Source organism: Crinia signifera, chromosome 2 (genome assembly GCF_055691185.1).
Source record: "Crinia signifera chromosome 2, ASM5569118v1, whole genome shotgun sequence".
Taxonomy (NCBI): domain Eukaryota; kingdom Metazoa; phylum Chordata; class Amphibia; order Anura; family Myobatrachidae; genus Crinia; species Crinia signifera.
The window spans coordinates 324,206,158-324,278,246 of NC_139218.1; the positions used below are offsets into that span (position 1 = coordinate 324,206,158).

General features: G+C 45.1%; 3 protein-coding genes across 3 annotated transcripts in view; all 3 read left to right on the plus strand.

Moving 5' to 3' along the window:
- Window positions 1-2,637: 2,637 nt before the first annotated feature.
- On the plus strand, window positions 2,638-33,845 carry LOC146057708 (retinol dehydrogenase 7-like). The gene is made up of 5 exons (XM_083169300.1): window positions 2,638-2,733; window positions 22,939-23,266; window positions 28,338-28,596; window positions 29,117-29,280; window positions 33,621-33,845. The coding sequence occupies exons 2-5, from the start codon at window positions 22,954-22,956 to the stop codon at window positions 33,836-33,838; spliced, it is 954 nt and encodes a 317-aa protein (XP_083025426.1). The 5' UTR covers window positions 2,638-2,733; window positions 22,939-22,953; the 3' UTR covers window positions 33,839-33,845.
- A 14-nt stretch (window positions 33,846-33,859) lies between these two features.
- On the plus strand, window positions 33,860-42,187 carry LOC146057707 (ankyrin repeat domain-containing protein 49-like). Its single transcript, XM_083169298.1, has 3 exons — window positions 33,860-33,954; window positions 39,935-40,246; window positions 41,583-42,187. Exons 2-3 carry the CDS (start codon window positions 39,935-39,937, stop codon window positions 42,024-42,026), a joined length of 756 nt encoding a protein of 251 aa, XP_083025424.1. The 5' UTR covers window positions 33,860-33,954; the 3' UTR covers window positions 42,027-42,187.
- Window positions 42,188-71,501: 29,314 nt separating this feature from the next.
- Window positions 71,502-72,089, plus strand: part of LOC146059099 (uncharacterized) — a 4,025-nt gene continuing 3,437 nt past the window's right edge. Inside the window, exon 1 of the mRNA XM_083171221.1 lies at window positions 71,502-71,734. Coding sequence (XP_083027347.1) covers window positions 71,713-71,734 — 22 coding nt within the window. The 5' untranslated portion in view covers window positions 71,502-71,712. The remainder of the gene's footprint in view (window positions 71,735-72,089) is intronic.

Below are 72,089 nucleotides of genomic sequence, written 5' to 3' on the forward strand. Positions count from 1 at the left end.
TCTTATTAATTTAGATGCAGAAAAAGCATTTGACAAAATAGCCTGGTCGCACTTGGATAGAGTTCTGCACTTCCAACACTTTGGTCCAACTTTCTGCAACCTTATAAGCACCCTCTATGATACACCCACGGCACAAGTAACAGTCAATAATGTCACCTCCCTACCGTTCATTTTGGAGAGAGGCACTAGGCAGGGATGCCCCCTGTCCCCTCTTCTCTTTAACCTAGCTTTAGAGCCCCTTATACGTTACATTCTACTACTCCCTGGATTTAAGGGAATACAGATTGGCAATAGGGAACTCCGCATTACCGCATTTGCGGATGATGTCCTATTGTTCATCTCCGAACCTCATCACACTGTCCCCTTACTCATAAAGAACATAAATGAATTTTCAACTTTTGCAGGCTTTTCGGTAAACTTTGAAAAAACAGAGGCACTTGCTATACACAGCCAGGCGAGACTGGATTGGACCACTCCATTCCCCTTCCGATGGACTAACTCTTATATCACCTACCTGGGCATTCAATTACCCGCTAACCCTATCCATCTTTACTCTAACAACTTACAACCGATCATACGCAAAATTAAAACGGAGCTCAGTCTCTGGAACACCCTACCACTCAACTTTCTAGGTAGATGTAATTTAATTAAGATGGCCAGTTTCCCTAAACTGCTGTATGTGCTTCAAATGACCCCACTCTTAGTCTCTAAATCAGACCTCACCGCCCTCAACTCTGCAATTACTAGATTCATCTGGAATAACAAAAGACCCAGGATTAGCGCCAAAAAACTCTCTCAAACAACATTTAAAGGGGGAGTAAACCTACCAGACATTAGACAGTATAACGTGGCTTGTCTTCTCCGTTTTGCCATGGACTGGATTAGGGACACAAATATATATACAGACGTGGCCTTAGAATCCCAATTATGTACCCCCCTTTCTCTTAGTTATTTTTTGCATGCTACTCCTTCCACCCTAAAAATCCCTCACTCAGATAATATCTTGTTACGCTCTACTGCCCAAGCTTGGAGGCTGTCTAGGAAATCTCTTGGTCTCCAATTTCAACATTCCCTCTTCCTCCCGTTAGTTGGCAATTTAGATTTTCAACGGGGAACCGCTGCACTACCTTTCACTGCTTGGCGCTCACACGGTATTTTGAATATCCACAACCTCCTGCACTCTAATACACCACTCTCATTTGATGAAGCGAAGGAAAAATTTAACATTAGCCCTACCCATGGTTTTTTCTATGCCCAAGCTGTTCATTATATAAAGACAATACTACCTAAATTACAGGATGCCGATTATATCAACCCCATGGACTCGCTCATACGTATAGGCTCCTACTCAACGTCTTTATTTATTCACGAATCCGAGTCGAAATAGATCCCGAGACTGAATTACCACAAATCGACAGATGGGCTTCCCAAATCGCTTCCATTTCCTCCGAACAGATAGTTGAAACCTTTAGTGCATCTCTGAGGCTTATTCCGGCAAGTTCCTACCAGGAAATGACATATAAAATGTTCCACCGAGCATACCTATCCCCCAAAAGGAGACATTTAATGGGTATATCTGATACTGCAGGTTGCACAAAGTGTCTTGCCACAGAGGCCGATATAATGCACTGCTTTTGGGAATGCCCTCCTATTCGACAATTCTGGTCCGACCTACACATATATGGCACCACAGTCCTGGGCATCCCATTTAGCTGCACGGCTCCTTGGGCAATCTTCGGCTACCTAGCAGACCAATCGGGCATACCCAAAAATGAAAAAAAATTAGTAATGATCCTGTCAGCCGTAGGCCGTAAAGCAATCCTGCAACAATGGATCCATGATGTAGGACCCACTCTACCCATGGCTACCTCCCGTTTAATCTTTTTGTTTACAATGGATTGGCTTGAGACCTCCCAGTGCAAAGAAACCTTAACACCTGCTTTGTTTCGATGCTGGAATAAATTTATCCAGACCTTACCCCCTGCAACTAAACTTGCTCTAAGGCAATGTTTCCAATCTACAAGCTGGTACTCCTATCAACTCCTTGGCAATAAAGACCCTATTCCCATATAAGACTACTTAAATTCCTCTACTCTACGACTCTGATACTTCCCCCCCCCTCCCCCCCTTCCTTCTTTTCCTCCCTTCACTCTCTTTCCCTCTTCTTACTCGAGCCTCTCCTATGGATGGATTGCCCCATGGATGGATCGGCGGCCTTGGGAACCGGGTAGGCAGCAATGGTTCGTTTTATTAAAGTTGCTTATATTGTTTTGTCCTCTGTTTTGGACAAAAAGTAGTATGGCTATACACACACGTCTCTCTAGGTAATACAAAGATTGTGACAAATTATTGTTATAATGTTATATGGTATACGCATAAACTAAACCTGTTGTGTACCGCACAACCAGCATCTTTTAAGATAGATCATCGCTGTAGAGGTGTGTGTGTGTTGCCCTTATGATTCGAGCTGTTATATTAAGTTAGAAAAAAGTTACTTGAAGCTTCTCATTGTCTTAGACCAGTGCAAGACATACATGTACAATTTATTGTTTGATCACTTGTGCATTATATATGTGGACACTTTTATTGTATACTGTCTCATTACTTAAGCTTCAATAAAATATATATTGAAAAAAAAACAAGTGCAGCACTTTATGCAGCATTTGCCTACTTGGGTTACATATTATCAGCTTTGACCACTTCCACTGAACACAGACTACTTCCAGACAGAAGGTATAGTATTGATATTACGTTTTCCCACTATAGAAGCAGAAAGGGTTTTTTAGCGGGCAGGGAACACATACACACATAGGACCTGTTTCATAGTGTACATAAATAAAAAGATAATGGGGCAGATGTATTAAGCCTGGAGAAGATATAAACTGGAGATAAAGTGGAGATAACTTGGAAGAGTTAACACACCAGCCAATCAGCTGTGTTTGAAATATGACAGTTGGGATCCGATTGGCTGGTGCGTTATCTCCTTCCAATTTATCTCCAGTTTATCTCTTCACCAGGCTTAATACATCTGCCCCAATGTAACTTTGTATCTGTCAAAAACCATGTTTCCATGCAAGGGAAGCAAATATACAAATAGTATATGCTTTTGTGCAGCATAAATACTGGCTGTATACATATATAAAGGTGCATACATGCGGTGTGATATTGGCTATGTATGATTTTGACTATGCAATTTCCCTTAAACTCCCAGGAGCCCAGAACCACACAATCGGTCTATATTTACTTGATATTTTGTCTACGGACAATTTTAACTATACTAGAACACTAGACTGTTTACATTATAGGTATTGTAAGACAGTGGCAGGGAAAGTCATAGACGGCAGGTACCTTTCCCCTAGAATCCTGTCTTATGGCATATAGACTGCAGGCTGTTTCAATCTGTGTGGTAAGCTCCGGCTTACAAAGGGTGTTCTGTCCTGGGCTGGTAATCAGGAGAGCATCTGATTCTTTAAAAAGGAGCCAGCCCTCTCCATAAGTGTCTCTCTCTCTCTCCCTGGGTGTTGGAGGCAGTAAGCTGCTGCTAGAGAGAGACAAGGCTGTAAGTACTGCGTTACTTGATCTATATCTGCTGTGTGTGTCCAGTGTCACATAGGGCCTTATTTTGGTTCATTCTTTCTGACAAAATCCTTCTTAGATGGGCAAAACCATGTGCCCTGCAGGTGGGGCAGGTGTTACTTGTGCAGAGAGAATTAGATTTGGGTGGGTTTTTACTTCAAAGTGAGATCTATATTGCAGTGTAAAAATAAAGCAGTCAGTATTTTCCCTGCACAGAAACAAAATTACTCACCCAAATCTAATTCTCTCTGCACATGTTACATCTGCCCTTCCCTGCAGTGCACATGGTTTTGTCCATCTAAGAAGGATTTTGTCAGAAAGAATGAACCAAAATAAGGCCCATAGTGTGGCCCTGGTATAGAGAAGGACGTTTATTCTGTTTAGTTAGAGCTCAGACAAGCAGGTTTTATTTTTCTGTTTTGCCTGAAGTGTAAAGGCTGATTTTTTTTAGTTTCTTGCTCTGAGTGCTGCAATAAACTCAGGCAAGCCCTGTTTTGGACCCAAGCCGTGATGTCACTGTCTAAGTCTGTGCCAAATCCTCACCTGTGCCTACCTGTTTGACGCTAAAACCCCACATATGGTGGAGAATGCGAGCAAGCATCTCACTTAAAGAGACATACATCGAACTATAGGACTTTTGCTACAGCAAGCTGGAAGTTGTTGCTAAAGGCAACCAGCCAAAAGTGAGTGTCTGGAGTGCGCTAAAACTTGTATGTCCTGGCTGAAGGCTGCTGTAACACTGCAACAGGAGACTGTTAACATGGAGGACCTTTTAAAACACTTGGTGCAGGCAAATGAGCTGCAGCGGCAGGCCAACGCACATCAGCAAAAGGTGCATGAGGAGGCCATGCGTGCCCAGGCTGAAAGCAATGTTTTGCTGCTTGAATCCAACAGACAAGCCTTAAAGGAACAGCAGCAAACTAATCTGCAATTACAAGAGCAAATACAGAATGTGGCTAAGAGTGTGGCGCAGAGTGTGCAAACACCCCAACCCTTGCTTCCAACCACCCGGGCTGCAGTACAGAAATCTCTGCAAAAGATGACTCTCACGGATGATGTAGAGGCCTATCTTGCGGTGTTTGAACGTGTAGCAGAGCGTGAACAGTTACCCGTGGATCAATGGGCAGGTGTGGTAGCACCTTTTCTAACTGGAGAACCACAAAAGGCGTATTTTGATCTGAGTGAGCAGGATGCTAAGGTCTACGCGAAACTCAAGGGAGAGATCCTTGCTAGCTTAGGCATAAACATGAGTGTGCGTGCCCGGAAGGTGCATAACTGGACTTTTTCTGAACAGTTACCTGCGCGGTCCCAAATGTATGACCTGGTCCACCTGGTAAGGAAGTGGCTACAGCCAGAGGAGTCTACACCAGCGCAGATCGTGGAGAGAGTCGTGCTGGACAAGTATCTTTGTTCCTTACCTCCAAAGGTTCAGCGCTGGGTCGGTCAGGGCGACCCTAATGATGCCGAGGGGCTTATCAACTTGGTTGAGAGGTACAGAGCTACTGAAAATCTAATCCAAGAAGTGCCTCCTGGACATTCCACCCTCAAGAACAGCAAATCGGCCGGATCATCTGGTAAGACTGTTCCGTTTACTAGAAGGGTGAATAATGTTGTAAAGGGAGGTGGCCTAGATGGGGAACAAACAGTGGAGAGGCGTTCCCAAGGGACAGTAGGGTCCAAACCTGGGTCGCAAAAAGACTGGGGCCGCATACAGTGTTGGCGTTGTCATGGACCTGGGCATATTGCTGCCAATTGCCCCCTTACTTCTGAGCCAATGAAGTGTGATACAGCCAGGCGAAGCTCTTTATATGCACGTTCTGTTTTCTCTGCTGAGACTGTGTCAGAAACTGGACAGCAAATATGTCATGTAAAGGTGGATGGTTATCCCGGGAGTGCTCTACTGGACTCTGGGAGTTTAATTACTCTCATCCATGCCAGCTTGGTAGACCCTGGGACACTAACAGGACGTTACATAGGGGTCTTGTGCATACATGGGGACACCAAGGAGTATCCCACAGCTTTAGTCCAGCTAAAGAGTACTTGTGGAACTGTCTCCCATGAAGTGGGCATGGTAGAGACCCTGATGCATAGTGTGATCCTGGGAAGAGACTTCCCATTGTTCTGGGACTTGTGGAAACAGAATGTACACTGCACTAGAAATGCTGTTAATAATGAGGATGTGTGCCCTGTGATTAGCCCTGAGCCTTTTGATCAGGATACTGAGGTTCAAACGGTAGGGGTGACCACTATTGAATCTGACAGTTTTCCCCTAGCTGTTCTTGCAGGTGAAGCTGAGGAGCAGGAAGAAGCGTGTGACATGCCTGAGCTAGAGATGTCACGTGATAATTTTGGGACTGCTCAACTTAGAGATCCCACCTTTTTAAGAGCTAGGGAAAACCTAAAGTCATAAATGGTGAGCCCCAATACCCCAATGCTGACAAAGAGTTCCCATATATGGCCATTAACCAGGATCTACTGTATCGGGTAGATAAAATCCGTGGGGAGATAGTTGAGCAGCTGGCGGTGCCCTGGCCATACCGTAGAATGGTCTTAGACCTTGCTCACAAACACGCGATGGGAGGACACTTCGGTACTGAAAAGACCACACAACGCGTGTTGCAACGGTTTTACTGGCACGGGGTTCACCGCGCAGTAGAAGACTACTGCAAGTCCTGCCCTGACTGTCAGCTGAGGGCTCCCATGACACATTTTAGAAGTCCCCTGGTTCCGTTACCTATTATTGAAGTGCCCTTTGACAGGATTGCAATGGACCTGGTCGGCCCTATGGTAAAATCCTCAAGGGGATTTCAGTATATTCTCGTGGTGTTGGATTACGCCACTCGTTACCCTGAGGCTATTCCTTTGCGGAATACCTCTTCAAAGTCCATAGCAAAAGAGCTCTTCAACATGTTTACCCGTACCGGCATACCCAAAGAGATCCTTACCGATCAAGGAACCCCCTTCATGTCTAAAGTCACGAAAGAGTTGTGTAAACTATTGAAAATTAAGCATCTACGTACATCAGTGTATCACCCAAAAACTGACGGTCTTGTTGAAAGGTTTAATAAAACATTAAAGGGGATGTTGAAGAGGGTAGTGAGCAAAGATGGGAAGGACTGGGTCTTCTGCCTTATTTGATGTTTGCGGTCCGCGAGGTGCCCCAGTCATCCACAGGTTTTTCCCCTTTTGAGCTAGTGTATGGCAGACATCCTCGTGGACTGCTTGATATAGCAAAGGAAACTTGGGAACAGGAGACTACACCCTACAAGAGTGTCATTGAGCATATTTCTCTTATGCAAGACAGAATTGCTGCGGTCATGCCTATAGTCAGGGAACACTTAGAGCAGTCCCAAGAAGCACAACGTTGAGTGTATAACAGGTCAGCCAGGGTAAGAAGCTTTAAACCAGGTGACCGCGTGTTGGTATTAGTACCCACCGTAGAAAGCAAATTTCTTGCTAAGTGGCAAGGGCCTTATGAGATCATCATAAGACGGCAGCATAGCCAACTGACAGGTCTTAAGCTGGGGGGCACAGCACTAAAAAACTCTGATCATGTGCGGAATCTTGGTGTTGTCCTGGATAATGGCCTGACACTTAAACATCAGGTGTCAGCCACAATCAAATCCTCATTCTTTCATCTGAGAAACATAGCCAGAATCAAGCATTTAATTCCCTCAGAAGACCTTCCTAAAGTCATACATGCATTTACATCATCACGACTAGACTACTGCAATGCTCTCTACCTGGGTCTTCCAGCAAAAGAATTGCACCGCTTGCAGCTGGTACAAAATGCAGCCGCCAGACTATTAACTAACCAGCCCCGCTCCTGCCACATAACTCCCATTCTCTACGCCCTTCACTGGCTACCTGTAAAATGGCGAATCGTTTTCAAGATTGGCTTACTCACTTTCAAGGCCCTACATGACCAGGTCCCAAGGTACCTGCAACAGCTGCTGATCCCTTACTGTCCTACTCGATTACTACGATCCACTGAAGAAGGACTACTAACAGTACCCAGAATCTCCCTGAATTCATCTGGGGGTCGAGCTTTCAACTTTGCTGCTCCAACTCTGTGGAACTCTCTTCCTCGCACAGTGCGAGAAGCGCCCACTATAGAATCCTTTAAAAATAGACTAAAGACATACTTATTTACTCAAGCATTTCACTGACATCTACTGTTAAGCTTGTTTTGTATTTCGAGCTGTAAAGACAATGTGTGAAGCACTTTGAGTCCTATTGGGAGAAAAGTGCTATATAAATATCATTATTATTATTATTATTATCATCGAAAAAGTGGGAAGTGTAAATTATAAAGTGTATCAACCAGGTAAACGGAAGCCAGAACAGTTGTACCATGTGAACTTAATTAAACCCTGGAAAGACAGAGAGACTCTGACAGCTGTAAGTGCCCCCTCTAGTGATAGCCCAGAGGTGCGGGTGTCAAAGACCCTTTCCAAATCCCAGAAGCAGGAAACTAAAGAGTTAGTACAAAGGAATTATGATGTATTCTCAGAACTTCCAGGGCGCACCACAGCCATAAAACATGACATTGTCACCGAACCTGGAGTTCGGGTACGCTTAAAACCCTATAGAGTACCAGAAGCGCGTAGACAGGCCATATCTGGGGAGGTCCAGAAAATGTTAGACCTCGGGGTTATCGAGGAGTCTAAAAGTGAGTGGTCAAGCCCGATTGTGTTAATTCCAAAACCAGATGGCTCATTGCGCTTCTGTAATGACTTCCGGAAGCTGAACGAGGTATCAAAATTTGATGCCTACACAATGCCAAGAGTTGATGAGTTAATTGAAAGACTTGGTCATGCTAGGTATTTCTCTACCCTCGACTTAACTAAAGGTTACTGGCAAGTACCTCTTACCGATAGTGCCAAAGAGAAAACAGCGTTTGTCACCCCCGATGGTCTGTTTCAATATCTCTGTTTGCCTTTTGGGTTGCATGGGGCTCCAGCAACTTTTCAAAGGTTGATGGACATTGTACTTAAACCCCATCGTCAGTATGCCTCGGCATATCTAGATGACATCATCATTTTTAGTGATGACTGGAAGAGTCATTTACCCAAAGTCCAGGCGGTGTTGAATTCCCTCAGAGAGGCGGGGTTGACAGCGAACCCAAAAAAGTGTACTTTAGGCCTCGAGGAGGCACGTTACCTGGGGTATGTTATCGGGAGAGGTATAATAAAGCCGCAAATAAATAAAGTGGAGGCTATCCAAGACTGGCCTCGTCCTTCGACAAAAAAACAAGTCAGGGCTTTTTTGGGAATTCTGGGGTATTACCGTAGGTTCATTCCCCAGTTTGCAACCATGGCAGCGCCCCTAACCGATCTTACCAAAGGAGGTAAGGCAGTTATGGTCAGCTGGAACCCAGAGGCTGAAAGGGCATTCCAAGAATTAAAAGTGGCCCTTTGTAATCAACCAGTCCTGATCACTCCGGATTTTAAAAAAGAGTTTGTCGTACAGACTGATGCTTCTGATGTGGGACTAGGTGCTGTCCTCTCCCAAGAAGTTGGTGGAGAGGAACACCCGGGAACATATTTGAGCAGGAAGCTCACAACTGCGGAGAGAAACTACAGTATAGTTGAGCGGGAGTGCTTAGCAATCAAGTGGGCCCTTGAATCCCTAAAGTACTATCTCTTAGGACGCTCCTTTAGATTAATCACGGACCACTCCCCACTTACATGGATGTACCAAGCCAAAGAGAGAAATGCAAGGGTCACGAGATGGTTTCTCAATTTGCAAAATTTCAAATTTACAGTGGAACACAGAGCAGGAAGGCTTCAGGGTAATGCCGATGCCCTATCCCGAACATACTGCAGGTTGGCAGACCGTGTCCGACCCCATAGGTTCGAACAGAGGGGGAGGGTATGTAAGACAGTGGCAGGGAAAGTCATAGACGGCAGGTACCTTTCCCCTAGAATCCTGTCTTATGGCATATAGACTGCAGGCTGTTTCAATCTGTGTGGTAAGCTCCGGCTTACAAAGGGTGTTCTGTCCTGGGCTGGTAATCAGGAGAGCACCTGATTCTTTAAAAAGGAGCCAGCCCTCTCCATAGGTGTCTCTCTCTCTCTCTCCCTGGTTGTTGGAGGCAGTAAGCTGCTGCTAGAGAGAGACAAGGCTGTAAGTACTGCGTTACTTGATCTATATCTGCTGTGTGTGTCCAGTGTCACATAGTGTGGCCCTGGTATAGAGAGGGACGTTTATTCTGTTTAGTTAGAGCTCAGACGAGCAGGTTTTATTTTTCTGTTTTGCCTGAAGTGTAAAGGCTGATTTTTTTTTTTTTAGTTTCTTGCTCTGAGTGCTGCAATAAACTCAGACAAGCCCTGTTTTGGACCCAAGCCGTGATGTCACTGTCTAAGTCTGTGCCAAATCCTCACCTGTGCCTACCTGTTTGACGCTAAAACCCCACAGTATATTCAAATAGTGTTGGATCCATTCCGACATTCATTTGTCGGAATGGATCCTACATCACCCATTCAATCTGCGAGCAAGCCTGATTATCGGATTTGGCAGCTGCGGCTCACCCGGGACCAGGTGAGCGATGGAATGAGGCGGGATGGCCCCAGGTTAGCTGCTCTTACCTGGCTCGGTGACAGGTTGAGTGAGCGACGGAGAAGATGGCAGACGGCGCCAGGCAAGCCACCTTAATCTGACTTATTTAAAGTCGGATTGAGATTGACGGAAACGTGGCCAAAACCTGTTGGATTTGGCCGCGTTTCTGACAAAAGCAGGTGGATCGGTGGCTATTCCGCCAATCCACCTGGTTTCCAACAGGTCAAAGCATTTTTAAATAAGGGCAGAAAATAACCTGCCCTTATTGAATAGGTCGGAACCCCTTACAGCCTTTTCAAGTCAGAAAATGCTGTCTTTCCGACAAGACAGCAGTTCCAACAGCAATTGAATATACCTAGGGTTAAAATTGGCTTGCCTGCACAGATAATTTTTTCTTTTGATGCTGATCCCACAGGGACACACATCGGCATCGCAAGCTGTATGCACACTGTTCAATTTGTGCTAACTTTTCTTCTGATTTTGACTATAAAGCTCAAATCGCACCGTGTGTTATTCTTAAGGTCCATACGCACTGGGCGATTTTGTTCAGGTGTATGGACAACAATGATGTGGAAAATTGCTGGGCTGAAAACCGCTCAGTGAATACACACAGGGCGATTTTCGCCCTTCTGAGTGATTTTCCCGGTGGAGGATGACTTTCCACAGGAGGACGTTATGGAAAGACGCCCACCCCATCACTCATCTGCTGGTAATACTGCCGCCGGGGAGTCATTGGGGATCGCCGCCTGGAGGAGCGTAGTATAAGTATAAACCACACCACCCTGCTCCCAGTGCTGCCTACTGTATTAGCACGGCGCCGGCTACGCTGACAACGTAGCTTAGCCAACGTTGAAAACGTAGCGTAGCTGGGCACCGTGATAATACACAAGTACCTTTTTTTTTTTTTAAACTGCGTTTGGTCCCTCCTCAAGAACCAACACTGGGCCCAACCAGCCAGCAGGGTAATGCCACAGCCAGGGGGAGACTTTTTATACAAGTCCCCCGGCCAAAGCATTACCCCCCTGACTGGTCAGCATGGGCAGGGATCCTGGGGAAGTGGGGACACCCCCAATAAAGGGGTCCCCCCCTCCAGAATTTTCCTGCCCATGCTGAAGCCCGAGGCTGCTCACGGTGGCCCTGGGCAGTGGCCACCAGGCTGATAAATGTGTAAAACTAGAATAAACGATTGTGTATTGTTGTGGAACTACAAGTCCCAGCAAACCTGCACCGCATGCAGGGACTTGGAAAACCACAAGTCCCAGCATGCAGGGCATTAAAGGGCCCGCAGGGACATGTAGTTCCACAACAGTACAAATAGTGAAAAAATACACACACACACACACATATGGGCAGTAAGAATTTATTACACACATAGCCCATTCAAACAATACTCAACTCTATGTTGACACAAAGAATCGGTCCCCTTGTCCAGTAGAATCCATGTGGGGTTCCTGTTGAAAAAAAACATACTCACAGCCAGCTTCAGTGCTTCTCTGGAATGCTGTAGACAAAAGACGGACTTGTGTTTACATGTGTGGCTCCAGCACACAGACCAGGAGTTAACCCCTTCCTGACAGAGCTAGTTTTTGCGTTCCTGACAGAGCCATTTTTTTCAAATCTGACATGTCTCACTTAAGTGGGGATAACTTTTTTTTGCTTTTACTTATCCCAGTGGTTTTGAGATTGTTTTTTCGTGACACATTGTACTTCAAATTAGTGGTAAATTTGGGTCGATACAGTCTGTGTTTTTTTGTGAAAAATACCAAAATATCGTGAAAAAATGGAAAATTTAGCGATTTGCAAAATGTTAAATTTTCTGCTTGTGAGACAAATAATCTTACCACTCAAAATAGTGAATAACTAACATAGACCATATGTCTACTTTATGTTGACATCATTATTTCAACTTCCTTTTAATTTTTTGGGACACTAGGAGGCTTACAATATGAATAGCAAATTCTCAAATTTTCAAGAAAATTTCAAACACTGATTTTTTTAGGGACCAGTTCAGTTCTGATGTGACTTTGAGGGACTTGTATGTGAGACACCCCCATAAATGATGCCATTTCAAAAACTGCACCCCTCACAGTATTCAAAACAGCATTTTGGAAGTTTGTTAACCCTTTAGGTGTTTCACAGGAATTAAAACAAAGTGTAGGTGAAATTTCAAAATTTCTTTTTTTTTGCAGATTTGCAATTTTAATACATTTTTCTAAGGAACACAGTACATTTTACTAGAGAAATGTGACTAAAAATTGATTCCCCCAATTCTTTTGTTTTCATAAATATCCTATATGTGGCCCTAGTGTGCACGGTGACCAAACCACAGGCTTCATAATAGAAGGAGCACCTACTTGATTTTGGAGCCTCCTTTTTATGAGATTATTTTTTAGGCACCATGTAGGTTTCTAGGCACCATAACATGCTAAAAGTTAGGAACCCCCCCACAAGTGACCCCATTTTGCAAACTACACCCCTCAGGGAATTCAGCTAGGGGTATAGTGTACATTTCAAACCCGCAGGGGTTTCACCAATTGTGGTACAACTGGGCAGTGAAAATGAAAAATTATTTTTTTTACACAAAAATGCAGTTCTGGCTCCAAATTTGTCATTTTCAGAAGGTATGAAGGAGACAAAGCACCCCAAAATCTGTGCCCCAATTTCTCCCGAGTACAGCAATGCCTCACATGTGACCAAAAAATACCAGTTGGGTGCATGGCAGGACTCAAAAGGGAAGGAGTGATTTTTGGATTTTGCAGCTCAGATTCTGGTGGAATTTTGGTGGGTGCTATGTCGCATTAGCAAGACCCCCCAAGCACCAATACAGTGGAACCCCCCCACAAGTCACCCCATTTTGCAAACTACACCCCTCAGGGAATTCATCTAGGGGTATAGTGTACATTTCAAACCCCCAGGGGTTTCACCAATTTTGATACAAGTGGGCAGTGAAAATGAAAAATTACATTTTTTTACACAAAAATGCAGTTCTGGCTCAAAATTTTTCATTTTCAGAAGGTATGAAGGAGAAAAAGCACCCCAAAATCTGTGCCCCAATTTCTCCCGAGTACGGCAATGCCTCACATGTGACCAAAAAATACCAGTTGGGTGCATGGCAGGACTCAGAAGGGAAGGAGTGATTTTTGGATTTTGCAGCACAGATTCTGGTGGAATGAATGGTGGGTGCTATGTTGCACCAATACAGTGGAACCCCCCCACAAGTCACCCCATTTTGCAAAGTACACCCCTCAGGGAATTCATCTAGGGGTATAGTGTACATTTCAAACCCCCAGGGGTTTCACCAATTTTGATACAAGTGGGCAGTGAAAATGAAAAATTACATTTTTTTACACAAAAATGCAGTTCTGGCTCACAATTTTTCATTTTCAGAAGGTATGAAGGAGAAAAAGCACCCCAAAATATGTGCCCCAATTTCTTCCGAGTACGGCAATGCCTCACATGTGACCAAAAAATACCAGTTGGGTGCATGGCAGGACTCAGAACGGAAGGAGTGATTTTTGGATTTTGCGGCTCAGATTCTGGTGGAATTTTGGTGGGTGCTATGTCGCATTAGCAAGACCCCCCAAGCACCAATACAGTGGAACCCCCCCACAAGTCACCCCATTTTGAAAACTACACCCCTCAGGGAATTCATCTAGGGGTATAGTGTACATTTCAAACCCCCAGGGGTTTCACCAATTTTGATACAAGTGGGCAGTGAAAATGAAAAATTACATTTTTTTACACAAAAATGCAGTTCTGGCTCAAAATTTTTCATTTTCAGAAGGTATGAAGGAGAAAAAGCACCCCAAAATCTGTGCCCCAATATCTCCCGAGTACGGCAATGCCTCACATGTGACCAAAAAATACCAGTTGGGTGCATGGCAGGACTCAGAACGGAAGGAGTGATTTTTGGATTTTGCAGCACACATTCTGGTGGAATGAATGGTGGGTGCTATGTTGCACCAATACAGTGGAACCCCCCCACAAGTCACCCCATTTTGCAAAGTACACCCCTCAGGGAATTCATCTAGGGGTATAGTGTACATTTCAAACCCCCAGGGGTTTCACCAATTTTGATACAAGTGGGCAGTGAAAATGAAAAATTACATTTTTTTACACAAAAATGCAGTTCTGGCTCACAATTTTTCATTTTCAGAAGGTATGAAGGAGAAAAAGCACCCCAAAATATGTGCCCCAATTTCTTCCGAGTACGGCAATGCCTCACATGTGACCAAAAAATACCAGTTGGGTGCATGGCAGGACTCAGAACGGAAGGAGTGATTTTTGGATTTTGTGGCTCAGATTCTGGTGGAATTTTGGTGGGTGCTATGTCGCATTAGCAAGACCCCCCAAGCACCAATACAGTGGAACCCCCCCACAAGTCACCCCATTTTGCAAACTACACCCCTCAGGGAATTCATCTAGGGGTATAGTGTACATTTCAAACCCCCAGGGGTTTCACCAATTTTGATACAAGTGGGCAGTGAACATGAAAAATTACATTTTTTACACAAAAATGCAGTTCTGGCTCAAAATTTTTCATTTTCAGAAGATATGAAGGAGAAAAAGCACCCCAAAATCTGTGCCCCAATTTCTCCCGAGTACGGCAATGCCTCACATGTGACCAAAAAATACCAGTTGGGTGCATGGCAGGACTCAAAAGGGAAGGAGTGATTTTTGGATTTTGCAGCTCAGATTCTGGTGGAATTTTGGTGGGTGCTATGTCGCATTAGCAAGACCCCCCAAGCACCAATACAGTAGAACCCCCCCACAAGTGACCCCATTTTGCAAACTACACCCCTCAGGGAATTCATCTAGGGGTATAGTGTACATTTAAAACCCCCAGGGGTTTCACCAATTTTGATACAAGTGGGCAGTGAAAAAGAAAAATTACATTTTTTACACAAAAATGCAGTTCTGGCTCAAAATTTTTCATTTTCAGAAGGTATGAAGGAGAAAAAGCACCCCAAAATCTGTGCCCCAATTTCTCCCGAGTACGGCAATGCCTCACATGTGACCAAAAAATACCAGTTGGGTGCATGGCAGGACTCAAAAGGGAAGGAGTGATTTTTGGATTTTGCAGCTCAGATTCTGGTGGAATTTTGGTGGGTGCTATGTCGCATTAGCAAGACCCCCCAAGCACCAATACAGTAGAACCCCCCCACAAGTGACCCCATTTTGCAAACTACACCCCTCAGGGAATTCATCTAGGGGTATAGTGTACATTTAAAACCCCCAGGGGTTTCACCAATTTTGATACAAGTGGGCAGTGAAAAAGAAAAATTACATTTTTTACACAAAAATGCAGTTCTGGCTCAAAATTTTTCATTTTCAGAAGGTATGAAGGAGAAAAAGCACCCCAAAATCTGTGCCCCAATTTCTCCCGAGTACGGCAATGCCTCACATGTGACCAAAAAATACCAGTTGGGTGCATGGCAGGACTCAGAAGGGAAGGAGTGATTTTTGGATTTTGCAGCACAGATTCTGGTGGAATGAATGGTGGGTGCTATGTTGCACCAATACAGTGGAACCCCCCCACAAGTCACCCCATTTTGCAAACTACACCCCTCAGGGAATTCATCTAGGGGTATAGTGTACATTTCAAACCCCCAGGGGTTTCACCAATTTTGATACAAGTGGGCAGTGAAAATGAAAAATTACATTTTTTTACACAAAAATGCAGTTCTGGCTCAAAATATTTCATTTTCACAAGGAATGAAGGAGACAAAGCACCCCAAAATCTGTGCCCCAATTTCTCCCGAGTACGGCAATGCCTCATGTGTGACCAAAAAGTGGCAGGACTCAGAAGGGAAGGAGTGATATTTGGAGTTTGCAGCACAAATTCTGGTGGAATTTTGGTGGGTGCTATGTCGCATTAGCAAGACCCCCCAAGCACCAATACAGTGGAACCCCCCCACAAGTCACCCCATTTTGAAAACTACACCCCTCAGGGAATTCATCTAGGGGTATAGTGTACATTTAAAACCCCCAGGGGTTTCACCAATTTTGATACAAGTGGGCAGTGAAAAAGAAAAATTACATTTTTTACACAAAAATGCAGTTCTGGCTCAAAATTTTTCATTTTCAGAAGGTATGAAGGAGAAAAAGCACCCCAAAATCTGTGCCCCAATATCTCCCGAGTACGGCAATGCCTCACATGTGACCAAAAAATACCAGTTGGGTGCATGGCAGGACTCAGAAGGGAAGGAGTGATTTTTGGATTTTGCGGCTCAGATTCTGGTGGAATGAATGGTGGGTGCTATGTGGCATTAGCAAGACCCCCGAAGCACGGTGAAATTATGAACCTAATATTCCATAGATGTGTGGTATAATTTAAAACACTCCTTTATACATAGGCCGGGTTTGTCGGGGCAAGTGTCACACTGGAAAATAGTTTGCTTTCTTATTCCCTTTTTATAGCAAACTTTGCACCTTTTTTGTGTCCTGCCCTTTTTTCCAGTGGAGGGGATTTCATCAGGAAAATGCTGCCCTGGTACAATACGGGGGCCAGTACTAGAAGTACTGGGGCCCTCTGCCTGCTGGTTCCCAAATATTAGGCCCTTTATGACTTCCTCTTGAAAGTGCATAAATGTCCCCCTCTGGCCGGTAGAACGGAATAGCACGTAAGCGTTATACAGTGCCATCTGGATGATATACACGGCCACCTTCTTGTACCAGATTTTTGTTTTCCGCAGGGCACTGTACGGCTTCAGTACCTGATCTGAAAGATCCACTCCGCCCATGTACCTATTGTAATCCAGGATACAATTAGGTTTTGAGGTGTGGGTACTGGTACCTCGTACAGGGACGGAGGTGGTACTGTCTCCGTGAATTGTTGTCAGTATAAGGACATCCCTCTTGTCCTTATATTTGACCAACAACATATTTTCGGTGCATATTCCCCTGCTTTCACCCCTTCTCATTACTTGGGCAATGTGCGTTTTTGGGAGGCCTCTTTGGTTCTTGCGCACAGTACCGCAAGCTGCTGTACCTCTTGAACCAAGGGCCTTAAACAGGGGGATGCTAGTGTAAAAGTTATCCACATAGAGGTGATAACCTTTATCCAGGAAGGGGTGCACTAAATCCCAGACAATTTTCCCACTAACACCTACGAGGGAGGGGGGGCATTCTGGCGGTTGAATTCTTGAATCCTTCCCTTCATAAACCCTAAACCTGTGGGTGTACCCTGAGGTGCTTTCACACAGTTTATACATTTTTATGCCATACCTTGCCCTCTTACTGGGAAGGTACTGGCGGAATTTAACCCTTCCTTTAAAATGTATAAGGGACTCGTCGATACAAATAAATTTTTCAGGGATGTACACCTCTTCAAATTTGGCACTGAAATGATCAATGACCGGCCTGACTTTGAATAGCCGGTCAAAGGTGGGATCATCTCTGGGTGGGCACTGTGCATTATCGGTGTAATGTATGAATTTAAGAATTGTCTCAAATCGAGTCCGGGGCATGGCCATACGGTAAAATGGAGTACTGTACAGAACATCTGTACTCCAATATTGCCTAATTTCTGGCTTTTTTACTATGCCCATATGAAACACCAGACCCCAAAACGTCATCATCTCTACTGCATCTACAGGGGTCCACCTAGCAAATGATGACGTGGGGTTTTGAGCAATAAACTGCTGGGCATATAAATTAGTTTGGTCCACCATTAAATTTATAAAATCATCAGAGAAAAATAATTTGAAAAAGTCAATTTCTCTGAGACCTGTGGAATCAAATTGGATTCCTGGCATGGCCAAAAACTCAGGAACCTGGGGCTCAAAATTGTCTGGTGGTGGGGTCCATACTAGATCAATTATTGGGGGGGGAATCTCAGCTGATCTACGGGGGCGTCTTTGAGGGGGTCCCTCATCAGCAGAGGAGGAAGAGGAGCTTAAGGCAAATCCTTCAAATTCCCCGCTTGCATCACTGGCTGTGTCAGAGTCAGAAGCAAGCATGGCATATGCCTCCTCCACTGAATACATTCTCCTGGATGATTGGGAGGACATTTGGGAGGACATTTGGGAGGACATTTGGGATGCCATTTTTATTTTTGTGTTACCGGTAGTGAAATGTTTCAACACGTGTATAGTGTAGGGGGGGGCACAAACTTTATTTCAATCCGGGGGGTATGTAGTGTGTAGTGTGTATGTAGTGCAGAAAAAAAAAAAAATACTTTATACCAATAAAAAAAAAAAAAAATGAAGGTGTTAAAAAAAAAAAAAATGAAGGGGTTAAAAAAAAAAAGGTCCTGCGCCAAAAATTGAGCACAGATGTTGGTCAGTAACGTCTGTCACTGAACAGCGCTCAAAGGCAACAGGAATTTGATCAAAAAAAAAAAAAAAAATAGATCAACCCTGTGCCGAAAGAGATGATCAGTGATGTACGTCACTGATCAGCGCACAGCGGCCACAGGACACCCACAAAATCACAGTGTGTGTAAAAAAAAAAATTAAAAAAATACCCCACAGCACACACAAAAAAAAAAAGGTGATCAGTGATGCGACACTGATTACCAGTGAGGTGCAGCAGGTGCACAACCTTTGGTGCAACTGACAGGTATATATAAAAAAAAAAAAACCTCTGTACCCCCAAAAAAGTTGCTGATCACCTCAGATATAGTGATCAGCACAAAAGGCGGGGACAGCAGACACAAAATTTAGCACTCTCTATCACTATCTCTCTCTATCTCTCTATCTCTCACTATCTATCACTATCTATCACTCTATGACACTGCAGCAGCAGCACTGACAGGTATATCTATATATTAAAAAAAACCTGCGCCCCCAAAAAGTTGCTGATCAGTTAATTTATACTGATCAGCACAAAAGGAGGGGGCAGCAGTCAGTTATATAAAAAATATATAGCACAATCTGTCACTATCTCTCTCTATCTCTCTCTATCTCTCTCTCTCTATCTCTCTCTATCTCTCTATAACTATCACACTGCAGCAGCACAAAATATAGCACTCTGTCAGTAGGCCTCTCTCTCTATCTCTCTCTCTCTCTCTCTATCTATAACTATATCACACTGCAGCAGCACAAAATATAGCACTCTCTGACACTATCTCTCTCTCTATCTCTCTCTATCTCTCTCTATCTCTCTCTCTCTATCTCTCTCTATCTCTCTATAACTATCACACTGCAGCAGCACAAAATATAGCACTCTGTCAGTAGGCCTCTCTCTCTATCTCTCTCTCTCTCTCTCTATCTATAACTATATCACACTGCAGCAGCACAAAATATAGCACTCTCTGACACTATCTCTCTCTCTATCTCTCTCTATCTCTCTCTATCTCTCTCTCTCTATCTCTCTCTATCTCTCTCTATCTATCTCTCTATCTCTCTATCTATCTAGCTAGTACACTGCAGCAGCACAATTTCACAGGAAGGCACAATTATTGAACAGGATCCAGGAAGCAATCAGCAGCGATCAGGTAAGTATTGCAGCAAGTATTCTGGTCAGTATGGCGGCAGGGGGGTACGGTGACCGCACTGCACGCTTTCCAGACCGGAATGGCGTCTGCAGTGCAGTCACCGTTAGTTTAAATCCCCCTCCTTGGCTGTGATTGGTCCGTCGGACCGACGGACCAATCACGGCCTTTGGGGGCGGGCGGGGTGAGGTGGGGTGACACCAGTGTCACCCTTACACCCCGCGGTGATTGGTGCTGTACTTTACAGCACCAATCACCTCTGATCCCGTGTCACCGGCGAACGTTATTCGCCGGTGACACAGGAAAACGCTGTGAATGGCTGTTCACACTGAACAGCCAATCACAGCGATCGCCGACGGGGGGGCGGCATCGCAGCCCCCCCGGGGCATGCACGGACATGTCTGCTGTCAGGGACAGCAGACATGTTGAAACTGTCACCGCGTCTATAGACGCGGTGACAGTTTAAATCCATGACGTACATTTACGCCATGTGTCGGGAAGTGCTTCCCGACCATGACGTAAATGTACGTCAAATGTCGGGAAGGGGTTAAACCCGCCCACCAGCCAATCATGTTCAGTCATCGGGAATTCTCCAAACAAGATACCCCTTTAATGCCCTGTATGCTGGGACTTGTGGATCTCCAAGTTCCTGCATGCGGTGCAGGCTTGCTGGGACTTCTAGTTCCACAACAATACACAATAGTTTATTCTACTTTTACACATTTATCAGCCCGGTAGCCACCGGGGACAGCCCCGGGAGTCAGCATGGGCGTGAAAATTACTGGTGCTGGTTCTTGAAATACAGGGGACCCCTGCTCATATTGTCCCCTGTATTTTGGGAACCAGGACTGGCCCTTGAGCCTGGTGCTGGTTTTATAAAATCCGGGGGACCCCTACTTGGTTTGCCCCCTGATTTTATAAAACCAGGACTGACTCTTTGAGCCCGGGCTGGTTATGCTCAGGAGGGGGGACTCCATGCCGTTTTTTTTTTTTTTTTTTATTCAAAAGGGCACTGAGAACTCACCTATTCACCAAATTGTACCCTTCCGCTGCATAAACTATTCCTGAGGCTGGTTCTCCGACCCCCTGCCTGCTTTCATCCTGCTATCAAGCCATCTCCCACTTCCTTGCACCTCATGTAATCTGTCTGTCTCCCCATCCTACTAGATTGTAAACTCCGCAGAGCAGGGCCCTCTTCCCTCCTGTTGTCATAGCCCTCTTCTCTTCACATTTCACTCACAGCTCTCCCATACTCAAACACTCAGTAACCATTTTGGTCTGCAGACTCATCTCCATCATTGGCCACAAGCCTCTAGTAATACGTTGATCAAGTCCTCACTAAATATATATATTTTAGCTGTTATGTGTATTGAACTGTGGCGCTCTTTACCTGTACTCTATTTTTGATATTTATTCAATGTAATGCTAAGTTTTGTCTCCCTGTACTGTTCCTTTGTACGCCGCTGCGAAACACTTGTGGCGCCCTATAAATTAAAAAATTTTATATAGATTTTTTTTATATAATATATATAATTAGGAAAAGGGGGGGGGGATGAGAAAAATCGCTCTATAGTGTAGTATGTGGATTTCCACATATATAAAAATAAAGGTACTCTTTACCTAGCACGGCGCCCATCGCGGCCATCAAATGCACTAAAAAACGGGTGCGACGCGATGGCCGCGATGCCCACGATTTCTCATAGGGAACAATGTTAAAAGTGTGATTGGACGCGATTTTACTGTTCAATGCCTCAATGCCCGCGATTTTTCCATAGGAAACAATGTTAAATGGGCCACAGAGCCCAAATAGTGCCCCTGAAGTCTGAAATGGCCCCCACAATTGTTAACGCCACCCCACGATCAACGTGAACCCGAAGCGTGGCGAGCGCAGCGGTACGTGTCCTCCGACCTTTTCATACCCCCACTATCCACGTCGGCGTTGAGTTGAGAATAGAATAGTGTGGCGAGCGCAGCGAGCCCCGCGGATACCTTCACAGGTAAACGCGTCCCTTCGCGGGCTTCACAGGTATCCGCGTCCCCTCGCGGGGCTCGCCACGCTTCGGGCTCGGTGGCTCGCTGCGCTCGCCACACTATTCTATTCTCAACTCCATGCCGACGTGGATAGTGGGGGTATGAAAAGGTCGGAGGACGCGTACCGCCGCCCCTCGCGGGCTCGCTGCGCTCGCCACGCTTCGGGTTCACGTTCATCGTGGGGTGGCGTTTACAATTGTGGGGGCCATTTCAGACTTCAGGGGGACTATTAGGGCTCTCTGGCCCATTTAACATTGTTTCCTATGGAAAAATCGCGGGCATTGAGCCATTGAACAGTAAAATCGCATCCAATCACACTTTTAACATTGATCCCTATGGGAAATCGCGGGCATCGCGTCGCACCCGATTTTTTTAGTGCATGCGATGGCCGCGATTTTTTACCCCCGATGACCGCGATGGACATCGTGGGCGCCGTGCTAGGTAAAGAGTACCAAAATAAATATTGTGCGTACCGTTTTAAAGTACTTTTGTGCTTGTCAATATATGTGATGTTTGGATATCCTGTTCTTGCGGGTTTCCAGGAAACTGCCTGGATAAGTTGGTTTAGCCTCTTCAGGCAGATTTCCCACAGTTTCAAACAAGGGTCCAAAACATCAGTGCCACGCAGTAGTGATAGAAAGAAACTCCAAATAAAATTTTTCAGTGGAGTTTAATAAAGTGCAAAAAGTGAATTAAAATAAACAGCTTACATAAAGTGCAGTAATAGAAGCAGGTCGCTCTCAACGCGTTTCGTCACTTATAGCCTAATTCCATAGGTTGGACTTCATGAGGAGAGTATATTTACATTAGCCAAAGAAGGTATACTTATAATGCAGTCAATTAAACCATCATACCAAATATGGGACTTCTGGGTTCCGTATTTAGCGCTTATTGCGCATGCGCTGGATTTTTACAATCTCGCGTGTATCTCCCGTCATGTAATCACTGGTCCTCAATATTTTTAGTGCGGCCAAAAAACTGTATCTACTATTATCTAATCCGGATATTTTTGGATAGATCAATGGAGTGATCACTGAATAGACGCTGTGCGTATGCGCACAGTGTCTATCTGCCCCCCCCCCACACACACACACACACCCCCCACCACGGAACACTGCCAAAAAAGGAACGTTCCCGCGGTAAAAGGGACAGTTGGGAGGTATGTATTTCTACTTATATTCTTTGTGGAGTCTCCGAGCCTTATAGAGGTAACAGCTGGAAAGACTGGGGCTGGGTATTGGGTTTTGTCAGAAGTACAAAGCTATTCATTTATATTATATTCATTATTCATTTATATGACAATAATTCTTGAACTATCTTTATGTTTAATATAGTGACACCCTCTTATCATGTGGCTCCCTCTACTGGTACTATTGGGATTGATCCTAATATACAGATGGTACAGACAGAGTCAGATACTGAAAAATCTCACAGATAAATATGTCTTCATCACCGGTTGTGACTCTGGATTTGGGAACCTCCTGGCAAGAAATCTGGACAGACGTGGAATGAGGGTTCTGGCTGCCTGTCTGACGGAGACAGGGGCAGAAGAACTAAGGAAGGAGACTTCAAGAAGATTACAGACAGTCATTTTAGATGTAACTGACACAGAGAGTGTTAGTTATGCTGCCAAGTGGGTATCTACTATTGTTGGTGACAAAGGTTAGAATTTATTAATTTATATTTCAACTTCTATTTATGAAAAAAGTAAAATTGATAAAAAAATAAGATAAATGTACTGGGTCACTAACTTCAGGATCACACATGAATTTAATGTATTACAAAGATATATATATATATATATATACAGGTTGAGTATCCCTTATCCAAAATGCTCGAGACTGGAAAATTTTTGGATAACAGATGATTCCGTATTTCAGAACATTTTCATATTTCAATTATGAATAATGAGGTATCTTGCATGTACAGTATGTTAGTAATGAATTGTAAGTAATAAGCGCTCAAGTTGTGGTTGTCGTGGGTCCTATGTATAGGACTACGCGAGGTCTAACTGAAGTATAAAGGGAGCTGCAGTCTATCGGGTGCACTGGCGTAACTAAGCCACCGCAGCCCCCGCCATGGCGGGGAGGCGCAGAGTAACTATGGGCGCCTGGGGGGCTGCGGGGCTATAGTTACATGCTGCGCTGCTGCCCGGCCGCATCTGCGGTCACTGCCCGTCACTCGCTCCCGGCGCCGGCTCCTGCTGATAATGAAAAGTGACACTTAGAAAATGGCTGCCCCCGTATTGCAGACCGTTTTGGCAGCCATTTTCTAAGAGTCACTTTTCATTATCAGCAGGAGCCGGCGCCGGGAGCGAGTGACGGGACAGTGACGCAGATGCGGCCGGGCAGCAGCGCAGCGGAGTCAGCGCAGACAGGTATGGGTAGGGGTAGGGGTAGGGGTAGGGGTGGGGGCGCGCCGAAAAAAATTGGTCGGGTGGGTCCTAGACACCCTGTTTAGTACAGTTTAGAGAAAATAATTGGATAGACTGCGCTCACCTGTGATGCACTAAAGGTATGTGTGAATATGCAGTATGTTAAAAGATAAGAATGAGTGGATAAATAATGCAGATTGAGAGATGGTAAATAGATGAAATTCAAAGGGAATTTATTAAAGGATATGTTTCGGTGGAAAAATGTATGGAGTCCTGATAAATGCAGGAATAGGCCAGCGGGGTATCACTCCACAAGGCCTATTATGAGGTATAAGTTTGACCTATGTAGGTCCCTTTAATCCATAGGTCCCTTAGTAGGAACCTATGTACCTATGTGGGTGACCGCAGCGGTCTGTCAGGGCAAGGGGATGAGGGAATGCACTTTGCAATGTGAGTTGATAGAGCCCCGTGGAGCTCTGTAAAGTCTCGTATTTAAAGTCTCGTGTTGGAAGTGCTGCAATGATCTGAAAGGAATGGGGAGGTGATTGTCCAGTATCGTGTAGTGGGTTGCCGGCGTGGAGGGCAGTGAGCGGCGTCCCGCTGTGCGCTCTTACCGGATTGATGCTGGAAGGTTCTGCCACCTTGCTGTAGCTGTTTGGTAGCTCGGGTGAGTGCACAGCCGTGCGACAGCACCCGGCTCCACGGTCTCTGTCTCCCGTGACTTCCGGGTTCCGCTATTGCGAGATCGCGGTTCCCTAGGCAACGCTTGGCACCTTCCTTGACAAAGGCCATAGTGGCTGAAACGCGTTGGGACACCTAGCTCATTCAAGAATTCAACCTGCCGGGAGTACGAGCCCGCAGTACTCTGCCAAGCGTTGCCTAGGGAACCGCGATCTCGCGATAGCGGAACCCGGAAGTCACAGGAGACAGAGACCGTGGAGCCGGGTGCTGCCGCGCGGCTGTGCACTAACCCGTGCTACCAAACAACAGCTACAGCAAGGCGGCAGAACCTTCCAGCATCAATTCGGTAAGAGCGCACAGCGGGACGCCGCTCACTGCCCTCCACGCCGGCAACCCACTACACGATACTGGACAATCACCTCCCCATTCCTTTCAGATCATTGCAGCACTTCCAACACGAGACTTTAAATACGAGACTTTACAGAGCTCCACGGGGCTCTATCAACTCACATTGCAAAGTGCATTCCCTCATCCCCTTGCCCTGACAGACCGCTGCGGTCACCCACATAGGTACATAGGTTCCTACTAAGGGACCTATGGATTAAAGGGACCTACATAGGTCAAACTTATACCTCATAATAGGCCTTGTGGAGTGATACCCCGCTGGCCTATTCCTGCATTTATCAGGACTCCATACATTTTTCCACCGAAACATATCCTTTAATAAATTCCCTTTGAATTTCATCTATTTACCATCTCTCAATCTGCATTATTTATCCACTCATTCTTATCTTTTAACATACTGCATATTCACACATACCTTTAGTGCATCACAGGTGAGCGCAGTCTATCCAATTCTTTTCTCTAAAATGTACAGTATGTTGTATAAACACATGAAATACACAGAAATATATTTTATTTGTGCATGAAGCAAGGTTTGTGTATAATCTCAGACACTTAATTTGAATGCCAAGCAATCATTTTCTTGCAGATATTTTGTGCCAGTTACAGATCATGCCCTCAGTAGTGCTGTTACAGATCATGTCCCCAGTAGTGCCAGTTACAGATCATGTCCCCAGTAGTGCCAGTTACAGATCATGGCCCCAGTAGTGCTGTTACAGATCATGTGCCCAGTAGTGCCAGTTACAGATCATGGCCCCAGAAGTGCTGTTACAGATGTCACCAGTAGTGCCAGTTACAGATCATGGCCCCAGTAGTGCTGTTACAGATGTCCCCAGTAGTGCCAGTTACAGATCATGGCCCCAGAAGTGCTGTTACAGATGTCCCCAGTAGTGCCAGTTACAGATCATGGCCCCAGTAGTGCTGTTACAGATCATGGCCCCAGTAGTGCTTATTTATTTTTTACTTTCTGGAATATATGGTTTTCAGATAACGGTTATTTGGATAAGGGATACTCCAACCTGTATATAGTAATAATTTGCAGCCATTAAGGAAAACCTACCGGTTCAGGACTATCCTCCGATGCACGCAGCATGTAGGCTGGCACAGTGGTAAGCTGATAAATCTTCTCCACAATGAGCTTGCCCTGGCATTGCCTTGCACTTCTGCATCCACCACATAAAGGGAGAGCACTAGGGGGAGCATCGGAGAAGGAGCAGTTGGTGTGAACCTCACTGCTCTTTTCCCACTACCAAAGTAATCTTTTGTTCATTGCTAACATTAATCAGATAAACCCCTTCTATGAATAGGATAAGGAAGTAGAAAAGCCCGGTAATCAGTAAAAAATAAAAAAAATTATAAATTACTAAAAAACTGGTTGAATTTGCCCAACTATATCAAACCACAACATAAATTAGGAGTATGATAGTTGTGGTAAAATATCAGTGTGACTTAACAGATAAAACTCTGCTTTAAACCTCTGAATATATTTTGGCTAATGGAACTGCATAAATTAGGTCAACACTAAACAAATATAAATAAAAGTGATAGAATGGTTTACTGAGTCATGTATCAGCAACTTAATACATAAAAGCATGTAGGCATGATCTTGTGAAACATCTGCACAATTACATAAGACCCTTAGAGCCAACAGGGAGGGTCTTCTGCCTTTAACAACTGCCTGATGTGACCTTAATTAGGATGCCACCAGGTCCTAAACCTTCATGCAGTTGAGGCTTATTTAATTGATAGGAGATCACAGAATACTGCTAGAGAAGTAATGCAAGTTTATTCCAATATGGTAATAACCGGATTCTCCAATACATTAACGCAATTTCTCTTAGTAATGGATATTATTTTATGCAAGGCACATGTAGTTTTCCTTGCGAAAAACATTCTAAACAGCAACTACTAATAAAGTTACAAAAATAAAGTAAATTGGTTTCAGACAAGCCATGGATAATATATATATACAAAGATGCAGGCACTTAGATGAGAGGATTTACTGCGAGCATGACCAGAGTATCAGCAACAAGATTCCATACCTCCCAACAATACCCTCTCCAGGAGGGACACATTGCTCTGTTTCTAGACTTCCCTCTTCATTTATTATTGCTAGCACCTGTTTTGAACAATGGTGTCTGAACACAGGTGATGGCATCATAAATGAAGAGGGAAGTCCAGAAACAGAGCAATGTGTCCCTCCTGGAATGGGTCATGTTGGGTGGTATGATATTCCATTATTCCAGCAGCCAGAAAAAGAGGTTGAATGATTAACCACCCTGATGAAACTATCACCAGCAATCACTGTCCAAGATTATTTCAATGCAGCCACAGCTGAGCGGCTGAACATACAACACAGTGTCTTGACTACTTAGTAACCAGCAAACACTGTGACCACCATGGGTCCTGGTTTCCTTGCAACCCAAGAACCATCAATGGCAGGTCAGATGCAGCAACCCACTCATCTGCCAACAGCCAGGACTCATATTGACGGGGAGTCTGCATCTTAAAACACATGGCTATGGATCAGTTGTTCAGCTGGGGGAAGATATGTGATCTGAGTAACTTAGGGCAGAGTGAGGCCTGTGATGTGTGTTCTGTGCAGCCAATCTCTTCTTCTTCTGCTTTAAAAGTAGTTTACTGGTCCTTTGGGGGGGAGGGGGTTTCACTCAAAGGGATCTTAGACTGCTTTTTTGCCATATTCAGCCTTATACATGCGGCCAACTTATGTTGTGCAAGAAGCAGTGGAACTGTGGAGATAGGAATGCTGTAGTGTGACTGTCATTTTAGCATTGAGGCATTTGAATGGCTATACAAGTTGGTTAATTGTATGTCATATAAGACTACCTTGCTTTTCATTTGGGAGATCCAAGTAGGGGGGAGATCTAGATGGGACGGGAGTTGTGGCAACACAATTTGCATCATCCCGGCCCTGCTATACGATTCGCACCAAAACCATGGGAGGTTTTGGTGCGAATCCTAATTGTTTCTTGCACAGAGGTGGTTGTTCTCTGTGTAATAAAGGAGATGGAGATAGGTATTAGAACTAGCATCTTAAAGGGAAACCTATGCATTCTGGAGAAGTGGACACAGAAGAGTTGTCTGCTCTTCTGGAGCCGGAAAAACTCCCTGAAGTGGAAATTTTGAGAGTAGACAAGTGTGGAATGTTTATAGATCCATCTCTACCCTAGCTTCTGATGACAGAATTTTTATTTGTGTTAAATGGATATCTGTTTATGATATTTGGCTAATAGTCATATTTTCTTGTCCCTGCAGGTCTATGGGGACTAGTAAACAATGCAGGAATTAGTGTCCCAATTTGTGCCAATGAGTGGTTGAAAAAAGAAGATTTTTTAAAGATCCTCAATGTAAACCTATTGGGGGTTGTTGATGTGACAATCCATCTCTTACTATTGATTCGGAAGGCCAAAGGACGAATCATCAATGTAGCCAGTATTGCAGGAAGAATAAATATATGCCCTGGGGGATACTGCATATCCAAGTACGGTGTAGAGTCGTTTTCAGACAGTCTAAGGTTAGTGTCTCTAGTTCCTGTTATCGGCCTTTAATGTCTCCTGTTACCTTGTTTTATGTTCACAATCTTTCAACCTCTGAGTGTAGCCAGCATCCCGCATCCTCATACTGCATTACATCTGGCCCTTTAACTCATTACGTTTTTAGAGACGCTGCCTCCTCCCTCTATTGTAAACGAGACCCGGGTCGCTCAACCCAGGTTACCTGTTTACACTGCCCTTCTTTTAGTCCAGGTTGCTGGACTCAGGTTTTACCAAATGGCACTTTTACACCGCACAGAGATCCGGGTTGACCCGGCGACAACACGGGTTAGACCCGGGTTATTTGTGTAGTGTGAAAGGGGTATTTGTTTTATTCAATATTTCTGGATACATATTTTTTATGGAAATAATAGAGAATTACATACATGCTTCGTTGTACAGTCTATACCTATTTGGCTTCATTTTAATCTATAGTCTCCAATATATGCATGGAACATCATTTTACCTATACTTTTATAAGTGATACATGTGTATTTTCAGGCGTGAGATGCGACCGTTTCATGTGAAGGTATGCATTGTGGAGCCCGGGTTCTTCAGCACACAAATATCAAGCGGAGATTTGATACAAAGGGATATGAAGAGGATCTGGGAGAGACTTACAAAAGAAGTCAAAGAAAGTTACGGAGAGGAGTATTATAGAAAAGGTGAGAATAATGGAGTATAAGACAAAGGGCCTAATTCAGACCTGATCGCTAATGTGAGAATTTGCACATTAGAAAGCCACTGCCCATACAGAAAGAGAAAATGCCTTTTGCTAAATTGCAAGAGAATTGTGAATGGATCACTAATCGCTATCCACTCACAAATCCATACGCAATTCCCAAACCATTGAACAGTTTTTGAGCAAATGTGAGTTAATCTAAGGCTTCCACTACTCTGCTACTGAGACAGGCTGTGCAGTCTATCGATAATCAGCCAGGCTGCAAATTCACAGACCAGCAATCGGGTCTGAATAACCCGCAATGTTTGTATCTTATGCACTACCCAGGAGTGTAACTAGAAAATTCTGGGATCTATACCAAGCTTTTGAAGGGCGCAGACATATTTCAAGGGTACACCGCCTCTTCAGGATACCAACTGGGCAGTTACAGTAAAAGAGTGCAAGGAAATAAGTAGGATGCACTCTATGGGCGAGATGTATATTCCTTGAAAGTGATATGGAGGAGTGAAAGACCACCAACCAATCAGCTCCTACCTGTTATTTTTCAAACACAGCCTGTGACATGCCAGTTAGGAGCTAATTGGCTGGTGGTTTATCACTCTCTATTTTATCACTTTTCAAGCTTAGTACATCTGGCCCTAAGTGACATTCGCAGTATCAGAGAACCCAGTAATAAAAGGTACAGTAACCAGGAAGCAAAAGGTAATGCAAGGGTTAGACCAGTGGCGTAACAATAACCCGCAGACCCCGTGATGGAGGGAAGTCGCGGAGTAAGTGAGGGCACCGGGGGTCTGCAGAGCTATTGCTGCACTACACTGCCGCCGGGACCTGCCTTACCCCCCCTGCTTGCCGCCACCGCTGGGACCCGCAGATGTACTTGGGAAGGCAGTGGCACACACATACACCGCACATGAGGAGGAACTTGCTGTTCAGCCGCTGCAGCACTGTTCTTTCAGTCTACAACCCTCAGATAAAAATAAATCCCTGGTAGCAGCCCCGTTTTTGTGCGAGGAGGAGGCTCAAAAATCTATCTTGCCTCCGGGAGAATTCCATGAAGTTACGCCACTGAGTGATCATATTATATACCAGTGCTATTGTTGTCATAATTTAATGCACTTGCCAAGAGGAGGGGTTTTCCGGGCAACCAGAAACCCCCCCTGCATTTACCTTTGCAAGCCTAGACCATTTAAATAAACTTGCGGGACATTTCATTTTCTGTAAGTTTTACTCAAAGTACAGTAGTCCCTAGGATTGTCGGTAGCTCACAGCATTCGATTGGATGGGACTAGAGCCGTTGGCTCATCACCAATATTATTATCCACCACTGGTTTTCAGTCTTTGCAGCAGGTCCTGATTGATTCCTTTCAGTTCATGAGCCGTCAGAAGTCATGAGACCATGTGAACAGCACAATACCATGGTTACTACCCAGTTATCAAATAGGCAAAGTAGGTGCCGCCTATCAGGGACCCGCAACAACGGATCAAAATGATAATAACCATAGACATCAGAATCACATTACAGTTTCCAGACAGTAGACTGTTGGTTGAGAAAACTAAAACGTATTAGGGGATAATTTGCAAGGTGGGCCAGAGATTTTTGTAAGGAAAGTCCAGAGGGGCCTCCAAAGGGTTTAATTCAGCACTGGAAATACCATATGACCTATGATGGCACAAGGAGCAAGGGACAGAAAATGGGATTGAAAGTATACTCTGTCTTCACTCACCACGGGTTACTAAAGGAATAGATGTTGACATGGATAATAAAACCGCTAGCCCACTAACCCTGCACCTGCCATCGCAGGTCACATGGTATCTCCCATGGTATTGTGCTGTTCACCTGGTGTGATGACATCAGAAGGTATATTAACTAAAGGGGATCTAGCCGCTATCCTCAAGTAGTTGTGGTACAAAATGTCTACCTCCAAAATGTCCACAGCAGAATTTCAACATGGCCTGAATGTTGACATTTGGAGTTGTCAACATGTGATTTTTTTGACATACACAATGTCACCATTGACATTGCTTGAATTGTAAAGCGCAACGGAATATGCTGCGCTATATAAGAGACTGTAAATAAATAAATAAATGTTGACATTGTCCACAATCAACATAGCATTTAAGGATAATTTCAAGCCTGACCCTCACTGCAGACTAATCCTAACACTAACATGGATGGTCAACATTGTCCGTGTCAATATGCACGGTGTCAACGATGTGAATTTAGACATTGTCAATGTCAGCATTTAGTATATACTGCCGATCTTAATGCGGCCTTAAGACTACATACTCAGCAGATCACACTTTAGTGCAGATGATGATCCCCCTATTTAAAAGAAGGAGGCAGCAAATTAGCATATTGTAATTGATAGACTTCACATTGGTCTAAAACAGGCTTGTCCAACCCGCGGCCCGCGGGCCGCATGCGGCCCAGGTTGGCTAGTAATGCGGCACAGTGCAATTTTGCGGGCATGATCATTCATGTTTCTTCTGATTCCTGATGTCCGGTCCCAGCAGTCCTTTGCGGAGGTGCGCGAGTGCACGGGTGACGTCACCACGCACCCGCGCACTGGAGTACGGCGCTTACACTATGTCAGGCGTCGGTGGAGGCGGGCACTCTAGTCTGCGTGCAGTCAGCAGCCATAGGGAGGGAAGGACGCATGTCTAGCAGCACAGCGCTGTGTGTTGCTGGTGTCTTGGGGCGGACAGCACTGGATCCTACTGCAGTGCTGAAGGTGGAGGGGCGGACGGTGCAACTTAATACAGGTCTGTTGGGGCATATGTGTTATATAACACTGTGGGGGCATATGTGTTATATGGCACTGTGGGGGCATATGTGTTATATGGCACTGTGGGGGCATATGTGTTATATGGCACTGTGGGGGCATATGTCTTATATGGCACTGTGGGGGCATATGTCTTATATGGCACTGTGGGGGCATATGTCTTATATGGCACTGTGGGGGCATATGTCTTATATGGCACTGTGGGGGCATATGTCTTATATGGCACTGTGGGGGCATATGTCTTATATGGCACTGTGGGGGCATATGTGCTATATGGCACTGTGGGGGCATATGTGCTATATGGCACTGTGGGGGCATATGTGCTATATGGCACTGTGGGGGCATTTGTGCTATATGGCGCTGTGGGGGCATTTGTGCTATATGGCGCTGTGGGGGCATTTGTGCTATATGGCACTGTGGGGGCATTTGTGCTATATGGCACTGTGGGGGCATTTGTGCTATATGGCGCTGTGGGGGCATTTGTGCTATATGGCGCTGTGGGGGCATTTGTGTTATATGGCGCTGTGGGGGCATTTGTGTTATATGGCGCTGGGGGGGCATATGTGTTATATGGCACTGTGGGGGCATATGTGTTATATGGCGCTGTGGGGGCATTTGTGTTATATGGCACTGTGGGGGCATATGTGTGATATGGCGCTGTGGGGGCATATGTGTGATATGGCGCTGTGGGGGCATATGTGTGATATGGCACTGTGGGGGCATTTGTGCTATATGGCACTGTGGGGGCATTTGTGCTATATGGCACTGTGGGGGCATATGTGTTATATGGCACTGTGGGGGCATATGTGCTTTATGGCACTGTGGGGGCATATGTGTTATATGGCACTGTGGGGGCATTTGTGCTATATGGCACTGTGGGGGCATTTGTGCTATATGGCACTGTGGGGGCATATGTGTTATATGGCACTGTGGGGGCATATGTGTTATATGGCACTGTGGGGGCATATGTGTTATATGGCACTGTGGGGGCATATGTGTTATATGGCACTGTGGGGGCATATGTGTTATATGGCACTGTGGGGGCATATGTGTTATGTGGCACTGTGGGGGCATATGTGTTATGTGGCACTGTGGGGGCATATGTGTTATGTGGCACTGTGGAGGCATATGTGTTACCTGGCACCCTGTGTCAAAATGTGAATTTTGGCTTATTCTCTGTGTCAGAATGTGAATTTCGGCTTATTCTCTGTGTCAGAATGTGAGAAACAATGTCAAACATCTCACTAACTTCATTTCCAAGTAAGTTTATTCTGTTAACTATGTTTTCTATGTTTTTTTGGGATGATCAGGTATCGTTACTGTTATTTTATTTTATGTGCGGCCCAAACCAAATTTTCATCTTCTGATGTGGCCCAGGGAAGGTGAAAGGTTGGACACCCCTGGTCTAAAACATCTACAAATATTAAGACAACTACTTTGCATTGAAATGTTAAGAGTTACTGTTCTATATCCCTCACTGACAAACATAAGAATCCTACGTTCACTCTGGTATAATATGTATTTTTTGTTTTATGCTTAGGTTTGGCCTCTGTTGATGGTTTACAACAAAGGTGTAACAAAAAGCTGTGGCTAGTCACAGACTGCATGGAGCACGCTCTGACTGCGGTTCATCCTTGGACACGTTACTCAGCAGGCTGGGATGCCAAACTCATCTTCTTACCTCTCTCCTACTTACCCACCATACTCTCAGACTTCATCCTAACCATTGGTCACCCTAAACCAGCTCACGGAGAGTGATCTGTCTTCTGAAATGGTAAATTCTAAGGGTTCCGTACAGGAGCCCGATGCTTAGAATGCCAGCGGTCACATGACAGACAGCGGCATCCAACACCTAGAATCCCAACACCTGGTGGGTAGGTATACTAACAATCTGCCAACCTAAAGCCCACCCCCCCCCCCCTACATTAGTGAGCTTTGGTCCAATTTGACCTGATTCTGATGGATCAGGCCGATAAATCGGACCAAACCTCATGTTTTGACATCCCGTCTGACCCAATGCGCGGTCCCGTGCGCATTTGGATCTGAGTCAGGAGGTCGGACGGGCTGCACATAAGATAAATCTTATGTGCAGCCCGGACCTGGGCTGGGGGATGCTGGGAGCCGGCAGTGGGAATGAAGAGTGGCAAGCCGGGGACTCACAGAAGCGGTGAGCGGACACTGGTGGGGGGAGAAAGAGGGCTGTGTTCTCAGCCAGACAGGGGAGCCGAGAGCAGGGAGATGAGCTGCAGAAAAAACCCCATACAAATGAATAGGAGGCCGCTGATTGGCTGAAATCAGCAGACTCCCATTCATTTGTATGTGTATTTTCTTTCTGCAGCTCATCTCCTGGCTCCCCTGCCTGGCTCTCTGAAAGCACAGCCGTCCGGCTCTCCCCGTCAGCGTCCGCTCACTGCTTCTGTGAGTCCCCAGCCAGCCCCACTTCGTCCTCCTGCCCGGCCCGACGTCTGGCTCCCTGGGAGTTGCATGTGATAAATCCCATGCAATTTATCACATGCAAAACTTAGCAAGTGCCAAATAGTGTCATAGTCCTCCCAGGGAGCTGCCATGGAAATTAGGCCCGAAATTAGGCCTAATCCATACCCTCTCTTCTTGCAGTCTAACCCCAACCCTCCTTCTTGTGCCTAAGCCTATACCCCCCCCCCCCCACCCACCCCCTCTGCTCACCTTAACCAGCCCCAGCATATATAAGTTTGGGATGTGGGTTGTTGGGATTCCGTCATCGAGATTCTGACAAGTGTCGTGTTACCGGTGCTGGTCTTCTGACCACTAGTATCCTGTCTGTCGGGATGCCCACTACATCCCCAAGGGTTTACTTATTAGATGCTGATTAAGCATGGTGACATATATTATACAAATATCAAAAAAATATATAGAAAGTTCATGGGGTCTTCAAACAAGTCATTCATATTTCAAGTTAGATGAAAAACAGAATGATTGGAGATTTTGGAGGTATCTAATCAACTTGTACTGTATATAGAAATGTGGAAGGTTTAATCACTTGGTGTTATATGCTACAATGAATTGTTATACTGTATATTTTACATAAAGTTTTTTTGCATATTAAAACTAGTTATGTTAACAATTTCTCCTAGACAAATATCTGAAAGAAGTTAGCAACAAACAAACTCCCTACTAAGAAGTTGTTTACCATCCACGTTTTATTTTTTATCTGTTTAAACCATGGATAGATGATCCGCAAATCATTGCAGACAGAAATATCTGCTCAGTGGGAGTTTCACATATATCCAAACAGAAGGGAATGGGTCATATGGTCGACTCAATGAAGGTCGACATACTGAAGTCCACAGGGCTTAGGTCAACACCTGAAATAGGTCAACATGACTACGGTCAGAAGGTTGACACAAGCATTAGGTCGACAATGGGAAGGTCCACATTCAAACGGTAGACATGCATTTTCTTTTACTTTTGTCCCATGGACACTGTGACACTGTGACACTCGGCACACTATTATATTCTCCTGCCACTCCGTAGTGGATGTAGGGTACAAAAGAGCCTGTCACCACAAGTCGGCTAAACAAAATGTGAAAAACTCATAGGGTCGATCCAGGGGCGTAACCAGAACTTAGTGGGCCCCATAGCAAAATTTTGAAAGGGCCTCCCCCCTCAGAGAGAGAATGTAAGGGAGAGAGAGAGACATAGTGATTGAGAGAGAAAAAAGAGAGTGTTAGGTAGAGGACGGAAAGGGGGGTGCTGCTTGCAAGGGAGGGGGGCAGGCACATGCAGGTGAGAAGGGTGAGGGCAAAACATTTGATGTGCAGAAGGGGGTGAAGTAGGAGAAGTAGCATCTTTAGATCCCCTGCCGATGACCTCCATCCCCCCAAGCTAGATTTATTGGATATCCTATGTGCTCAGCTTTGGGATGGGCCACTTTCTTGTCCCCACCCACATACATTTGGTCACTTTCTATCTCCTCCATTCCACCTTAAACTGCAGGGCAGCCAATCACCGGCAAGGGACATTTAAAATTCAGCTGACAGGCACTGGCTCCCACATCACCATATTGGGAAGGTAGAGACTAGATCCCCTTCAGTTTTATTTACAGGATGTGACATTCGGTTAGGGCGGAAGTTGTTATTTTTCTGTTTTGTATTTTATCTGTAATTCACGTAGGTGTAGGTTATTTTGTTTTACTTTAGCTGCATATTCAAACGAAGATCACAACAGATTTATATTCGCCCTCCAGGTATACGTGGACCCAGTGTATGATGGGAAAATTGACAAAACTGTAGGGGATCTAGGCGCTACCATATTGGGAAGCAGAGAGAGCTGGTTACCTGTTGAGCTTGTGATGCTCAGACTCATGAGCATCTGTCTGCAGTCTACCCTGGTCCCTCCTGCCGCTACCTGAGCTGTGGATCAGAAGTGTCTGTGCTGGTGTTGGTGGGCGCTGGTACTTCCACTGCATGCACCCGCTAGATAGCCCCAACATGCGTGACTTCGATCGCCGTCGCTTGGATTCACATCTCAGGCTCAGCAGCGCCAGGCACTGAGGAGGAGGCTCCAGGTGTGTGCAGGGATCCAGCAAGTGCCTGCACAGTAACACATGACAATAGAGCAAGGCAGCTGCAGCATCCTCTAGTGTGGTGCTCTATGATGTAGTGCTGACCTGCTCTGTATCTTGCCTCAAAACTGCCAGCCACTATCTCTGTGTGCAGTGCCGCATTATTAATATTAAAAAAAATTGATATAACTTAAGATGGTGCAGGGTATGGTCTGCTGGGCCCCCAAACCCTCTAACCACGAGGCTCCATAGCAGTTGCACCCCCTGCACCTTTCCTTGGTTACGCTACTGGGTCAACCGAATCCCAAACACAAAGTATCTACATTTCAATGCAGCGGACAATAAATAATACACATGTATTAGAAACTTACAAAATGGCAGGTGTGGTTACTCTCTTATAGAGAATTTTAAGAGAAATTAAAAGATGTAACTCCCCCCCCCCCCCTTTTTACATTCTAAAAGTGCCTCCGCCCAAGCAATAGCTTCATGCTTAACATCAAGGGCCTGCTTGGAAAGACCAATGCGTGAAATTATACCGTTGGAATATGATGCTGAAATATAAACGATTACTTTCACGACAACTTACACAGTTCAAGAAACCAATGGTTTAGTTTATTTTACCCGTTTTTACCTTTAGGGTCCCTTTTATCAGCAACCCTTACTCCTTAGATGCATGAGTCACATAAACATAAATTCAAGGACATTGAAACATAATCAAGATATTCAATTAGGGACAAGAAATCATAAGGTGCAAAAAAGTAAATTTTTCACAGATTTTCCTATTTGTATACCCCCCCCCCCCTCCCCCCCAATCCCAGTAAACATGGTTTACTGGGATTTTGCTTCACACTGCAGATGAAGCAAAATCTCCAAATAGGGGCTCCGCTGATTTTATAAAACCAGCCCCAGGCTCCAGAGCCGAGGCTGGTTCCCAAACAAAATGACTAGGGGTCCCCCGTATTTTAAGAACCAGCCCCATGCCCAACCAGCAGGGTTATGTCACAGCCCGGGGGAGACTTTTTATACAAGTACCCCCGGCCAAAGCATTCAGCCATGTGACCGGTCCTGGGGAAGTGGGGACCCCCCAATAAAGGGCCCCCCCCCAGGGCTTACCTGGCCAGGCTGAAGCCTGGTGCTGTCCCCGGTGACCCTGGAGTGGTGGTCACCGGGCTGATTAAATGGTGTAAAAAAACAAAAGAATAAACTATTGTCTTATACTGTGGAACTATGAGTCCCAGCAAGCCTCCCCCGCATGCTGGGACTTGGAGAACAACAAGTCCCAGAATGCGGGGCATTAAAGGGCCCGCTGGCACTTGTAGTTCCACAGTACAAGAAATAGTTAAATAAACACACACTGACAACCAAAAACAATAAAAGTTTATTACATACATTACAAACACATACTGATACCTATCTTGAGCCCTTAGGTTGGTCCCTGGATCCAGGGTCCGGGGCTACAGGGCTGCAGGAATAAATCCATAGGGGTACCTGTGGAAGAAAATCCTCTCCCGGAAAGGGCAGCCAGAAAGTAGGTAAGTATGTATTAGATTCTGCTTGATCACAAAGTCACCAAAGAAAGACATGGCAGGCTAATGTTTGTTTCATTGCTGGAGGAGCACCCTTTTCAAGGGCACACAATCTCACTATGGAGGCCATTCAGATTGACTCGCAAAGCTGCAAAATTCCCAGCTTTGCGAGTCAAGTAAATGCCATCCGCACGACCGACCGCCCGCACAGAGATTTTACCGCCATGTGAATGTATGTTTTGCATAAACATCCATTTGCACCATTTCTAAGGTGCTGGCAAATCTAAGACACTCGTAAAAGGTTATTAATGAAACTAGGTCATTTAGGGTTAGGAGTTAAATTTTGTAATTCACCTATTCATCAAAGCGTACCCTTCCACTGCATAAACTAGCTGGTTCTCCGACCCCTTGCCTGTTTACATCCTGCTATCTAGCCACCACCCACTTGCTTGCACCTCTTGGAATCTGTCTGTCTCCCCTTCCTTCTAGATTGTAAGCTCCTCCGAGCAGGGCCCTCTTTCCTCCTGTTGTCAAAGCCCACTTCTCTTCACATTTCACTCACAGCTCTCCTATACTCAAACACTCAGTGACCATCTTCGTCTGCATACCCATCTCCATCATTGGCCTCAAGCCTCTAGTTCAGCAGACAGCAACGTAAAGGCGCGCTCGCCCGGGCCCCACCTTTAGTGTCCTGTGCTCACATCTGATGCTCTGCCTGCTTCCAGCTGGCTGCGGGCCGCTTGAAATGAAAGCAAGGGCCGCAATTGGCCCCCGGGCCTGACTTTGGACGTGCCTGGTCTACACCATGATGCGCACTCACTGTCACATATTACAATATTGGGAGCTATGCTATAGTGAACTCTACAGGGTGTATAAAAATAATATTCTTTCTAGCAACCTGCATCTGTCACAACCTGTGCAGTTCTCTCTGCTCTGGTGCCTCTTGCACACCCTGATCTGTATCTCAGCATTAAGTTACAGACCAGAGTGTGCTAGAAGCACCAGAGAAGATAGTGACACACCCCAGGCAAGAAATAGGAACTGAACAGGTTGTGACGGGTATGGGTCATAGGGTCGACACATGAAATAAGTCGACAGGGTCTAAGGTTGACCTAAGCGGTTGACAATGGGAAGGTAGACATATATGTTATGGTCAAAAGGTTGACACGAGTTCACTTTTTTTTTTTTGTCACAAATTTCGACGTAAGTCGACATGAACACCTTCAGTGTACCGCATCCGGCATAGTATTATATTGTACCTCCAAGCCCTAGTACAGGGATGTGGAACCTTTGGCCCACCAGCTGCTGTTGAACTACACATTCCAGCATGCCATGCTACAGTTTTGCTATTTGGCCATGCTAAATCTATTGCAGGGCATGCTGCGCTGTGTAGTTCAACAACAGCTGAGCTGAAAGTTCCCCATTCCTGCCCTAGTGGATGGTAGGGTATGAAATATCGCCTGTTATGGAAAAACTTGTGACGATCTTTTGAGTGTGCACCTTCCAATCTTTTGAGTGTTGACCTTCCCATTGTCTACCTAAGCCCTGTCGCCTTCAGTGGTTGACCTAATGTGTGTCGGCCTGTGACAGGTGCAGGGTGCTGGAATGAACACTATATAATGTAATAATACTATAGAGGTCGCGCTATCTTTATACGTGGGTATAGAAATGGATGGGAGACGTTTAATCCTTCCTGTGTGTGCGACAATGCAGGTGAGCAATGTTACTCAGCCACAATCACCACACTCAGTCTCTCCTTCTGTACCTGTTCCCTGCCTCTTCCAGATGACAAGCCTGCAGGAACAGGACTCTCCCAGCCTGGCCTCTGTCACCTCTGCCCAGGGCCAAGGCACAGCCAACATGTCAGAGGAAGAATGTGAATTGCAGGAGAAACTCGATTACTTTCCCGATGACTTTAACCAGCTGGATCTACTGGAAACTCACAGACATCTCATTCCAACCGGGACCCAGAGCCTGTGGCTGGGGGATTCTGATGATGAAGATGAGGAGAAGGATGAAGGGTGGTACCAGACACAGGAGGAGAATCTGAAGGATAACCCCAAAGAGTTGCTGCTATTTGCTGCTGAAAACAACAGAGTAAGCGAATAAAACCTTTGCCTTATTTAATAAATGTGCACAGATCCCAATTGTGTTGTAACCCATAGCAACCAAACAGACCTTTTAGTTGCTATGGGTTATAGTGCAGGACATAGGGTGCCACCGTGCACTGTGATTGCTATTTCCGCAGTATGGGCACTGTCCTGCCATTCTCCCTTCATTGATCAGTAATGTTCAGTTGTCATATGGGAGTATCGGGATGATGATGATGATAAAGGCTGTCTCTGTCTCATTGATTATAACTGGACTTGTGCCCCTCATTCGTTCATTGTGACCCCTACTGACATTGTAAATCCCACAGCAATGAGCAAGGATTATAAAGCAGCTGTGGTTACCAGAACATTTATAATAAATCGGCCATGGTACTCCATACTGGTTATATTCCTGCCAATGTGCCTCATAAACATACTAACCTCTGTGTCAGCTCCTTGGTCACCAGTTCTGTCAACCAGTTTGAGTAAGCTTTGGTATACACCAGTGATGGCTAACCTTGACAGTCCAGCTGTTGTTGAACTACACATCCCAGCATGCCCTGCTACAGTTTTACTATTTGGCCATGCTAAATCTGATGCAGGGCATGCTGGGATGAGTAGTTCAAATACAGCCGGAGTGTCAAGGTTAGCCATCACTGGCTTTCACAGACTGGCCGAGGCCTGCGACCATGAAGCTTCAGCTTACGTTGACTTACTGTGGCCTGTGACCATCAAGTTTCGGCTTACGTAGACTGGCCATGGACTGCTGTGGTGATTTGATGCCTCGTCTTCGGATGCAGCACTCTGATCGCATTTGCTGGCAGGAGTCCATCACTTACAGGAGCCTGCTGTTGCATTAGTATTTCAGTTGTATGGTATTAGACAGCTGCTTCTCTTTACTGTACAAATGGGAATCAGACCCAATGGTAGGATTGGGGGTACATGAATAATAGCATAGGATATTTCAGTTCATTGGTCTTCCAATACTTTGTCACCGAAAGCTCTGAGGATAGCACCACACACACACACATGGGAGAACTTTTGTTTATTTGGCAAAAGTACTAATAAAGAGCAGCCATTTCTAACTCCCAGCTGAAGCAGCCATTTTGTTAGCCAGAGCATTACCCAGCCTATTGGTTATCTAGACACTAATATCATCAATTGTGAGGTGTCATTAGTTCCTAGTGAGTTGCCAGGCAATGGCCCGGCCAGTCTTGGAATTTGAAAGACTTTATCAAATAAATGATGGTAATTTTTTTTTTTCAGTTTATTGTCCTTGCAAACATCCTGCAGTCACATTGTGTAACTATCATATCTTTTATCTGTTCATTTTCTCCCTGCAGCTGGGAACCGTTCAGCAAGTCCTGTCAGTCCACCCAGATCTTGTGAACACAACCGATGAAGACCATTACACCCCGCTGCACCATGCCTCGTACAACGGTCACCTGGGTGTGGTGCGTGAACTCATTGAACAGGGAGCGAATGTGCACGCGGTCACTATAGACGGGTGGTGCCCACTGCACAGCGCCTGCAAGTGGAACAACACTTCTGTTGCTTCCTTCCTGCTGCAGCACGGTGCTGACATCAACATGCAGACTAAGGGATTACTCACCCCGCTCCACCTGGCCGCCGCCAACAGGGGCAGCCGGCAAATCTTGGAGCTGCTCCTCATGAACCGCTATATCAAACCTCATCTGACAAATACGTTGGGAGAGACGGCTCATGAAATTGCCCAGCGGACCGACGTATATCAGTACCTCTTTGAAATTGCAGATTACTGGACATAACCATCATAAAGCTGTAATATTAGACCACCGCAAAAACGCCGCCTTTGTATGTCTGGCGCTTGTGACTTTGTGTATTTAAAATTACAATGTACTCGTGTACAGACCTGTGTCATACAGCGTAATATGTAAATACATTAAACTTACAGATATGTGATACCTTGTCATGCGGTTACCATGACGTCAATTGGTATGCCGGACGGTCGAAATAGGAATCTCAACATCGGGGCAGATGACATCCGGCATCCCGTCTACTGGTCACGTATACTGAATCAGATGCCTCATATAGAATTATATATCTCTGTACCGACATGTTTTGGGCTGTATTGACCTTGAAAAAAAGCTAATACAGCCCGAAACATGTCAGTGAGTGGAGAGGGGCCATAATCTGCTGGAGATCTTTACCCTTTTCCTTCTGGTACCACCAACATTCCTATCCGTATTTGGAGTGGCGGTGGAAGAGTCTGGCGGTTTATGGTGCTGCTATTTTTTTATCAGTTTTTGTTTTACCTGATACACTGTATATTTTTACGCTGCGCTCGCCACCTATTTTATTTGTCCCTCTATGGGGGTCGTGGACCCCCACAAGGGAGCAGTCGGGATTCTGATGTCGGAGTAATATGCCCAGAACATCAGGGGCGAAATGTAATAGGGTGGGATTTTTTGGGACATTTTTGGACATGTGCGATATTTGGTTAAAAACGGCCAAATTCGCACATTTTTCAAAAATCGTACATGTAATAGGGTGCGATTCGTGGCAAAAAAATCACACTTTTTGGCGTGAAATCGCACATTTTGAAGTGGTGATTTTAGTCACACTTCAATTCGCATCCAGATGTTTTCCCATTGGAAAGCATCTAACTCGCACATGTAATAGGGTGCGATTTTTGGTAAAGTTCTTGTGCAAAGTGTCATGGGACTTAGTCAACTCCCAGTAATGCACTGCACACTTGTGCAGTCAGTGTGCCTTGGCTCCCGATCCTCAGCACCATTAATCATTGTCACATTGGCAGATAGGTGAAGCTGCAGCACTACCCCACTCCCATGCACAAAACCTTTTTTGCACTCCCATGCACAAATTTTTTTTTTTAATACTTGCCAACCGCAGGGGGCCTCTAGCTAGAGGGGGGCCCAGAGGTACTGACCCCTTTTGCCCCTGCTTTAATCCGGCCCTGATCAAGGTACTAGATAATGATCTTACTAAATTATACTCTTTGAATTTTTCCCCTATTATTTCACAAATTGAAATTAGATTAGAATCATGGAAGGCTCTTTCCATATCGGTTTTTTTTTTTTTTTTTTTTTTGAAAATATGTTTATTCAGAGCCATTGCATATAAAGGGTAAACATTTTACAATAAACAATGTACAGTACACAATATGTAGTAAACCTTTCTTGAGCATAGCAGATACAATGGTGGCAGGTTCATGTTACACATTATCAAGGACTTAGAATCTGTGAAAGTAGTAGACATTAAATCTCCTTAGGCCTTTTGTAGTATATATTATGAGTGCCAATTGAGATTCTGCTGGCCCCGATGTAGATAAGAGTGTTGCGTCTGCACATTTATTCAAAATTAACTAGGCCCATCATTTTCCATATAATATAAAAGGGGGGAGGGGGGGTGGAGGTTATCATATGATGATGTAAATAGGGAACATATGGTCAGGGAGGGGAGGAGGGGGGGGGGGGGGTACCTTATTGGATTTCTGCTCTGCAGCTCATTGTGAAAACTTGATACATTCACACAACTACCGTGTTCCTACATGTCTCAAGTATCTTATGAATATTTTGTCTTAATTCTGGGTCGCGACTATCTATGAATGGTGCCCAGACAGCGTAGAAGCGTGAAGAGGTCGAGTTTGTGTTCCGAAGGATGTCATATCGGTCGTAATACATATATTTTAAGAGGAGAGTTTCGACCTCAGTTACAGTGGGTACATGAGGGGTTATCCATGCATTTAATATAACTTTTTTGGCTACCGTTACTATAAGTGTCAGGATGGGGATTAGGTATAGCTGGGAAGGGGGGAGCGACCATGGATCAAAATTTGCAAAAAGAAGCGGGATCGGGTGAAGTGAAACTTTTGTTTGAAAGTTTCTATTTATGAAATATATTAGCTTAAACCCAAATTTCTTAATACACCTACAGTTCCAAAAGTTATGGAGGTAATTTGCTTACTGGTGTTTGCATTTAGGGCATTTCCCCGTTTCCTCTGGTACATAATGGCTGCGTTGTTGTTGGGTGATATAAGCTCTGTGGAGAGTTTTAATATGTACCTCCTGGAGAATTGAGGCTTTCAGTATACGTATGGTGGAATGATAATATTTATAGAGGAGTGTTTTGTCTTCTGACAGTTGGATATCTTGCGACCATTTATGCGTTATCTTTTCCCACACAACCTCCGCCGGCAGTTCCGCCAGTGCTTGATATAGAAATTTGGTTTTGTATTTACCGTTTTGGAGTTTCATAATTAAAACCTTTAGCCACGGTGGTGTAAGACTCTGGGTATTCATATTGGGAAGAGATCTAGCATAGTGCAGTAATTGATATATAGCGAAGAAGCTGTTTGCGGGGAGACCGAACCTATGTTGAAGCTCCGAGGTCGCCAACATTCTGCCTCCGGGGTCAAATACCTGTGAAATAGCTTTGAGGCCCTTGTTCCGTAGGCGGTGGAAGATTGAGCTATCCACACCTGGTGAGAACATTGGATTACCCCAAATGGGAAGCCAATGTGATACTCGGGGGTCGTGGCCCAGAGCAGTGGAGACCGCCCACCATGCTGTGTGGACGTCTTTAAACAGAGGGTTTTTGTATATGTGTGTTGGTATGTGAGTCTTAGGTGTGTGTAGGAGAGCGGCTGGAGAGTAAGGGGAAAACATAGCGCTGTCCACGTGGAAGTCCGTGTAGTCACTTTTCTCTAGTAGCCAACCCAGAGCAAATCTACACAGGAGTGATCTCGAGTATTGCTTTAGGTTTGGGATATTGAGGCCTCCCAGATCCTTAGGGAGGTGTAACTTGTGTAATGCGATTTTTGGCTTTTTGCCATTCCAGAGGAATTGTGATATCAGGGAATTAATTTTAAGGATATCTTTATTGTTTAGCGGGATAGGGAGCATTTGCATTACGTACATCAGTTTGGGCAGAATCATGGATTTTATAACTTCTGTCCTACCTAGTAGCGACAGAGGCAAGTCTTTCCACGTGGACAGCGATTTGGTTATGTTTTGAATGATGGGGTCATAGTTGCTGGGGTAAAGTTGATCAATTGTTACTGGTATGTATATGCATAGATATTTTATCTGGGTTTTTTGAATCTTTATGCTGCGGAGATTTGGGTCATCTGGGAAGGAGGGGGGTGTTCCTCTCAGAGTCATCAGCTCTGATTTGTGAATGTTAATTTTATAGCCTGAGAAAGTGCCGAATTGTTGGATAATATTGTAGGCTTCGGGAAGTGAATGTTGTGGGGCAGTGAGAAATAGAAGCATATCATCTGCGAACAGGGATACTCTTAGGTCTACAGATCCAATTTGTATTCCCTGAAACTTCGGGGACTGACGGAGGGCAATCGCCAGGGGTTCCAGGGCTAGGGCAAACAGCAGGGGCGACAAAGGGCACCCCTGCCTGGTGCCTCTTAAAATGGGGAACGGATCTGAAAGGATTCCATTACAGTGTATCCTGGATGCAGAGTTGCTATATAGGGTGTTTAGTATGGAGATGAATTTTTCGGGGAACGAGAACTTACGTAAAGTAGTATATAGATGGTCCCAGTGGACCATGTCGAAAGCCTTTTCCGCATCCAGCGACAGTATCGCCAACGCGGGGCCCGACACGGCCCACTGGGACTGCTGCAGTACCGACAGTACCCTCCTGATATTCGTTACCGGATTGCGTCCCATAACAAATCCAGTTTGGTCTTTGTGTACAAGAGTAGGTAACATTGGTTTTAGCCGCTCGGCCAAGATCTTAGTCAAAATTTTGTAATCCATGTCTAACAGGGATATAGGTCTGTAGGAGCCTGGGTCTGATAAATCGCGGCCCGGTTTGGGGAGCACTTTAATTGTGGCTGTATTAAAGTAGAGAGGGGCTTGGTCTGAGTGGAGAATAGAGTTGTACATGTCCATTAGTATGGGGGCAATTTGTGGTGCAAGGAGTTTGAAATATTCAGACGTCAAGCCGTCTGGGCCTGGGGCTTTTCCGGGTTTGAGACCTGCTATAGCGTTTAGTATTTCGTCTAATGAAAAATCTTTACAAAGAGAATCGGACATGGGTGTCGTTAAGTGTGGTGTCGGCAGATTTTCCCAGAATTGTGTGGCTGCCTAATCATCAGAGACGGGGGCCGAATATAGTGATTTATAATAGGCATTTAAAGTGTTGGCAATTTGCACATTAGTGGAGGTTATGGTGCCATCTTGACATTTCAGAGGATGGATTGTGGAGGGGGAGTTATATCCTTTGAGTAGGTTTGATAACAATCTGCTAGATTTATTGCCATACTTGTGAAATTTAGCGTTGGAGGCAAATGTGTAGAGAGCTTCAGATTTTATAAAAAGACCCTCAAATGTGGCTTTGGCCTGGGTGTAGCTAAGTTTGGTGGCTGGGGTGGGAGAGGATTTATATCCCAAGAAAGCGTTCGTGAGGTCCGCTTGGGCTTGGGCAAAAGCTAGGGCTAACGTTTTACGTTGGTGTGAAGTGTGTGCGATTATAGCTCCTCTGATTGCAGCTTTGGAGGCCTGCCAGAATAGAGCAGGGTTCGTACGGGCCGTTTCTTTGTTGTTTTGTGTATACTCATCCCATGCTTTCAAGACCACTGCTTTTAGGGAGTCGGATGTAGTAATAGATGAGGGGCATCTCGATGATATGAATGAGCTTTTTTCTGGTGATATTTTTAGGGAAATCCAGATCACAGCATGGTCTGATAGTGATATTGGTTCTATATGAGACATGAGGATTTTTGGGAAAAGGTCTGTGGAAGTAAGTATGTAATCTATCCTGGAGAGTGTGCTGGTGGCTGAGGAAAGACACGTGTAGTCACGGTCAGTGGGATGGAAGATCCGCCATATATCCTGTAGATGCAGTTGAGCTGCTAGGGCCGGGACACCTAAACTAGGGAGCTTTCTTGAAGTAGGGAATTGTTTGTCTAATTCTGGGTGGGAAATTAAATTGAGATCTCCGCAGAGAATGATTGGGAGATGCATGTGTGGGGTGAGTTGTTTAATGATAGTCTGGAAGAACGTTTTTGTATAGGCATTAGGGGCATAGGCGTTAAGGAGGATATATTGTGTATGTGCAATAGTGAGGCGTGTAAGAGTATATCTACCCTCTGGGTCGGAGTATAAGGTGTCAGCTGTCAGCGGAGTGCGTCTCTTGCTCAGGACCACGACCCCTCGGGCCTTGGTGTTAAAGGATGCAGAGGAATGCACCTGCCATTGGAGAGCGTTAAGTTTGGCGACCTCGGTAGGCATCAGATGAGTTTCCTGCAAACACACAATGTCAAGGTTTAATTTATTTAAATACATTAGAATCTTTTTGCGTTTTTGTGGGGAGTTAATGCCACCCACATTCCAGCTACCCAATGTTAACGTGGTCATCTAGGTAAAAGGTAGGGGGAAGGAGACAATGATATACAAAGCATATGTTGAATTATACTTGTGAAACACAATAGCTGCATAGTGGTACCCTGTTGGGGGAGAGGAGGGGGAGGGTGGAGGGGGGGAAACTGAATTAAAATTGAAGTGTAGACTTCCAAACATAAATATAACAAAACATTTCGTCATCGATATTTTGCTCATCGATGAGATGTGGCGCTCCTTAACCTCGGAGCCCATTATTGAACATAACAGTAGAGGTATCTAGGCCTCTAATTAACCAACTGTCGCCCGCCAGGCGAGATTAGAGAGTGGGTAAATGCAATAACAGGGGGAGGAGGGGGGGGGGAGGGGTGGGTAGAGAAAATGGCAAAAGGGAAGAGAAAGGGGCATTCACATACTATTGCAAATTTCAAAAACATACTGATGTAATCATAGGTGGTAGTCTGCAAAAACCCCTATAATTGGTTTAGTTCAAGGGAGGGTGGGGGGAGGGGGAGAGTATGGAGGGGGGAGTTAAGTAGTGAAGTAATAACAGGTGGAAGGGGGAGAGGGGGTGAGAGGTACAGTGATGAAAGATTAACTGTCCAGCCATAAGCGGGACGCCTATACCTTTTTCAGTGGATAAGGACAATACGGGGTTTAGGCAAGAGGGAAGGTATAAGGTAGGGGAGGAGGCTAAAGCCTCGGTGGCTGAGAGTTAAGTATATTGTTTCAGGAAAACATTATCTTTCTGCAGTTGCTGAACTGGACCTGCCAACATTCAGCAAAAGAAACAAGAGTTGGTGAATGATTTTCCATATTATCTTGTTGTACCAGTGTGGGATAAGCTGCTAGACCAGTGTCTTGCTGCTTAATTATCCGCCGCCCAGTCTGTTTGTTGGTCTGCAGGAGGAGCGGCTTCATCTAGGTATGCGTCGGCGTCCAGATGGGAGAGAAAGTCTTTAAATGAGTTTCCCTCATAGATGCGCAATCGCGCCGGATACAACATGGCAAATTTTATCCCATCACGGATGAGTCTGGAGCAGGTGGGGGCGAAGTCTCTCCTAGCTTTAGAAAGTTCGGCGGAGTAATCCTGGAAAACAAGTATTTTATGGCCTTGCCACGTAATGTCCCTGATTTTGCGAGAGGATGACCATATGAGTTCCTTATGTAGGAAGTTTAGAGTCTTGAATATTACAGCGCGGGGCCTGGCGCCTTCTTGTGGCCGTTGAGAGCCCAGTCTGTGTGCGCGTTCAATGATTAGATCGTTACACCTGTCTGTAATATGCAAGAGTTCTGGTAAAGTGATTCTAATAAAGTCAAAGAGATCTTGCCCTTTTACAGATTCAGGGACGCCTATTAGCCGTAGATTACATCTCCTGGACCTGTTTTCAAGGTCTTGAACCTTGTTATGGAGGAAGTTTATTTCCTTGTTTGCAGATTTAAGAGATGATTTCAAGTCAGTAATATCAGCAAAGTTTGCGCCTGCTGTTTGCTCTGTGGAAATTACTCTCTGTTGTAGCTGATCTATTCTTCTGCCAAGATCGTCAGTCTGTGCCTTTAGTAGAGGACCTATGGCTGTCCTGATGGCCATGATCATGTCCCCATACGTGACTGGGGAATCGGGGGAAGGCAGGGTCTGGAGCGGCTGCGGGCACTCACTGTGGGAAGCGCTCTGGTCATCTTGGTGAGAGAAGCGCAGGGGGGGAGTGGGACCCCTTGAGTCTGGGGCAGGTGAGGTTGGTGCAGCTCGGCGGGAGCTGGCGTCTTGCGCCATCTTAGGACCTGGTGTTTGGCGGTCCTTGTCTCTCCTGCGTGTTTGGTTGCTAGGCATAGCGTTGTAATAGCGCTTCATACAATAGGGTGTAGGTAGGGGGGAGTGGTTTAGTGGCGGACGGCAGTTATGGAGGCAGAAAGCCGTGTATATTAGGTTTTCGGGCTGCCGGGTATTGGAGCTAAAATCCCCTGTTACTGCTGCATCAGGGGGTGGGACCGGGAGTCCTCACTCAAAGAAATTTATAGAATTGCTGAGCCAGATGTCAGGTCAGTTTAGAGGTAAGATAAAATATAATACAGGGTAAAATATAGACATCACTGAGCTTTGGTGGGGGGTGGTGGATGGTGGTAGTTTCCACCTGTGGCTATAGACCCGGGGGGAGTGCAGGGTGTTTAGTAACCAGCGTGCAGCTTCTGAGTCTCTGTGTCTGGCAGCCTACATCAGTGTAAAAAAAAATCAGAATAGTATGGTGCTTATGAGGAGAGAGCACACAGTCCCCTCCAGGTGAAGCAGTCTGATAATGAAGGCTTGTGAGGCTTATTCGTATCTTGGGGGCTAAAATAGATAGCCCAGGGTTGATGCTGTGTTTTATGCTGCTTTTTAAAATGGCGGCCGGGTCTTGGGCGCAGGGAGGCTTAGAAGCCTTATTTCTTCCCCACACTCTTCCCTGGAGGGAGGGTTGTCCCTGGGGAGGCCTCCGGAGGTAGTGGGGGATGTGCTGGTATGAGGTGGGTACCTGGAGCGTGCGTACAAGCCCGCGATCGCGTCCGCGGCGTTCGCGTCTCGGCCTGCTCCAAAATTTAGGCCCCGGCTTCACCGGCCGCTCCGTCGGAGTAGGCCGCAACCCGCAAAGACGCTTAGAAGCGTCTCCCGGCTCCGCTGCTCTACCCGGCGGGCGTCCCCGGTATCTGGGCGCTTGAGTAGGTGGTCTGAGGGCACTTCAGGGGGGTCCAGGCACCTGCAAGCGTTGGTCTTTTGGGGTTTCCAGACGGAGCTCTCAGGCACTGCGTCTGGTCTTGGTCCCGGTCAGGCCACGCCCCCCTCTTTCCATATCGTTATTAGGGTGATTAGCGGTAATTCAATCTATAATTTTTCCTAAAATTCCGGACTGCATGCAAATGTTGCCAATAACCTTGAAAAATCCAGATATAATACGATTAGAATCATTGTCCATGACAAAATAACTTGCACTTTGATGTGTTAAGTATGTCCTTTTATTAATGTATTTTTATCCATTTATTGTGTGAATAAAAGTTTTTATATGGTTAACCAAATCCTGCAGAAGGGTCCAGATTTGTTTAAACATACCATCCACTGGAACAACCGCTGGGGGCGGTGACCATGGAGCAGCAGGCATAGGGCGGAAGTCCAGAACTCTCTGGTGTGAGGGTAAGCCAGCAATGCATGCTGCGGCTGGAAGCAGATATTTCCTGACCTAGCCGCCATATCCCCCCTAGGTTCCTAGCAGGGACCAGGCAGCATCCGGCGGCATATGACTGACACCCGGTGGAGAAGGGACCCGCACGTGGACGGCGGCGTGACGCTGCTGGCGGCTTCCCGAGCGGCAGGTTCCCTGGCGACTCCCCTAGTCCAGAGCAGAAACAGAGAAGGTGGCTGGCGGGCGTAAGGAGTGCCTGGTGAGAAGTGTTGGAAAGGGAGGCGGCAGACTTACACTGCTCCCGGCTCGTGACCCTGGCTGGTGAATGTGGAGGCCGGGCTCTATAGCCACTGGAGGCATAACAGGAGCCGAGGAAGGACTTTAAGCTGAAGTCTAGTGGCTAACTCCCCTGGAGCAGGAGCCTGGTGGGACACAAACAGAGAAACCAGGCAAGATCTGCACTGCTGGCACAGCAAGAGATAAGCCTGGGTGAAATGGTCTCTCCTCCACCCTGATCACTGCTTCCCATGCTAGAGTACAGGACTTTGCCCGTGCTGCACCCCTTCAGTGGAACGCACTTCCTCGCTCGATTAGACTCTCCCCGACCTTGCAAAACTTCAAACGGGCACTGAAAACTCACCTATTCATCAAAGCATACCCTTCCACTGCATAAACCAGATGGTTCTCCGACCCCTTGCCTGTTTACATCCTGCTATCTAACCACCACCCACTTGCTTGCATCTCTTGTAATCTGTCTGTCTTCCCTTCCTACTAGATTGTAAGCTCCTCCGAGTAGGGCCCTCTTGCCTCCTGTTGTCAAAGCCCTCTTCTCTTCACATGTCACTCACAGCTCTCCTATACTCCAACACTCAGTGACCATCTTTGTCCGCATACTCATCTCCATCATTGGCATCTAGCCTCTAGTTGTATGTTGATTGAGTCCTCACTACTTATATCCAAGCTGTAATGTGTATTGAACTGTGGCGCTCTTTATTTGTACTGTATTCTTGTTATTTATTCAATGTTATGCCAAGCTTTGTCTCCCTGTATTGTTCCTTTGTACGGCGCTGCGAAACACTTGTGGCGCCTTATAAATAAAATTATAATAATAATAATGATAATAATAAATAAAACCACCTAGGAAAACAAGAGTACTACTGCTGAAGAACAACTAAGCCTGCTGAGGTGCTGATACAATTGATCTGAGATCGTGAGTACTCTTATTTTATACCTGGGATTAAGTGCATAGTGGAAGATGGGGAAGATCGGGCAGACGGCAGCTGCCGCAAAGCTAGAAAAATATGCAAGGAGCAATGCCCAGAATAAATCAGTAGCTGGGCAGTCCCGGCAGTCCCTATCCCCCCCCAAAAAAACAGGGCTATCTAGCTCTAATACATCTGAACCAGCAACAGAGACCACGCTTGGAATTGCAACAATTGGAAGCAATAAATGGATGTGAACAGAGGCTTGGGGGAAAAAACAGAAAAAGCCCAAAATGAAATAGGTCTGCTGAGACAGGACATACAAAATGTTAAAACAAGAATTGAGGAAATGGAGACGGGAGTATCAGAGCTGGAAGACACACAAAAATCAGAAAGTGCCCAAATTAAACAGCCAAAAGGGGTAATGGAGGGGATACAATCCCAGGTGTCTGAAATGTAAGGACGTCTTCATCTCTACAATATAAGACTGGTTGGAAAGTTGGTTAGTGGCACAATTTGGGAGGGAGGTGTTATCCCCACAATTCTGCATTGAAAGAGCCCACAGGGTACCAGGGAGACCACAACCACCTGGTGCACCAGCAAGAATGTTTTTTGCACGTGTAATGAACTATAGAGATCGGGATGCTGTTATACGGATGGCTCAAACCAAGACCCAGTTAGAAATCAATAGTGCTAAGATAATGACCTTTCCTGATTATGCCAGAGAGGTCCAAAATGAACGGTTGAAATATGTAAACATAAAAAAGAGACATTGGGGGTGATTCTCTAAACTAAAAATGCGGTAAAAAACCCGTTATCGGGGGGGGGGGGGTTACCGCTCTAAGCATCCCCCACTAGGTTATCGTGATGCCCCATAGAAGCCTATGGGCTTCTAACGTGACCCACCGCCGCCCCGCACGGACCCCCCTCACCTGTGTCCAGCAGCACAGAGCTGTGCTGCCCGGACCTGTGACCTCCTCCCTGCACTATGATCCTCTTCCGGGTGCAGGGAGGAGGAGAGCCCAACGCAGCAGCAGCAGCGCCGGGTAAGGGAGGGAGGGAGCCGCCGGGACCCGATGGGACCCGCTGTCTACCACCACAAAGGACAGCTCTTAATGCAAGAGCTGTCCTTTGCCATAATTATTGCATATGCGATAATTATGAATGCGATGGGCGGCGAAGGGGAGCGGAGCTGGGGGGCGGATGTTAGAACATCCCCCCCATAGAGAGCTAGGCATCCAGTACTCTATGATGTTTCCAGCTAAGCTCAGAATAATAGCAGATGGAGAGACAAAATTATTTTCCTCAGCAGAAGAAGCTTCTTTGTGGACTGATAGTTGTAAAAAGAAATAATAGGAAAAAGCAAGTACTCGCTGTAAAAGTCAGGAGAAGATGAAATGATAAAAGCTTGTTTTGGCTCAGCAGAGGGAGGGGAAGGGAGGTGGGTGTTGGGAAAAGGGGGGGTTAGTGTTTTTGAATATATGTAATAAAATATTGCATGCAGCTAAGAAACCCCCCCAAATAAATACACGCTAGAGAGCTCAATGCGAGGGTGGTTATAGGAAACAAATTTCGATATCACTCTGTAAGTGAGGGTAATTGTGAAGGTGGATGCCCTATGGGCAATTGTATGTAGATGCACTAGGGGTTAAAAAGGTGGATATATGAATAGGGATATGGGATTAAGGTATCCTTTGTTGGGAAAGGTATATTGGGAGGGGGGATTAGTAAAGTTACAATTCATTGTTCTTCTGATCAGTGTAAAGGCCCCCATACACTAGGGCGACTTGTCCTGAGGACAAGTCGCCCCCGACTTCCCCCTGAGCTTCCCCGGCAGCTCCCCGGGGGAGCTTGATAAGATTGGCACTTGATGTGCCATTTTTTACATGTGATAAATCGTCTCGATTTATCACATGTAAACCCAGGGAGCAGGGGGGGTGGGGCTGCAGAACAGGGCTGCTGGTGAGGGGCACTGCTAAGGCAGCGTGCAGGGGACGCTGCGGGGGACAGTGACAGAGCCGGGCAGGGGGAGGAGGGAGCTGTCAGTGCTGGAAAAAAAAGCCCATACAATGAATGGGCAGCCTGTGATTGGTTGAGCACTCTCTCAGCCAATTGCTGACTGGCTGAGAGAGCGCTCAGCCAATCACAGGCTGCCCATTCATTGTATGGGCTTTTTTTTCCAGCGCTGACAGCTCCCGCCTCCACCTGCCCGGCTCTGTCACTGTCCCCTGCAGCGTCCCTCTTGTACTGCCAACTCTGTGTCCCCCGCAGCGCCCCCCTGTCTTACTAGCAGCGCCCCCCCCCCCCCACACACACACACATTGACGGCTCCCGGCTCCCTGCGGAGGTAGTGCAGGCGGGGACCGCAGGCGTCGCAGAGCAGAGACTGTCGACGCGGCGGGAGAATAGAACGAGATCTTATTCAAAAGACTGGGCGCCGCTGAGCTCAGCCAATCAGCGTCCGCCCGGTCTTTTGAATAGGATTTCTTCCTATTCTCCCGCCGCGCTGACGGTCTCTGCTCTGCGATGCCTGTGGTCCCCGCCTACACTACCTCCTCCGGGAGCCGTCAATGCGGGGGGGTGCTGCTAGTAAGACAGGGGGGCTGTTTTTAAAGATATATCGGATCTGAACATCGTGGGTGCTAAAAAGCACCCATGATGGTTCAGATTCCGATATATCTTATGTTCTGCAGGTCCGACGCCGTGATCCGATCCAATGCGTGCGGGACCGCGCATCAGATGTCAAACACATGCGTTTTGGGCCGATTTCACCCGATTTATCTGCCGAAATCGGATGAAATCGGCCAAAAATCGCATAGTGTATGGGGGCCTTAAGAATCACAAGTATAAAAAAAGGAGTTATATGTGGAAAACAAAAGGAACCTACCTGAAATGTGGAGAATCACCTTGTCTTCTCTGAACATAAGTAACAAAAGTGTGCTTGGAGTTAGGTGTAGTTATAGGGGTACATGTGTTAAAATTAAATCAAGATGGGGGAAGTCACAAATTAAGAATAGAGCATATATTATGAAGAAATGTTTATACTGGAATGTTCGCGGGCTTAATGATAAAATAAAGCGAACTACGGTAATGAATCAAGTTAAGAAATATGGAGCACAAGTGGTATGTTTGAGGGAGACACATTTAAATAAGGATAAGGTGATGGCATTAAAAAAGGCATGGGTTGGATCAATGTTCCACTCTAGTTTTACAAATGCCTCAAGGGGGATTTAAATTGTAATACCTAAGAACATACCATTCCAATGTAAGAGAAAAGAAATAGATAAGAATGGAAGATATGTATTTTAAAGTGTCAGATATATAAGATGGATGTGTGGCTCTTGGGTGTGTACATTCCTCCTCCATTCCAATATGAGGTATTAGAACCAGCAACTGAATTTATAGCATAGATCTAATGGGGCAGAAGTAATGGGGGACATTTACCAAAATGGATTCGTAGAAAAAAGGTGTATTCGTAGGGAGAAATACACCTTTTTTTACGAATTTGTATTTTCGGGATTTACAATCCCAAAAATACAACAAGTCGTAGTCCTAAAGATGGAACATTCGTATTTGTATTTACAAATACGAATGTCCTACACCATCGATAGGATACGACAGAAATCACCATTCAAAAGAATGGTGGTTCCTGATGTACTAAGCAGCCGTACTGATAATACGGCTGCTAAGTGGTGTGAAACACCCACGCAAATACGACAGGAAAATAGAACACCTGTCCCAGCGCGACGTAGTCCAGGTAAGTGTCTTGGCAAAAAAACAAACCGAACACCCCGAAACTAGACCGGACTGAGAGACGCACGGTACTGTGTGTACATCGTGCGGCTCTGCCTCCCGAATGCCGCTATTGGCCGCCTTGCGGCCTAGCGGCCAATCAGAAGCCGCTAGGCCGCAAGGCGGCCAATAGCGGATTCGGGAGGCGGAGCCGCACGATGTAAACAAACACCGTGCGTCTCTCAGTCCGGTCTGGATTCGGGGTGTTCGGTTTGTTTTTTTGCCAAGACACTTACCTGGACTACGTCGCGCTGGGACAGGTGAGTATGGTTTCCTTCCACAGCTTCCTCCATGGATTTCGTCAGACTCCGGACCGCCGACAGCGAGGACGACATGGATCCAGAAGACACCGACATGGATCCAGAAGACGACACAGGACCTGGGATACCTACGGAAAGAAGATAGGTAAGTATTAGTATGTGTGGGCTTTGTATGTATTAAAGTTTTATTTTACAAGTGTGTCAGTGTGTTTTGTGCACTATTTTTTTAACTGTGGAACTACAAGTGCCAGCGGGCCCTTTAATGCCCAGCAGGCTGGGACTTGTGGTTCTCCAAGTCCCAGCTTGCTGGGGAGGCTTGCTGGCACTTGTAGTGCCACAGTAAAAAACTATAGATTATTCTTTTTTTTACACCATAATCAGCCCGATGCCCACCGCCCAGGGGCATCGGGGACAGTACCAGGCTTCAGCCTGGTCAGGTAAGTCCTGGAGGGGGGGACCCCTTCATTGGGGGGGTCCCCACTCCCCCAGGGCCCCTGGCCAGGCTGACCGGTCAGGGGGTTAATGTTTTGACCGGGGGGACTTGTATAAAAAGTCTCCCCCCGGCTGTGGCATTACCCTGCTGGCTGGTTGTGCCTGGGACTGGTTCTTGAAATACGGGGGACCCCTAGTCATTTTGTCCCCCGTATTTTGGGAACCAGCCCCGGACCTGGAGCCTGGGGCTGGTTGTTAAAAATCGGGGAACCCCTATTTGTTTTTTTATTTATTTAATTTTTCTATTTTTTTTACACCTTGCAGCCTGCACGGATCTGACTGATCCGTGCAGACTGCTAGAAATAATTCGTATTAGCAGCCGTATATATGGCCGCTAATACGAATTGTTACACCATCGGAGGGTTACAAAGCAGTCGTATCTGACTGCTTTGTAACTGACCCTCCGGAACACGACTTTGCATACGACTTAAACAGTCGTATGCAGCCGTAGGGGAAATACCAATACGAAAAACTAGGTTTTTCATATTGGTAAATTTCCCCCAATGTGTCTAGGAGACGTCAATAACGTGATGGGCCCCTGCATGGATCAGTGGAGTCGAGTAGGGGGTGTAGTAAGAGCGTGTAATAAGGGATTCGATAAGTTTATTCGAGATATCGGATGGAGAGAAGTGTGGCGGGAGAAACACCTTGAGGCAGGCATACTCGTGTTATGCAAGGTCCCTGGAGGCGCTGTCATGTATAGATATGGTATTTGTGGATGATAGAATGTTTCCCAAAATAGAAAAAATTGAATACTTACCTCATGGTATATCAGATCACGCCCCTATACTGGTACAAATAAAACAACTGGATGGGAAGGGCTGTAGAATGTGGAAGTGTCATCCAGCATGGCTAGAACAAATGGGTGTGGGAATTGAATTAGTACAGGAATGGGAGGAATACTTTAATAAAAATATGGAATCAGCACCTCAGATCATAGTGTGGGATGCTGGGAAAGCAGTCATAAGGGGTTCGTTGATTTAAAGGATAGCGCAAATAAAAAAAGTACTAGGGAAAGAAAACAGGAAGCAGAAGCAGAAGAATAAGATACTGGAGAATAAATTTTGGCTAGAAAGAACAGAACAAGCTAAAGAGGCCTGGGTACAAGCAAATAAAGTATGGACAAATATGTTAAGGGAAGAAGCAGTGAGACAACAGGGGTTCTTAGCACACTGCAAATATTTAAATGATGATAGACCTATGAGTTATATGGCCCAGTTGGTAAAAAAACTTGTTACCCAATAATCACATTGTACAGATGGAGTCAGTACAGGGGGTGAGGGATGATACTACTCCAGTAATTACACAGATATTTGCTAACTATTATAAAAAAATGATATACATCCAAACTAGAATATGGGGCAGAGGAAATCAAACACTACCTAGACAGGATACAGCTGCCAATGATAAATAAGGAGCAGTATGAAATAATGGAAAAATCTATATCTGAGGAAGAAGTAATAAGCCCGATCAATCAATTACCAGCAAATAAAGCACCAGGATGTGTCGGTATACCGGCAGAATTATTTAAAAAGTATAAGGAAAAAATAGCACCTTGATTAACTGAGCTGTTTAATAACAGCTTGATAGAGGCTAGATTACCTGAGTCTATGGATGAAGCACTAATAGTCGTAATACCTAAAGAGGATAAAGATCCAGGCAAACCAGAATCATATAGACTGATTTCACTAATTAATGTAGATTCCAAAATGTTGGCAAAAATATTGGCCCAGAGAACCGAGAAGGCAACTAATAGTATCATCCACCCGGACCAAACGGGGTTCCACAAGGGTAAGAGCACGGGGGAAAATATTAGAAGACTGTATACAAATATGCAAATAAAATATGAACAAGACAATGTAAAGGCAGTAGCATCATTAGATGCAGCAAAAGCATATGGTTGTATAGAGTGGACATACTTGTGGGTGGCCCTGGAAAGGTTCAGATTTGGTCCTAAGTATATCAGCTGGATCAAATTGTTGTACAGGGCACCTAGGGCAAGAGTCCAAATAAATGGGTATGTTACAGAATCTTTTGAATTGACAAGAGGGACAAGACAGGACTGTGCATTGTCCCCTGCCTTGTTCAACTTGGCTATTGAACCCTTAACTTGTGTCTGGAGAATGACCCAATGTACGCAGACGATATGCTGATATATTTGGATGACCATGTAGTCGAACTGCCAGTGGTATTAAAAATAGTTTAAATCTTTGGAAATTATTCCGGATTAAGAATAAACTGGGAGAAGTCTAATGTAATTCCCTTAAGGGGAAATAGCATGGAACAGGGAAATAACAGGGCCCCGCTGAGATGGGTGGATGATACAAGATACCTGGGAACAGAGTAACCAATAAAGTGGAGGAATTTGTAAAACTAAATATGGAACCACTCATAAAATTCTATCAAGATAAGGTCCGTACTTGGTCTAGGTTACCACTTACGGTAACAGGAAGAATACATCTGATAAAAATGGTGATACTACCAAAATTCCTGTATGTCCTCCAGAATGCACCATTACATATAACATCAAGTATATTTAAGAGATTAGATAGTATTACATCGCTGGTATGGGGAGGAAAAAGGGCAAGGATAAAAAGGGATACATTAATAAGATCAAAAAAAGAAGGATGTCTGGGACTACCAAACTTTCGTCTATATTATATGGCTGCACAGTTAACCCACATCCAAAAATGGATAGTGGGGAGAAGCGAGGTCCAGGTGAACAAACTAGTGACATAAGAGTATGGTAATATGACTCCCAGACAAGCTATTATAGTAGGTAACCGAAAAAGAACAGACAACCCTTTAATTAAACAAGCAAAAATGATATGGGTAAGTGCGAATAAATTAGTGGAAAATAATTGCTTAGACCCTGAAATACCTATATGGTGGGATGGTGGTAAAGGCGGGAAGAAAATTAAAAATAAACAAATAGAGGAAGAAACCAGAATAGTATGGGGAAAGTTAGGAATAGAAAGCATTGGTCAAGTATATCAATCAGGGATATTGAAAACATAGAAACAACTAGAAGAAGAATATAAGTTGCCAAGAGGGTTTTTCTTTCGGTATCTGCAATTAAGAAACAGGCTGAATAAAAGATATGGTGGAAATGTGGAAATTGCAGATTTCCCAGTCAAGAAACTGTTAGATAAAGGGAAAAATATAAAAGTGGCAGAAAGATATAAAATATTAGTAAGTGAAATTAAGAATCCACAAATAGAAAAACTTAAACAAGAGTGGGAGCTGGACCTGGGGGAGCTAAATGACCAAGAGTGGAAAGCCGCGTTGGCATCTTCAACGAGGGCTACGGAATCTATCAGGTTCAAACAGATCCATCTATATATCTTACATAGAGTATATGTTACCCCTGTTAAAATATGTAAATTTGACCAAGATAAAGGTGATTTATGTCCTAAATGTCGGAGAACTCAGGGAACATTCTTCCACCTAATCTGGCAATGTGATAGAGTTTAGAGGTTTTGGGTTAAGATAGGCAACATACTACAGAGAATTGGGATGGTAGAGTGGAATTTTAATGAAAAATCATGTTTATTAGGTATCAAGTATGATGTTAGGGAAGGGGATTTAAACAATCAACTGTTTGAAAAATTAATAACACTGGCTAAAGTGGTGATTGGCAGGAAATGGATGGCACATGACGGACCAGAAGTGGAGCGGTGGGTCAAATTAGTTAACTGCACAATAGAACACGAAAAATATATATATACATTACAAAAGAAATAACACTTGCAAATTTGATAAAATATGGACACGATGGGTACAGTCAGAGTATTATAGGAATGGCAAATAAAATAGTAAAACCACATGATTTAAAAAGGAAAAAAAATATATATATATCTATATACAAATACAGGGACTCAACACTCTCCATAATGAACTAACTCACCGTAGTATACAATTAATCAAATAAATAATGGGGTTTTAGTTCATGAATTGATCAATGCATTTAAGCTTGCAGCCCATCGCCAAGGGACCCCATTTCACTGCAAGTCCTGCACTAACAATAATCTCTCAAGAGCCTGCCAACTGCTGACACATCATAGCTAAAGTGGACATGTGTTTTTTTCCTGGTTTAAAGCTCGCCTGCCAAGTGCCTTATGGCAATTAAAGATGAGGCAGTCACCTAACACAACACCTGACTTAGAATTAAAGGGGCAGCTGTCACAGGTTACAGATAAATTAGCTCATCTGGGGTGAAAGAGAAAGCTATGATCACAGTAACAAAGGTTAATTAAAAATTAACCCACATATATACACATACAGAGTACCACAACACTCGCCATCCCTGCGAATGGGGTGCAAGCAGCACTCACCATTCCCAGGTTGGGGTGAAGTGGCCTGTGACCACATGCTCTAATAAATACAAATACAGGGACTCAACACTCCATAATGAACTAACTCACCTTAGTATACAATTAATCAAATAAATAATGGGGCTTTAGTTCATGAATTGATCAATGCATTTAAGCTTGCAGCCCATCGCCAAGGGACTCCATTTCACTGCAAGTCCTACACTAACAATAATCTCTCAAGAGCCTGCCAACTGCTGACACATCATAGCTAAAGTGGACATGTGTTTTTTCCTTAGTGAATTCTTTAATTCTAAGTCAGGTGTTGTGTTAGGTGACTGCCTCATCTTTAATAGCCATAATGCACTTGGCAGGTGAGCTTTAAACCAGGAAAAAAAACATGTCCACTTTAGCTATGATGTGTCAGCAGTTGGCAGGCTCTTGAGAGATTATTGTATATGTAACTTTATGAATGTTGTTCTTCTTTTTAAACATTTTAAAAAGAAATAAAGAAATCCAGAATAAAAACATACCATCCACTGGTTCTGTGCGCCATCTCTGCTGAAGGTCCAGAGAATCTCCAAAGGAGTGGGTGTTGCTCCTTCTATCTGGCCAGCTGAGTGCTGCCTATGACCTTTTGGAAAACAGTGAGCACCTACACCCCCTAAACCTCCAATACAAGCATGGCTGCAAATGAACAAAATGTGTAATAGGAACCCCTTTATCTCTCAATATATTCCTTTATGGGGTAATCTCTCCTTTCCTCCATCATTGATTAACCATACCTCCCAACATATGTGAAGGTGAAAAGGGGACACTAGCGCGGCGGAGCCATGCGATCACCCAAAATGGGGCATGGCCTATGAAAGGGCATGGCCTCATGGGATGATGTGTCCTTAGGCCCGCCCTTCTGCGATAATGAATAGATGCTGTAAAGATGCACACAGCGTCTATACCCTTCAGGCTGGGGGGACTTCCAACTCCCCCCCCCTCTCCTGCAGCGGGACATTGGCGGCCCTGGGCAGGGGGCAGGACCTCCCCAAAATACTGGGGCGGTCCCGCGAAAAACAGGACATGAATAGACAAAGGCCTAGATTTGGCCAGTAAGGTTTTTGACCCAGGGTAATATAAACTACCCCATTCTCATATGTTCATGTACAGTAGCTTCAAGCAAGGTCATTTATAAACACCATTAAACCTAACTTAGGGCGTTATTCTAGTTCACTTGCAAAGGCACAATCACTCTCTAATGGACAAAACCATGTGCACTGCAGGTGGGGCTGATGTGCAGAGAGAGTTAGATTTTGGTGTTTTATTGTTTCTGTGCAGGGTAAATACTGTCTGCTTTATTTTTACACTGCAATATAGATATCAGTTTGAAGTACACCCCCCCCCCACCACAAATCTAATTCTGGTTTAGTCCATTAGAGAGTGATTGTGCCTTTGCAAGTGAACCAGAATAACCCTCTTAGTGCACATAAAATCCATAGACTCACTTTTTATGTTTAGTTTGGATAAGCCATATAAGCTGAAACACCTATATCAGATGATCCTAGAAAATTGTTGCGATGGTCATCCACAATGGACAGTGCTACTAAATAAATGGAAAGCGGATATACCATCTATTGAAGTCGTTAAATTCTGTTTATATCCAATAGATGTACCTGACAACCATGCATAGAGCTTACATTACACCCTATCAATGGAGACACATAGCATTGGAAAAAATGGGATACTGCAACAAATGTGGAACTCCCAGGGCAGATCTCTCACACTGAGGAGGTTATTCTGATCGTAGCGGCCAAACGTGCGTACGTTCGCTATTAACGTACGCTATCCGTACGCGGCCGTTGGGGTTAAGTCCACCCACAACTCAGCCGCATTCGTACGGCCAGAAACATCGGCAAAGGGGAGTGGCGTACAATTGAGCGTACGCCAACGTACACGGACGGGCCAGCCCTTACACTCCGACAACTGGCGTACAATTGAGCGTACAGCACCGTTTACGGACGTCTCTCGGCCGTCTTCCCACCGACTTCTTGCGGCTATCTGAGCGTACGCCAGCTTGCACGGACGGGTCACTATTGTTTTCAATAGAAAAGTCAGCTTATGTCACCGCTCGTGAGAGTGAGCGTACGTCCGTGTACGCTGACATACCCTTCACATATATGGACCTGCAAATCTTGCCTTTCAACTCTAATTATGAAAATTAATTAATTGATTGAATTAATTAATGTGCAAAATAGTGGCCATGGGCTTAAAACATTGCTGAAACATCCTTTGTAGGTGTTAGATGTGGTTTATGTTATTGTATCATAAATACAAAACCTATGTTTGTATTAGAGTGAACACCTTGACACATGTCGACTTGTGTAGATTGAGTGTGCTACTGTGTAAAGTCTATGAAAGCACGTAGTGAATGTGTCTAACTGTTTAACAAATACCTACCTTAGCATATATAAGCAGGTCTTACAAAGATTCTTACCTTAAATTAAACAAACCTTTAAATGTAGAGAAGTATAGAAAGATAAGCTTCCAATGTGTTTGAGTGCTGTGTGTGGCTTGCAGGTAGTGAAATCATGGTTTGGGCTTAATAGACTGCAGCATTGGTTATTACATTCAGGTGTATGTGTTTGGTAGTAATCAGCGTAAATTAGCAAACCCAGGTGCACGCTGGCATGCGGTATCTGTAGGGGTGGTTTGAGATGGCGGTTGGCGGCCGCCTGTTTTGTGTCCGAAATGAACGGTGCTTTAGTCGATCGTGCGGTAGTAGCACCGCTCATTTTTGGTGCACACCCCCGTGTACGCCCATATTTACGCCCATTTTCCCTCATTATTTCGGCCGCTCCCCTCATCACGCCCCTATGCCGCCCCCAATGCCCGTACACTCGCGTACAGGTTTTTTCGCACGTAGAGACCCGTCCGTAAGCGTTGTGGAGTGTTCGCGCCTGCGCATTAGCGAATGTACGCATGCGCAGATCATTAAAAACCCCGGGACGTACGCGTACGGCCCGGCCGCACCAACCAGAATAAGGCCCTGTATGTGGGACTGTTACAAATTAAGGAGAATTTGGAGCAAAATCATTATTTATATTAACGATATGTTCTCTATGAACTTATATTTTCATCCCTCGGCATTGATGGGACTCAACATTTAAAAATGGGCAATGGATAAGATTCATAGAACCGTAATTCCTCTACTATTAACCCCTTCACGACATTTGACGTACATGTACGTCATGGTCGGGAAGTACTTCCCGACATTTGACGTACATGTACGTCATGGATTCTAACTGTCACTGCGTCTATAGACGCGGTGACAGTTAGGAGATGTCTGCTGTCCCTGACAGCAGACATCCCCCCTCGTCGCCCAGGGGGGGCAGGGGTGCCCCCCCCGGTCGGCGATCGCTGTGATTGGCTGTTCAAATCTGAACAGTCAATCACAGCGTTTCCTGTGTTACCGGCGGCTAAGCCGCTCGGTAACACAGAAAACGGTGGTGATCGGTGCAGCACCGATCACCACCGAGCGGCAGCACCCCCCTCCCACCCGCCGGGCACTCACCCGGCAGCAGCAGCAGCTCCAGCGGCTCCACCGCTACGTCCGGAGCGCACGCTGCGCTCCCCTCCTCCCCCCTCCCCCCCGCAGCAGCAGCAGCAGCAGCAGCAGCATCATGCTGCTGCTGGAAAAGTTAAAAATAAATTAAAATTAAAAAATGTGCAAATGTGTGTATATATATATATATATATATATACACACACATATATATATATATATATATATGTGTGTGTATATATATGTATATATATGTATATATATATATATATATATACACACATATATATATATATATATATATGTGTGTGTGTGTGTGTGTGTGTGTGTGTGTGTGCGTATACCGCACCGATCACCAACGATCGCCAGCCCCCCCCCCCTCCCACCCGGCAGCCCCCCTCCCTCCCACCCACCCGGCTGCCGCAGCGCCAGCACCCCTCCCACCCCCCCGCCAGCCGCAGCGCCAGCCCCCCTCCCAAAGCTGGTGACCAAAATGGGGTCACTTGTGGGGGGGTTCCACTGTATTGGTGCTTCGGGGGTCTTGCTAATGCGACATAGCACCCGCCATTCATTCCACCACCAAAAATCACTCCTTCCCTTCTGAGTCCTGCCATGCACCCAACTGGTATTTTTTGGTCACATGTGAGGCATTGCCGTACCCGGGAGAAATTGGGGCACAGATTTTGGGGTGCTTTGTCTCCTTCATTCCTTGTGAAAATTAAAAATTTTGAGCCAGAACTGCATTTTTGTGTAAAAAATTAAATTTTTTTACACAAAAATGCAGATCTGGCTCAAAATTTTTCATTTTCACAAGGAATGAAGGAGACAAAGCACCCCAAAATCTGTGCCCCAATTTCTCCCGGGTACGGCAATGCCTCACATGTGACCAAAAAATACCAGTTGGGTGCATGGCAGGACTCAGAAGGGAAGGAGTGATTTTTGGATTTTGCAGCACAGATTCTGGTTGAATGACCCCCGAAACACCCATACAGTGGAACCCCCCCACAAGTGACCCCATTTTGCAAACTACACCCCTCAGGGAATTCATCTAGGGGTATAGAGTACATTTCAAACCCCCCGGGGTTTCACCAATTTTGATACAACTGAGCTGTGAAAATGAAAAATTATTTTTTTTCATTTTCACTGCCCAGTTGTACCACAATTGGTGAAACCCCTGGGGGTTTGAAATGTACACTATACCCCTAGATGAATTCCCTGAGGGGTGTAGTTTGCAAAATGGGGTCACTTGTGGGGGGGTTCCTAACTTTTAGCATCTTATGGTGCCTAGAAACCTACATGGTGCCTAAAAAATAATCTCATAAAAAGGAGTCTCCAAAATCAAGTAGGTGCTCCTTCTATTATGAAGCCTGTGGTTTGGTCACCGTGCACACTAGGGCCACATATAGGATATTTATGAAAACCAAAGAATTGGGGGAATCAATTTTTAGTCACATTTCTCTAGTAAAATGTACTGTGTTCCTTAGAAAAATGTATTAAAATTGAAAATCCGAAAAAAAAATGAAATTTTGAAATTTCACCTACACTTTGTTTTAATTCCTGTGAAACACCTAAAGGGTTAACAAACTTCCAAAATGCTGTTTTGAATACTGTGAGGGGTGCAGTTTTTGAAATGGCATCATTTATGGGGGTGTCTCACATACAAGTCCCTCAAAGTCACATCAGAACTGAACTGGTCCCTAAAAAAATCAGTGTTTGAAATTTTCTTGAAAATTTGAGAATTTGCTAGTCATATTTGAAGCCTCCTAGTGTCCAAAAAAATTAAAAGGAAGTTGAAATAATGATTGCAACATAAAGTAGACATATGGTCTTTGTTAGTTATTAACTATTTTGAGTGGTATGATTATTTGTCTCACAAGCAGAAAATGTGACATTTTGCATATTGCTAAATTTTCCATTTTTTCACGATATTTTGGTATTTTTCACAAAAAAACACAGACTGTATCGACCCAAATTTACCACTAACTTGAAGTACAATGTGTCACGAGAAAACAATCTCAAAATCACTGGGATAAGTAAAAGCAAAAAAAAGTTATCCCCACTTAAGTGAGACATGTCAGATTTGAAAAAAAGGGCTCTGTCATGAAGGCACAAACTGGCTCTGTCATGAAGGGGTTAATTATAACAGTCGCAAGAAAATGTATCCTGATTTTTTTGGATGAAAAAATCCGCTCCACAACTGCTGAATGTTAAACAAAAACTGCTACAGGTCCTTTACCTCGAGAGAAAGTGTGCGAGACTAGACTTGCGGGACGGGTACCGTAAATTCTACCAGAAATGGACATTGTTCATTAATACTCTCGATGTTGATATTAAAACACATATAATTACCACTTTTGAAAATTTGCTGGTTTAATGTAACTTGCTAAGAAATTTTAGAACCTATCTATATGATAATTGCTTCCCCCCCACGATTCCTTACCCTGTCTGTCTTTGTAATTTCTATATTTTGTCTATATTTATGTTGCCTTCAGTTCTATTTAGAAATTTGTTCTTTGCTAAATATATATGCATGTGTACTATCACCTGATTAACCAAATTTTAGGTACTTGTGAGTTATCTGGGCGTCCGATTTTTTGATTGTATGCCTTAAGTTAAGGCATACAATCAGATGCGATGCGATGCGATATCGCATCGCATCGCATGCGACCATCGGATGCGATGACCCGATTTTTCCATAGGAATCAATGTTAAAATGGACTGAGTCCATTTTAACATGGAATTCAATGGGAAAAAGGGGTCCTTTTCATACCCCTACTATCCAAGTGGGCATGGAGTTGGATATAAACCTGTGGCGAGCGTAGCGAGCCACCGAGCCCGAAGCGTGGCGAGCGAAGCGAGCCCCGCGAGGGGACGGTATTCCGTGTCCCCTCGCGGGGCTCGCTACGCTCGCCACGCTTCGGGCTCGGTGGCTCGCTACGCTCGCCACAGGTTTATATCCAACTCCATGCCCACTTGGATAGTAGGGGTATGAAAAGGACCCCTTTTTCCCATTGAATTCCATGTTAAAATGGACTCAGTCCATTTTAACATTGATTCCTATGGAAAAATCGGGTCATCGCATCGCATCGCATCGCATCGCATCCGATGGTCGCATGCGATGCGATGCGATGTCCCGATCCGACCCGATTTAAAAATCGGACGCCCGGATAACTCACAAGTACCAAATTTTATATCCAGTATATCACGTGATAGTAGAAGCCTGTTGTCTCTACTCGTGATGTGTAATATTGATCACATGTACATAACAGACTCTTTCTATACTTGTTTGTATTAATAATATTTCAATAAAGATGATTGAAAAAAAAAAAGCATAGCGGCCATTTTGTAACTATGACACCATTATGACATCATAGAGGCTCTGTGCTACAGGGATTCCATTACCTGAGTCTCTGCATTTGTCAGGAGAAGAAGCATATTTTATGCTCTCTTGCAATATCGCTTATATTTTAATTTTCCTGTACCTCTGGAGATATTATGGGCTGTCTGTGCAGCAAACTGTGCGTCCCTGCACCCAGCAGGAAGGTAAGTGCGCTGTTATATTTATGGGTTGTGCATTACACTTAAAGAGGATTATCACAGGCTGCAATAGGGGGGAGCTCGCCCGATATTGGGTGTTTCTGTGCAGATTGGGAGGTGATTTGTCCAGTTTTTTAGGCCTAAATATGGGGGGTAGGTATCATTTTGATTGACCGGTAACTATAACTAGTAACTTGTAAAATATGAATGTTTCACCTTGTATGAAGCATTAGAGGTACATGGGTGGATGACGCTCCCTGTATGTAGCATTAGGGGTACATGGGTAGGTGATGTTCCCTGTATGTAACATTAGGGGTACATGGGTGGGTGATATGATGTACCTCTCCTGTACCCTCCCCTGCACAATTCCCAGGCAGCAGTGTATTATAATGTGGACATGTTGTGTAGTAACACTCACGTTTTACCATTAGCCTCACAGGCTCTCACATTATCAGCACTGAAGCGTCATCTCCCCTTCTCGCTGGGCTTTGTAGTTCGACAGCACTTCTGCTGCTGACATAAACGTAGGTTACTCTGCCAGTAGCTGCCTTCTGCCCATGCTCCTCCTGCCTGACTGTAACTGCCACTAACTGCCCATGCGCCTTAGTGGTGACCCTCCTAGCAGAGTCTACCTCACCATGAAGAGAAGGGGGATCCACCGACAGTCTGCTCTGTTAAAGCACCCCTGGGAGGTGGCGTGGAGAAGGCGGCCTGGGGGCGTGAAAATGCGATGCATCATTATAGCCCTGCCCCCTGCTATTACCAACATTGCAAAGTGTGGGCGGGGTTATGATTGTTGGTTTAATGGGAATCGTGTCATTGCCCCACCCACTTTGCAGGGGTAAGGAGGGCTCAGCGGACTAAGTGGGAAGTGCTGGCAGGAGGGGCAAGGCATTGCCGGTGACCTGGGGCCAATTTATGGGAGCCTCATGGCCTACCTGGAAGAGTAGACGAGTATGATTTTTGCCTCTTTGCCTTATTATCTCATGTCTATCCCATGTGTTCTGTGAGCTCAGATAGGTCTGCATTGCATGTAATGTGGATTCCCCACTGTACAAGAGTTACTGCTCCCTCCCTGCAGTTCTGCAAATGTAACTATTCTCATTTTGGCATGCTGCCAATTATCTGCCAATCACCTGAGAGCTCAGATTACAGCAGCTGCTGTGACAGGAGCCCGGCCTGTGCTCTGCATAAAATATGTGTAGAACATTACTGGGATGGCTATCGACTATCGATGATTTCAAATCATCAATGGTTTATGTCCGATGTTGAATACTTTTACTATAGATGAGGGAGAACCAGATGGTTTCTCTACATCGATGGCACAGGAAAACCGATGTTTTGCTTTTGTTTATTTTATCCAAAGATCCCAGGACATGAAGCATAGCTCTGCCCCTGACATCTGCAAAACACCGCCCCTGTGTTTTGATTGGGGCACAGGCCAACCAGTGAAACACAATGGATGACCATTGATAGGTAAAAATATCGATGGACATCCATTGCATAGTTTAACACTATTGATGGCCAGTTGCACTATTGACATCAATGGCAACCATCAATGGCAATCGCAACCATGGCCATCCCTAGTACAGTACTGGTAATAACGTCATCACTTATAGCTGCTCTGATTTTATTATTTATACCTACCAACATATCCCATTCCTGGGCTTCCCTCTGATATTATTACTCGTGCATACATACATACCAACATGTCCCATTCCTGGGCTTCCCTCTGATATTATTACTTGTGCATACATACCTACCAACATGTCCTATTCCTGGGCTTCCCTCTGATATTATTACTTGTGTATACATACCTACCAACATGTCCCATTCCTGGGCTTATCTCTGATATTATTACTCGTGCAGACATACCTACCAACATGTCCTATTCCTGGGCTTCCCTCTGATATTATTACTCGTGCGTACATACCTACCAACATATCCCATTCCTGGGCTTCCCTCTGATATTATTACTCGTGCATACATACCTACCAACATGTCCCATTCCTGGGCTTCCCTCTGATACTATTACTTGTGCATACATACCTACCAACATGTCCCATTCCTGGGCTTCTCTCTGATACTATTACTTGTGCATACATACCTACCAACATGTCCTATTCCTGGGCTTCCCTCTAATATTATTACTCGTACATACATACCTACCAACATGTCCTATTCCTGGGCTTATCACTGATATTATTACTCGTGCATACATACCTACCAACATGTCCCATTCCTGGGCTTCCCTCTGATATTATTACTTGTGCATAAATACCTACCAACATGTCCCATTCCTGTGCTTCCCTCTGATATTATTACTTGTGTATACATACCTACCAACATGTCCCATTCCTGGGCTTATCTCTGATATTATTACTCGTGCAGACATACCTACCAACATGTCCTATTCCTGGGCTTCCCTCTGATATTATTACTCGTGCGTACATACCTACCAACATATCCCATTCCTGGGCTTCCCTCTGATATTATTACTCGTGCATACATACCTACCAACATGTCCCATTCCTGGGCTTCCCTCTGATACTATTACTTGTGCATACATACCTACCAACATGTCCCATTCCTGGGCTTCCCTCTGATACTATTACTTGTGCATACATACCTACCAACATGTCCTATTCCTGGGCTTCCCTCTAATATTATTACTCGTACATACATACCTACCAACATGTCCTATTCCTGGGCTTATCACTGATATTATTACTCATGCATACATACCTACCAACATGTCCCATTCCTGGGCTTCCCTCTTATATTATTACTCGTGCGTACATACCTACAAATGTGTCCCATTCCTGGGCTTCCCTCTGATATTATTACTCGTGCATACATACCTACCAACATGTCCCATTCCTGGGCTTCCCTCTGATATTATTACTCGTGCATACATACATATCAACATGTCCCATTCCTGGGCTTCACTCTGATATTATTACTCATGCATACATACCTACCAACATGTTCCATTTCTGGGCTTCTTTCTGATAGCATTATTCGTGCATACATACCTACCAACATGTCCCATTCCTGGGCTTCCCTCTGATATTATTATTCATGCATACATACATATCAACATGTCCCATTCCTGGGCTTCACTCTGATATTATTACTCATGCATACATACCTACCAACATGTTCCATTTCTGGGCTTCTTTCTGATAGCATTATTCGTGCATACATACCTACCAACATGTCCCATTCCTGGGCTTTCCTCTGATATTATTACTCATGCATACATACCTACCAACATGTCCCATTCCTGGGATTCCCTCTGATATTAGGATTGCTGTCACCTGTGTTGAACTGGTTACTTGCTAAGAAAGGTGTTGTCAATCATAAAATAAGAGCAGGGATGGCGATCGATTAATAGTCATCGATGGTTTATGGCTGATGTAGAATTTTTTGATGGGTTAGACCCGATGGTTTCCCTTTATTGATGGGGTAAACCCGATGGTTTCCCTTTATCGAGGGTGCATATATCAATGGTGTCTATTTATATAAATTTGCCAGTTACAGCTGGCTCCATTGACCTGATCTGTTCTATTGCTTCCATGGTAGAAAGTGCTTTCACTGCGGAGAGTTATGTAGTCACAGCTCATGATGTCTCTTCCTCTGCTCCTTACAGCCAAGCAAGTCTGCGAGGCTTAAGAAGGGAGCGGCAAAGCACCCCACCAGTGTGCAGCCCCCCACCAGCGAGCAGACCCCCGTGTCTAAGGTGTCTGTGGAATGCCCCACTGAGCCGGATACTACTCTGGTCACAGATGACGCGGCAGCAGTCGTGGCTGAGATCATGGAGTACCTGATCAGTGAAGGTAAGCTTACCCCAGGTGCAGAGGCATAACTAGTATATATGTGATAAGCTGGGAGTTCTGTGACAGGCAGGTAACTAGTATATATGTGATAAGCTGGGAGTTCTGTGACAGACAGGTAACTAGTATATAGTGATAAGCTGGGAGTTCTGTGCCAGACTGGTAACTAGTATATATGTGATAAGCTGGGAGTTCTGTGACAGGCAGGTAAATAGTATACAGTATATGTAATAGGCTGGGAGTTCTGTGACAGGCTGGTAACTAGTATATATGTAATAGGCTGGGAGTTCTGTGACAGGCTGGTAACTAGTATATATGTAACAGGCTGGGAGTTCTGTGACAGGCTGGTAACTAGTAT

Excerpts from the sequence above, each read along its gene's own strand:
- LOC146057708 (XM_083169300.1), top strand. The coding sequence starts at position 22,954 with ATGTGGCTCCCTCTACTGGTACTATTGGGATTGATCCTAATATACAGA. Across the intron at positions 23,267-28,337 it reads TACTATTGTTGGTGACAAAG|GTCTATGGGGACTAGTAAAC; the intron begins GTTAGAATTTAT and ends TTGTCCCTGCAG. Across the intron at positions 29,281-33,620 it reads AGAGGAGTATTATAGAAAAG|GTTTGGCCTCTGTTGATGGT; the intron begins GTGAGAATAATG and ends TTTTATGCTTAG.
- LOC146057707 (XM_083169298.1), top strand. The coding sequence starts at position 39,935 with ATGACAAGCCTGCAGGAACAGGACTCTCCCAGCCTGGCCTCTGTCACC. Across the intron at positions 40,247-41,582 it reads TTGCTGCTGAAAACAACAGA|CTGGGAACCGTTCAGCAAGT; the intron begins GTAAGCGAATAA and ends TTCTCCCTGCAG.